Source organism: Ambystoma mexicanum, chromosome 10, assembly GCF_040938575.1.
Source record: "Ambystoma mexicanum isolate Mex_15411 chromosome 10, UKY_AmexF1_1, whole genome shotgun sequence".
NCBI classification, from domain to species: domain Eukaryota; kingdom Metazoa; phylum Chordata; class Amphibia; order Caudata; family Ambystomatidae; genus Ambystoma; species Ambystoma mexicanum.
The window spans coordinates 44,000,198-44,072,286 of record NC_090932.1 but is presented as its reverse complement, the minus strand read 5'-3'; positions in this window follow the sequence as shown (position 1 = coordinate 44,072,286).

Below are 72,089 nucleotides of genomic sequence, written 5' to 3'. Positions count from 1 at the left end.
AACTTCAATACCGAAACCAGCAGCCAGCATTCCAGTGCAGCCAACAAGGACTTCCCCTCGGTTGTCCAAAGTTACACCCGTAACTCCCCCTCCAGCTGAGGCTGAGAGGGTGGTACAACCCTGTGTGGTAGAATTAGACTCTGAGGAAGAGCTAATGGAAGGCCAGGAACTCATTGGAGATCTGGATCCTGTTGACCATCCTGAGCTGCAGTCTTTACTGGCAGAAGGTGGAGCCAACAGGGCAGACTTCAGTAAGGGACAGAGAGAATGTCCAACTCTGGAAGGTCTTCGCCACCAGGCAGAAGCTCAGGCTGAAGGGCAAGAGCCTGGGAAATACAGGTTGCACTGGGAAGATGGGCTCTTCTACAGTGAACCGACCGAGTCTGCACCTGGAGACTACAAACGACTTGTAGTGCCCCAAGAGAACAGACAACAGTTCTTGCAGTTAGCCCACGAGATCCCTTTGGCTGGTCACTTGAGTTTCAAGAAGACTAAGGAAAGGCTCTCTCTCTACTTTTATTGGCCAAAGATGGGGGCCGAAGTAGAAAAACACTGCAGGAGCTGCCACACCTGCCAGACCTCTGGTAAGGTTGGCTCCAAGAATGTGGCACCATTAGTGCCTCTCCCAGTTGTGGGAGTCCCATTTGAGAGAGTAGGGATTGACATTGTTGGTCCCCTTGATCCTCCAACCTCCTCAGGCAACAGGTTTATACTTGTTGTAGTAGACCATGCTACTAGGTATCCTGAGGCAATTCCTATGAGGACTGTTACAGCTCCGGCTGTGGCTAAGGCCCTCCTTGGTATTTTTACTAGGGTCGGGTTTCCTAAGGAAGTAATCTCTGACAGGGGGTTAAACTTTATGTCCCACTACATGAAAGCCATGTGGAAAACCTGTGGAGTTACTTACAAGTTCTCAACAGTTTACCACCCACAAACCAATGGATTGGTAGAGAGGTTCAACCGAACCATGAAGAGCATGATAGGTGCTTTAGAGGAACCCCTTAAACGAAAGTGGGACCTTCTACTGCCATGCCTTCTCTTTGCTTATAGAGAAGTCCCTCAAGAGGGAGTAGGTTATTCCCTTTGTGCTTCTCTATGGTCATCCCGTCAGAGGTCCATTGGCCCTGATTAAGGAGGGGTTGGAGAGTGCTCCTTCCCCCAAGCCAGTCAGGGAGAATTCTCTGTTTAGGCTGAATTTCCTAACCTAGTGAGTCCCCCAGCAGCTTTGCTGGATTTCTGGAGTTTTTTTTTCTTCATCCTGCCAAGAGTGAGACTCTTTTCCTCCCACTCTTGGACATGAATGTGGTTGATTCCTTTGAATGTCAATGTGTTCCATGGGCTATGGGGTCTTTTACTCCATAGGGCCTCATGTGTTTTGCTATGTGTGTTACACCGCAACCTCCGTGCCGTAATACTGGGGTGTCCTAGAGGATCCCCACCATAGACTCCATACCCTGGGACTGACTACTGTCTCCCAGGGCATGTAAAGTCACCATTGGCTTTACTAGACCTAAATTTAATAACAGAACTAGTACAAACCATCCTATTGTGGACATACTGGTAGGGGTAATTCGATTACCCCTGGGTCTGTTGTTCGAGGGGGCACTGTCCCATCCCCCCTCGTCGAGTTTTGGCTGGTGGCAGTAGATACTACTTTTATATTCGACCGCGAATATATTCCTATGGGATTCTTCCCATTGTTGGAGGCTAATACTTTTTCACGTTAGTCTCTAACATACTGCCGGTTTGTTTGTCTTAAATGAATCCACCGGTCGATATTTTCTGCCAGAACTCAGTTTTTAAAATGGCGTATGTGTTCGCCTCTGTAACTCCGAACCAAAGGTTGAGCCCTTTGTTCCACTTTTGGCGGGCTTCTACACAGAAGCCCTCCAGAGTGGTGCCATTCTGTCAGGGTACCACAGGGGGTGTGAGAGGGGGTTTAGGCACCCTGGACTTAGTTGCCTTGCCAACTCAAGTCGCACTCTGGTGTGATTTGCCCAAGTGGTGAGCCGCCCCGCTCACCACTTAGTGTGTTTGATTGATAGCTAGGCTGAATGAATGGGGGTTTTCTGCATAAAAGCAGGGCTTTTGGGACTAGGACTTCAGAAGTCGCCACAGGACTTAAGAATCCGACAAGGGTAAAGCTGAGCCGACCTACAACGACAACACCTCCGGTGGAGCCCTGCTGAACCGACTCACCACTTCCCAACGACAGAGGAGATCTCCCTGCTGGAGAGTCTTCTTCCCCTGACTGGTGGGAACAACCAGTCCCTTGCTTTTTCTTCGCTTCCAGGACGTAGTGGTCGAATTGCCAGTGCTCAGCACCCCGGCAACCGGATAGCCACTAACCACTGTACCGCAACCAAAAGGTGGTGCCTTGTGACGGAGCACTCCGCGGCTGGTCTCTTCCCTGGTGGTGCAACGATCTTCAACTTTTCCTCGACAACGAGATCCTCTCATCTTCTGGGAAAGCCCCGACTTGCATCCACCACCAGGAACAACTGCCCCCGCCAGAGCTGCCTCTTCACTTTCAAGGTACCTTGTCCGCCTGGCTTCCCTTGTGACGGTTAGCGTGAGGTGTCTTAAATCCTTACCTTTCCATCGGGTCGCCTCCAGACCTTCTTAACTTTTTGTTCTAAAACTGGTCCTACCTTTCTGTGACATTTTGCTACAAAGACTTGAAGTGCATTTCTACTGTGATACTTTTGGGACATATCGCCTTGCCTCTCTCCGAGTGGGCCTGGCCTCTGAACTTTGTGATCTACAGTAGACCCTGCCTTGCTTGCCTTGCATTTGCTTCGTAAAAGTGTTGGTACCGAGTTGGTTTCATACCCTGGCTTTTCTCTCCCGTTCTAACGAATATTAGAGTGCCATCTAGGTTAAAGCATTCCCCTCTCTCTGTCTGCAAATAAGTGGTGCCGTTGAACCTAGACTTGTCGAAATATTGTGAAGGGATTGATATACTTATAGTAATTGTGATTGAAGTTGTTTGCCGTATTAGTACCAGTGTGTTTTTTCATAGATGTGTTTTTAAATAAATAATTATATATCTTTACACCCAAGCTCTGTTCCGTGTCTGCTTGTTCTACTGTGTAAATTGCCCTATCTTGTATACTCCAAATACGGCCTAACTCATCTTGAGAGAAGTCTGACTGCTCAGCCACAGCTACCAGGTAAATCTGGGTGGTACAGACTGCTACCAATTGGGTTTACTGCTAACTCCTGTAGACTTAAACTTTTTGCAGTGGTCCCAGAGGGAACTGCACAGGTTTCTGCCTAACAATGAGTAAGTTCTGCATCCCCATCCATCTCTAAGTATTGCTACCTCGTCTTAAAGAACCCCAGGTTTCGGGGTTCACGTGGTAGGCTTTTAAGGGTCTTGGGATATCATATGTCCTCTGCCATTTAGCTCGAGGACCGTGAGGCTTTCTGTGGATAGCGGCCAAAATATTTTCTTGCAAGACACAAAGAGATAGGTGGGACTTCACAAAATCCCCTCCTAGTGTCTACAGGGAGCTGAGCAGACCGAAGGCGACGGTGGGCGGTTGAGGAGGAGATGATCCCGAGGGTCAGGAACTGAAAAGTGAATGGAGAGTAGATTGAGAAAGGTGGCAAAAAATAAATGAAGCATTGATTGGGGAAAGTGATAATGGGAAGAAAGTAACAGAGGGTTGGTGGGGTATTTAGGTAATGACAAAGAACGTCACATAGAGGTATGAATAACGAGGAGCATCATAGATTAAGCCCATAATCCTACGTTCAAAGAATGTTTAGAGGAAGTTATTCCAAAGTCCAAGTGGATAAATAGGCGACTAGCGAACAAGGTTTTGCTAAAGGGAATAACTTACACTCCCATCAGGGCAATTTTAGGGCCAAGAATAGCAGCCAGGAGCACTGAAAAGAGATATGTGTTGGGGCCGGCCAGTTTGTCCATTTGTGTATTGAATGTATTTTATGTATAGAAGAAATCATGCGATGTCGAGGAGCGACAAATGATAGATTGTGTTACAAGGTTGAGAATGAAATATGTATTTATTTAGTCCTTGATGGTATTGACTGAATAGGTAGATTGAAGTAAAGTGAGACATAGAGGGTTTAGAGCGGCGATGATTGTTGCACGATCATATTTCATTGTTTACCTGAGAAGTGTTTTTGTGTAAAATAACAGTAAGTATCGACAGTCGATTGAGACTTGTCACAATGGAGGATGTTACTCCGTTCATGCACCTATGCAACGAGATGCCGAAACACGCACCGAAGCTTAAGCAATATAGTGCAGAATGGGTTAAGGGCACAGCAGATAAAATGTTCATGCCATGGCCACAAGGGGGATCACTGTCAAAAGCGGTTTTGCAACATATGACCACACACTTGCAAGCTGCTTACACAGGAAAGAAATTGGAGGAAAGGTTAGCTAGCCTCGAGCGTTGGAAGATGTACCAGGATGAATGGGAAGACACGCCTCCTGAAGAGTGGATACTTAACCAGTGTAAAGAGGGGGGGTGTTGAGCCTTCTGCTCCCCCTACCACGCCTGAAGTGAATGGCGATAGTACAAAAGATGAAGGATTGTATCTATTGAGGGAACTTAAATCAACGACAAGATCAGAGGCATTGCTAGGGGGAGGCTAAGGGGGCTATGGCCACGGGTCTTTTGGTTGTAGCCATGGATATAAGCTAAGGGGTTACAACCAAAAAGGCTAGCTAGCCCCCAGTCCTGACAGTCCCAAAATTATCGTAGCCCCCGATCTTTTCCAGACCTAGCAACACCCCTGGACAGGATACAGTAATCCAATACATGAGCCACCTGCGTATAGCAGTGACGAGAGCCCAGAAAGAACTCCCGAAAAGGATGTGATCTTTAAAGTCCCACGGGACAAAGAGAAAGGTGAGCGGATGAGTTTGACCCTAGATATAGAATGGGAAATTAAGAGATGGAAAGGAGATAAAGAGAAATCTGAAGAGATAGCGCTCGTACAGAATGAATGGATGGGAGGTCAGATACTGCTCAAACTTGATGGGAAAAGCATTGAGGAAGTAAGGCAAGGAGAAGACCAAGATGAGGAAGACAAAAAAGACAGGGAACGAGAGAAGTGATATAAAGAAGATGAGTGTAAAAGAAAGAGTAGACAGACACAAGAGCAGATGTATCAGGAAGAGCAGTTAAGAAAGGAAAAAGAGCAGAAGAGCAAAGACGATATGACAATAGACAAAGAGCAATTGAAGAACTAGAGAATAAGAGAGAAGAGGAGGAAGAACAGAAATGAAGGGATAAAAGAATGCAAAGACGAAGAGATGAAGAGGTGCATAGGACAAATGAAAGGAGAGAAGTTAAAAGACAGGAAGAAGAAAGGATTAGAGAGGAATCAATGAAACGAAGGGAAGTTGATGAAGAAATAGACCAAAAGAGAAGACAGAGGGAACACAACATTGATTGCATCGAGAGAGAGCTAATGGAACCAAGTCCAGCAGTCTTATGGGATGACACAGAGACATTTCTCCCATCGCAAGAAGCGATACCAGGACCCTCTAGGGTAAACCTAGAGGAGAATCTTGAGATAGGAAGTATTGGAGACAGAATCAAGAAGGTTTATCAGGAGATGAGGACAAAAAGTGAATCAAGAAACAAAGGAAAAGACGATCGATCTGAAATTGCCCAATCATGAGGCAAGGAGGGGACCTTGTTTAGCCTCGAGCAGAGAGCCTTATCTTTGGACAGGCTGACTTTAAACAGAGACGAGAAAGATAACAGCCATACAAGTTGGGGACAAGATATGTCAGACAAAGACAGAGAAACCTTCCCTGGGGTGGAGGGTGTTGGTGCATTCGGTCCCAATGGATGTTTCCAGACTGATAAAGAAGTGAGGTGGTTGGATTTAGACCAGCCTAAAGAAAGGATGCCAGAGCCTATGGAGTACTCAGAGCGACCTAACAGGCAATCTTATAGTGAGAGGGGGGAATCGCCTCCATATGTGAGCAGACTGAGGTCATTACCAGGAATAAGGCAATCAGGAACCGTTGTCGTCTTGGGAGGATAGCTCAGCAGCAGTCTCGTGAGGATAGCTCAGTGGAAACGTGCTTGCCTTGCAAGCAAGACAACATGGAGCAACACAGGTTTGATCCCCGGGTCCACGCTTATAAACCTCTGGGTATTAAGTGCGTTATAAATAACCTATCATATGTCCCTACTATGGATAGGCAGACGATGGGAGCCAATTGCGATTTTGGAATTTCGCAATTCCCCTTGTTAGAAAAAGGGGGGGCAGACCTCAGTATATCCCATGGCCCCATGGATAAGGACAATTTAAGATGAAAATTGTCCAGTTTAACAGCGGGGCAGGAAAATTGATCCATGAATTGGAAAAAATGACAGGAGGAAATATGTTAGCCAAAGGGGACATTAAGGGTCTTCTAGCAGCTATCCTTGGGGAAAGGGCTGAAGACATTTGAACAAGAGCAGGATACTCAAGTGTCACAGCACAGAACACATCACATGATGGAGCGCTGTTTAATAATTGTAGAGCGGCAGTCTGGAAAGCACTTAGAGTACAATATCCTGATATGTCAGATATGGGTGCAATTATGGCACGCACGATGCAGGAAGGTGAAGATCCGATTGCTTGCATTCAGAATTTTCAGGAACAGTGGTCTTTGGAAACTCGAGAGCCTTGGGGGTAATCGATATCTGTATTCTATTATATTTTGTGTCAGGTATTGCCAGAACAGGTACAGAGATAGTTTAAGAAGCTGGTCGGTAAGGAAGCAAAGCAATTTCCAGAAAAACAGTTGACCATTGCGCACCATTGCCGATTGTTGCAGGAGTAAAATCAAAAAAGGTAAGATGCTAAGAAGCTTGAAGAAGCTAAGCTAATACAGAAAAAACTGTCGGAATATGCTATAGAACGGGTGTGTTGACCAGTGAAGAGGGGCTGGGGACACAGCAAGTAGCGGTAGTGCCACAGGTGAATAATCAGCGGCAGTCAGATCAAGGAGGTTACGGATTCATGCCGGGAGGCAGGGGAACAGGTTTTAGAGTAAGAGGAGGTTTTCAGAATAATCAGGGAAGCTTCTAGAATAACGAGGATATTTTTCAGAATGTGCAGAACGATAATCAAAGCATGCAGTGAGGGCATATTAGGAGACTCCCTCCTGTGTGTGGGACATGTGGGATGACAGGGCACATTGCGCGAACATGTGGGAACCAAGGGTATGTAAAGAACAGGCAATTCTGAAGAGGGGGGACAGCTTATCCTACAGCATATAGCCCACAAAGTAGGGATGGGTTCGCCCAAGATCAGACAGTATATCAAGCACAAGTGTCGCAAGCACAACAGGCTTTGCAACCACTGCAAGCACCATTGAATCTGCCACAAGGGCAGTCACAGCACCCACCCATGCAGATACAGCAGAGTGCAAACACAGGAGAGATATTGACTCCTAGGTTGGGGGGGTCACTATCGTGGTAGGGAATCCTTTCACGGGCACAGGAATAAGCATGTACCCACAATCGGAAAGCTCACAGGGTCACTTGATATGTTCAGTACTATCGGTGACGCCAAATCCTCCAGAGGAACCAAGGGTTGATGTTACCCTAGGAGGCAAATTATTTTCTTTTTTAGTAGACACTGTAGCAACTGGCTCATGTATACGAGAGGGAACATTTTCTTTATCAGGAAATGCCATGAATGCTCAAGGGCTCTCTGGAGCTACAAGTAGAGTTCCTTTTACTGAGAAATTACCAGTCTCTAAAGGAGAATGTGATATATCTATCCCTTTGTTGTATTCAAAGCAGACGCCAGTCAATATTCTGGGCCCAGATTTGATGACAAAGCTGAATATGATGATTTCCTTCACTGATGAAGGCATAGTGTGTTCCACGCCAGGAATACAGTTTTTAAATGTGGGTGAATGTATCATAGCATTTACCGGACAAATAGCTCTGCGAGGAACACTGTTAGAGCCAGAAGTCTTTCATTTTGGGGTTTGCATTTTGTTAACGTGGCTACCCAGTTTAGTGGGCAAGATTATGAGAATCCCTGATTAATTTTTGTTCAGGCCACAGATACCTATGGACGAAGAGGAAGGACAGGTTTTTCCCTTGGAAATACAGGCAGCCATATTTATTTATTTATTTTGCATTTTTAAAGCGCTCACTTAGCCCGCGGGCATCGAGGCGCTGTTACAGGAATTGTTTGTTTTTTAGTTGCGTAATTGTTTTGTCTTAGTTGAGTATTTATAACATGCTTAAATACCCAGAGGTTTCTAAGCACAGACCCGGGGATCGAACCTGTGTTGCTTCGTGTCGTCTTGCTTCAAAGGCAGGCACGTTGCCATTGTGCTATCCTCCATAGTGTGAGGGCAATTGGCGATGTTAGAAGGGTTTGATGATGAGGGCAGGCCATGGAGGACAGTGATTGCCATTGGGGAAGGGTATAGATTGACTGATGTCACTGACGAGGATATGTTTAAAGACGACCCATCAAATGACGAAGTGGTGTTCGAAATGAGCATTACTTATTGGATCAGGATAGAAAGAAGAGAGATCCCACAGCGGATGATGATAGTGCAGCAGCGACCTGCATTTTTTGACGAGGATATGGAAAAAGTGCCAACCTCTGTATGGACTATGGACCCCTACGATATAGGCCTGTTAAAGGGGGTGGGAGGAGTTAAGATTAAATTGAAACCAGGAGCAATTTTACCTCAAGAAAGACAGTATCCTATGTCTTGAGAGGCAGATGAGGGTATTTTTAAGACTATATTAGCCATGATGGAGCAAGGCATCTTAGTGACGTCAGAGTCACCATGTAATACCGCAGTGTATCCGATTAAAAAATCGAAGGGTGGGTCATGGCGTTTAATTCACGACATGAGACTGATTAACCAAATTGTAGAGGCAGAGTTTCCTCTAGCTTTGAATCCTGCAACAATTGTATGCAGTATTACCACAGAAGCACGTTATTTCACTGTGATTGACTTGAAAAATGCGTTTTTCTCAATCCTGTTGCACAAAGATTCCCAAGATCTTACGTCCTTTACCTTCCATCAGACTAAGGTGAAAGGAACACATTTGCCCAAGGGGTACTGTGAGTCTGCATTGATCTTTAATAGGGTCCTGCAGATGGACTTAAGCAATATTGATTTGCCAAGTGTTGTGCTGCAATACGTAGACAATATTTTATTCTGTAGCACAACAGAGGAAGAGTGCAGATGAGACTCGATTCAGCTAATGATACTTTTAGCAGAAAAAGAATATAAGCGGATAAGGAGAAACAGCAGAATTGCCAGGAAGAGGTGTTGTACATAGGTCAGTTAATTTCGCATGAAGGAAAGAAAGTTACACCCGACAGAGCTCAGGCAATCATGAAAATGTAAAAAAATGGAACACAATAAAGCAAATGCAGCAGTTTTTGGGACTGTGTAATTATGTCAGAGCATGGATATTTGATTATAGTTCATGCACAAAACCTCTATTGCAGGCCCTGAAAAAAGCACAGGTGAATAAGTAAAACATTGAATGGACTAAGGAGATGAAGGGAGGGTTCAACGAATTAAAAAAGGCAATTTGTACTGCTCCGATATTAGGAATTCCCAATTATTCTGAGGAGTTCTTTTTATTTTCACACACAAATTGAACAGTTATGACAGCAGTACTCACACAGAGAATCACTTTCGGGTGCAAACATCTAGCATATTATAGTGGGATTTTAGACCCAGTTATGAGGGGTCACTTCCCTTGCAAAGAAATCGCTGGCAACAGCTGCTACGCAATCGAGAAATCTGCAAGCATAGTGGTGGGGTGTTCCATGACTTTATTTGTTGAGAATGCTTTCTTTGCTGTTTTGGAGAAAACTAAGGGTACACTGATGTCTCAAAGAGCTACTACTTATGAGGTGGTTATATCGAATCCAGCGATCAAGATAGTCATGTGTAAAATGGTGAATCATGCCACGTTTGTAGCCGAACCACTGGCAGTCGATGAGCAAGTGCATGATTGCTCAAATTATGAGGAATTCTATGACGAGATCCCAAGGGTGAAAGAGAATGCTTTAGCAGCTGGGGAGGTTCTCTTTATTGATGGATCTTTGAAGATCGATCAAACTGATGGAGAAAGACATTCAGGTTCAGCTGTGGTAAGGAACAGAGCTGTACCAATGCAGTTCAAAAAACATGCCTCTTTTTGTTTAGCTGCATAATTTGCACCTCCCACCACTCTCAAAAATACTTAAAAAGTGTCAATCCACAGGTCCCATGGTTTTGGTCTAGATAGAGAGCATGGCATGTTAGCGTGCTGCTGCCGTGCTTTAGGAAACAATAGACGGTGGGGTTGTTCTCCATGTATGACCATTCAATGTTGTGCGCGGATGTGCTTTACTTTCACATGTACGCCACTGCACCCTCGGAATGGGGTGTGCACGGCTGCCCATTCCCCTAACTGTGTTGCATGCACCAATGAGCCCCCCCCGGCTGCATCTGCCAACGGGTTTCTGCAATCGCCCTCCTCACCCCTCAGTTGAGGCCTGCTCTGCTTACAACCAGTTTGGCAGCCTTCGTTGTTTGCTAGTGCTAATAGCAACCCCGTTTATACCGTGTTTGGCTGTGTTCCACTCACTGAGGGTGGCCAACTGTCCCGTATTTTGCGGGACTTTCCTGTTATGGAGAACTCTGTCCTTTGCTGGATCGGTAAAACCCCGCCCCCTTTTATTCAGCAGTCTCAACCTAGGCTCCTTGTTGAGGCTGCAAGTCGAGCTGCTGCTGCCGCTCTTTCATTGTTGCTCCTAAAGCTTTGACACCCGGCTTCATTACAATGCTAATGCTTTGTTCTTGGGGTTGTGCTGGGCTTTTTTTCCATTAAAACACATGACCATCACCACCCAAGGACAAACCATTAGCATTGCAATTAAGCTGGGTGTTAAGAGCATTAACAGAAATTAACTAATTGTTTAAATTATAAATGGGGGCGGGCCAAAGATGAATGCCGCTGTGACATCATCACCGCCTTTTGGGCAACTGTCCCGCAAAAGGATCTCAGAAAGTTGGCTCTCCTAGCTGACTAACGACCTCACTCACTGGCCCCCAGGGCCGGCCCTAGGATTCGTGGGACCAAGTTGCCAAATTAAGTGCAGGGCCCCTTAATTTTCAGTTGACGACATCACCGGAAATGACATCACAGGAAGTGACATCATAAAATAATGACCACTACGAATGTAGGCAGGAGCAAAAACATGGCAAAAAGAACAAATACACATATATATATATAGTGGCCATGTAGTTATGGTTAAGTTGGTGTTTCCATAGGAAGAGCACTTTTTGGGCGACTTATAACTTCGCTCCCCCTGGACGAATCCTCACCAAACCCAAACTTTGCAAAAAAAGTATATGGCCCACTCTGAATTTTTTTGCAAAGTTTGGTGAGGATTCGTCCAGGGGGGGGAAGGTTATAGGGGGGTACCAAAACTTTTTTTTTCCCCATAGACTGAATGGGAAAAAACTTTGCGCACGGCTACAGCCCGAACCGCTGGACGGATTTACACCAAATTTGCGGCAGGAGCGGCAGCCTGGTCCCGAAAGCATGCTTTTGCAAATTTGGTGTAAATCCGTCCAGTAGTTTTTTAAAAAATGACCAAAATGTAAGGCAACAAAAATTAGTGATATCTGTGTTCGCTTCGCGGACGGACTTCCCTGTTCACTCCGCGGACAGCACCCCGATTGGCCCATGGCCTTGCGTCATGTCCGCGGACATGTGACGTGTTCGCTGATTGGACGGCGAGGGGCGTGGAGCGCATCAGATTTTCTGTGGCGCCCGCCATCTTGTATTCGCCGTCGACCGCGTACAGCGCGGTGAAACGTGGAGAAAAAATTGTATTTAGTGCCCTGTGTTGGTGTGTAAGAGTGTTTGGGGAGGGTGGGGGAGTATGAGATAGGTTCAATGTTTTTTTTTTTATGTGCTAGACGTTTTTGTTGCGTTCGATTTGTCCGCGGAGAACACAGCTGTTCTGACATTTTGTAAATAAACTAAATGGTGGGGTGTTTAGAGGACGGAGTATGTGTCATTTTTGTTCGCAAGGAAGGTATAAATGAGCTATGAACACTCGCGGTATACTTAATTGTTCGTAAATACACAAACTGGGGGTGTCCTCAGGACGGTGTCCGTATTGTAATATGTCTAGTTGAATGTGTTCTAAGAACACTCGCGGTGTCCCGAAATGGTTGCAATTACACAAAATGAGGGTGTTCTGAGAACGTTGTTTGTATTGTTCGTTGTCAGGGTGAAAGTGTTTTAAGACCACTCCTTTTGTCCGCTAATAGTACAATTTCCTATGGGCGTCAACCGACTTTTTGTCCACTAAAGAAATGATAAATCCGGCTGGTGTGCGCCGACATTATGTGATAATCCTATGACTGGCGCTATTGACCTGGCTGACTTGCTTTTGCGACACTAAATCATATCTCCCGCCCCTAAGCCTGATATTATCAAAGCATTCATATTCCCCGCCTCTCTCCGTGACGTTACAGGGTGCGTCATCAAACGTGCCCAGTCCTCTCCAGTCCTAAGTGACTTTACACAGAACCCGGAAGACAACACATATTATGTCACAACACAGTGCGCCACAATTCGGAATATGAAACAGTGATTTAAAAGCAAACAGCAAGATTGTACATTTTGTAAAGTACATTTATTTGACATCAAATGTTTAGAGAATATTCAGCAATTTGCATTTGTCTTTGTTGTCGATCCGCAAAAGTTCATGTTGAGGCACGCGATGTTCCTTTGCGGTACAGAAGGTGTTAGATCAGCTTACAACTCAGTGCGCCACAATTCGGAATATGAAACTGTGGTTTAAAAGTAAACAGCAGGATTGTACATTTGGTAAAGTAAATTTATTTCACATGAAATGTTTAGTGAATATTCAGCGATTTGCTATTGTCTCTGCTGTCGATCAGCAAATGTTTATTGACATTTGTGATGTCATCTTTGATGTCCTGGGTGTTAGTGTTAGCAGTGCACGGTGGCGGCGCGAGTTATGGTTGCTTATCTTACCATAACTGCCGAATTTCAGGGTTTTTTCGGTTTTACTTTGAACCATAACTTCCCTTTAACAAAGTTTTTTCACTGATATATATATATATATATATATATATATATATATATATATATATCGAAAAAAGAAGAGGAAATGGCGAACCGCACTCCCGCGGGCCAAGGCATTAGTACAGCAATCCGGACAAAACACAGAAGACACCATGTGGAAAATACAGGTGCCTTTAATGTTTATAAAAATAAAAAATGCATCGCACATAATAATGTACAACACACAAGCAGCAACATAGAGACAAACAACAGCAGGACGCCGTGGTACACAGCCTGCAGACAACGTGTTTCGTGCTACACTGAGTGCTTGATTACGTGGGGGGAGGAGGGGTTAGCCAGTACAAATAGACATGAAGAAAGTAGTCCTCTGACTATGTCTGTGACATCAGCAGAGTAGGGCTTTGTGAAGGGGGCAAGAGTGGCCATGTTGGAAGGGAGTAAAATTGCATGAAAACACATAGTGCAAATAGTGAAAGCACTAAGACAAACCCTCATGAAAATAAATGAGAATAAGGATTAAGGGGCAAAGCTGAAGACTAAGTGCAAAGTGCACAGATGGTCTATATGCATGTTACAGTGTGGCATCAAATTATGAGCAACCAATACCATACAAAATAGAATATACAATCACAACATCATACCAAATGTACCCGTTGATCTAAGGTAAATATACACGGTTATTAAATCGGCCAGATCTATAGTCCGATATAACACATAATTCATAAATTGCAATAAACATGCATATAAAACAACCCAATACCCCATATTGACAATTAATGAATATAAGAATAACAATACTCCAGTATTAAAACCATATACACACATGAGGAATGTAACCGAAGCCACAACATATACAGTAAAACCACAAGTAATAATAAACCTCATCACATATACCAATTAATCATACTGCGCCCATTAACCGAACATAGACAAGCAGGATAGAATTTTAGTAAAAATAGTCAATGAAAACGGCTATTATAATATTATGTCTCCAATAAAGTGCAAGTGCAGGAAAGTTTCCTAATTAAAGTGCAAAAATAGCAGCAAGACAACAATGTGTCTATCCAGCCTCATAAAATGAGGCTGTACTAAAGTGCAAAGGCGTAAGCAGCAAAACATTCCCAGGGGTCAAATACCACAATAGGGGATGATGATAGACACATAATATTGAAAGCCCAAAATAACATAACATAACATAACATAACCTAGTTGAATCAAAGACTAAGCAAGCAAAACCAATAATCAGAGCACAGTAAACAGAACCAATAAGCGGAAGTCACAGACATACAGAAGACCATAAATAGACCTCAAAATGAGGTAAACATTATGTGTGTTTCACTCCTCATACATTGCGAAATATACAGCTAAATCATAAGTAAAAGGAAATAAGAAAAGGGATGAAAGATAAAATAATCAACCCAAAACTGAACAAAACTGAAAAAAACATACAGTAAAACAGAGTTGTAGTCCAAATGGACATTCAACTACAGAAACAAGAAACTGCAGAGAAAGGAAACAAAACCAGAAAATGGCAAAAAATTGCATATATACATGGAGAACAAACAATCAAGTGCCCAGGAAAGTGTACAACTCCTCATCTACATTGTGACCCTTCGGGCACTTAGTATCAAAATCCAGGATAAATCTGGTTTCAAGTTGTCTCAGCTTCAAGACACGATCACCTCCCCTAGGGTGAGGAGGTACACGTGCCACTGTAAAGAAAGTTAACATTTTCAAATCATTGTCATGTTCTGATTTAAAATGCTTGGCCATTGGGTACGCTGGGTCAGAGTTCTTAATGGCTCTTAGGTGTTGTAGAATTCTGAGTTTCAGTTTACATGTCGTACTCCCGACATACCATCTCGAACAAGGGCAGGAAAGCACATACACGACGAAAGTAGTCTCGCAATTGATAGAAAATGTTATCTTTTGCTGAGTTTTCGTGACTGGATGGACAAATGATTTCTGTGCAGTGGCATGGGCACACGCTTTACACTTCATGCATTTAGAGAATCCCAGAGAAGAAGCTGGAAGCCAGGTAGTAGAAGACTGATTCTTACCACCTGGAAGTAAGAAACTGGACACAAGTTTATCTCTCAAGGAGGGCACACGTTTGTACGTCATGGTAGGATGATTGGCCAAAATAGGTCTCAGATCATTGTCTAAGGTAAGAACACGCCAGTGTTTTTCAACAATTTTCTGAATGTCATTAGAGGCAGTGTCGAACGAGATAATGGGGGTAATTCATAGAATTTAGCAAACAAGTGGCGCACGCGGCTGGCGCACAGTGTGCGCGTGCGAATCCCTGCGCCAGCCGCGTGCGCTAAAATCCATTTCCGCGCACAGCGTATTCATGGATTCCAACCACCAAAACCATCCGTGGCGCACAGTGGCGCAGCGAGCCTGCAGCAGCGCCAGTTACGCCCCCAAGAACGCCTCTCGCGCAGGGAAAAGCCATCAATATACCCAATCCAGCGCAAAGGGCTGCGCTAACCCTGTACCAGCACGGCAAGCGGGCTACGTGTATCATTGGGTGCGCGGGAAGTTCCACACGCGATTGTGCCCGTGCGAGCAGGGTACGCGTATTCCAGGGGTGCGCGGGAAGTGCCACACGCGATTTCAGCAGGGTACGTGTATTTCGGGGTGCGGGGCAAGTTTCACACGCGATTTCAGCAGGGTACGTGTATTTCAGGGGTGCACGGGAAGTTCCACACACGAATGGGCCCGTGCGAGCAGGGTACGCGTATCTCAGGGGTGCGCAGGAAGTGCCACACGCGATATCAGCAGGGTACGTGTATTTCTGGGTGCGGGGCAAGTTTCACACGTGATTTCAGCAGGGTACGTGTATTTCAGGGGTGCGCGGGAAATTCCACACGCGATTGGGCCCGTGCGAGCAGGGCACCTGTATCTCAGGGGTGCGCGGGAAGTGCCACACGCAATTTCAGCAGGGTACGTGTATTTCAGGGGTGCGCGGGAAGTTCCACATGCGATTTCATCAGGGTACGTGTATTTCAGGGTGCGGGGGAAGTTTCACACGCGACATCAGCAGGGCACGTGTATTCCAGGGGTGCGCGGGACGTTCCACACGCGATTGCATCAGGGTATGTGTATTTCAGGGGTGCGCGGGAAGTTCCACACGCGATTGGCCCCGTGCGAGCAGGGTACGCGCATTTCAGGGGTGCGCGGGAAGTTCCACACGCGATTCCATCAGGGTACGTGTATTACAGGGGTGCGCGGGGAGCACCACACGTGAATTGCATGTGTGGGTCCTCCCAGGTGTTCCCTCTACACCCTCCACGGCCCCTGCAGGTGGCTCACACCACAGGGGCCTACCCTGCACATTTCCTGCAGGCACCCCATCCACCATGGCCATGCCCCCCAGCCAACCCACATGTCAACTTGCACTACTGCCCACCAACGCATGTCCCCCTGCACCGCCAGCCACCACGGGCACCCTCCATCAGGCCCCCACCCATGTCTCCCACCACCCCCACCCCCCAGCAGTGCAGGGTCACCCTCCACCAGGCCCCCACCCATGTCTCCCACCACCCCACCCCCCAGCAGTGCAGGGTCACCCTCCAGGAGGCCCCCACCCATGTCTCCCACCACCCCCACCCCCCAGCAGTGCAGGGTCACCCTCCACCAGGCCCCCACCCATGTCTCCCACCACCCCCACCCCCCAGCACTGTGGGGCACCTGCCAGCAGGCCCCCACCCATGTCCAACTCATGTCTCCCACCACCCCCACCCCCCAGCAGTGCAGGGTCACCCTCCACCAGGTCCCCACCCATGTCTCCCACCACCCCCACCCCCCAGCAGTGCAGGGTCACCCTCCACCAGGCCCCCACTTATGTCTCCCACCATCCCCACCCCCCAGCAGTGCAGGGTCACCCTCCACCAGGCCCCCACCCATGTCTCCCACCACCCCCACCCCCAGCACTGTGGGGCACCTGCCAGCAGGCCCCCACCCATGTCCAACTCATGTTCCCCACCACTCCCACCCCCCAGCACTGTGGGGCACCTGCCAGCAGGCCCCGACCCATGTCTCCCACCACCCCCACCCCCCAGCACTGTGGGGCACCTGCCAGCAGGCCCCCACCCATGTCCAACTCATGTCTCCCACCACCCCCACCCTCCAGCAGTGCGGGTCACCCTCCACCAGGCCCCCACCCATGTCTCCCACCACCCCCACCCCCCAGCAGTGCAGGGTCACCCTCCACCAGGCCCCCACCCATGTCTCCCACCACCCCCACCCCCCAGCACTGTGGGGCACCTGCCAGCAGGCCCCCACCCATGTCCAACTCATGTCTCCCACCACCCCCACCCCCCAGCAGTGCGGGTCACCCTCCACCAGGCCCCCACCCATGTCTCCCACCACCCCCACCCCCCAGCAGTGCAGGGTCACCCTCCACCAGGCCCCCACCCATGTCTCCCACCACCCCCACCCCCCAGCACTGTGGGGCACCTGCCAGCAGGCCCCCACCCATGTCCAACTCATGTCTCCCACCACCCCCACCCCCCAGCAGTGCGGGTCACCTTCCACCAGGCCCCCACCCATGTCTCCCACCACCCCCGCCCCCCAGCACTGTGGGGCACCTGCCAGCAGGCCCCCACCCATGTCCACCTCATGTCTCCCACCACCCCCACCCCCCAGCAGTGCAGGGTCACCCTCCACCAGGCCCCCACCCATGTCTCCCACCACCCCCACCCCCCAGCAGTGCAGGGTCACCCTCCACCAGGCCCCCACCCATGTCTCCCACCACCCCCACCCCCCAGCACTGTGGGGCACCTGCCAGCAGGACCCCACCCATGTCCAACTCATGTCTCCCACCACCCCCACCCCCCAGCAGTGCAGGGTCACCCTCCACCAGGCCCCCACCCATGTCTCCCACCAGCCCCACCTGCCAGCACTGTGGGGCACCTGCCAGCAGGCCCCCACCCATGTCCAACTCATGTCTCCCACCACCCCCACCCCCCAGCAGTGCAGGGTCACCCTCCACCAGGCCCCCACCCATGTCTCCCACCACCCCCACCCCCCAGCACTGTGGGGCACCTGCCAGTAGGCCCCCACCCATGTCCAACTCATGTTCCCCACCACCCCCACCCCCCAGCACTGTGGGGCACCTGCCAGCAGGCCCCCACCCATGTCCAACTCATGTTCCCCAGCCAACATGTCATCACAATCTAGATCCCTGGTCCCTATGGTCAGCCTCCAAATGCAAAACACCCACCCGAGTATTGCATCCACCCACTCATAATTTGCAATTACATCACAGAACACCAATTGCAAGTTCCGAAACAAACACATTTCCCTCACATACACCCAATAGGTGTCAGTGAATCTCAAAACCCATATCATGAAATGCATGAAACCAATGAGATGATACTACACATTGAAGTATGATAAAAAAATATGTATTAAAGCAAACATAAATAGAATAAAAAATAAAGAAACATAAATGTGAATGTACAAAAATTAAAAGAAGCATGTCCGTGAAAAAAAGCAAAACCAAAAATCATATTCCAAAGTAATGGTGTCCAAAGTCACTGTCCACAAAACAAAATCCAATGTTAAATAAAAAAGAAAGCCATTGCTCCATGGGTAAAATGTGAAAGAAAAATACAATCCAACAGTGAACTATGTACATGGGAACAAGCCAGGGTCCATCATCCCAACAAAAGAAAGGAAACCTATCTAACTACACTAACTAATAAAATAAACTATATACAAAAATGTGGCCAATGTCCGAAAGGTCCAAATTAAATCCCAAAAAAATGAAACCTAACACTACCTACATAACTATGTACAAGGGCAGCGGGCTAGTTTGACGGCTCACTTGTGGATGTCCCGGGCCAGGGCATCATCGAACTCCTGCTCAATGTCCCGGAGGCGGTCCTCCTCCATGGCCCCGAGGGTCCGCAGGGCTGTCGACGTGTCCACCTCCAAACCCCTGCGGATTGCCTCGAGGCACTCGGCCCGCCTCAGGGCCCTCCGCATGGAGTTCTCCGCCCTGACCATTGTGAGCCGTGCCTCTTCCGCCCGCTGCCGCTCCGCATCTATGGCGTGGCCCAACCGCTGCCACACGGAAGACACTCCCTGTCCTGGGTCCTCCTGCCCTCCGGCCGATGCCTGCCCCTCCGATGTTGAAGGCCCCGAGCCTTCATGGCTCCCACCACGTTGCTGCTGCTGCTGTGCCTCTGCCCGTGCACTGCCTCCTGCTGCCTGCACATCCTCCGCCGGCTGGGGTGCAGTCGTTGATGTGGCCACCCCTGCTGGACGTCCGACTCCCGACTGTGGCAGGGATTCCTCCTCCACCAGCCTGGCTGCACCGTCAGAGGCAGCTCCACAGGGCACCCAGGTGACTGATGGGTGGGAAGATGGCACGGAGGACGACTGGCGCGTAGGGGGTTCAGTTGAGGAGGGAGTCGTAGCAAGCCCCATCATACGGAGGAATCCGGCCTGGGTGACCTGTCCCAGCAGGCTGACGTGGTCAACGAGCCATTCGAGATGACGTGCAGTCTCCTCATGAAAAGACTGCAGGTCACCTCGCATGGCCCGTTGACGCAACGCCACACCAGTCAGAACAGGCTCAACCCGGACCCGGATAGCCACGTCCGCAGGCAGAGGAAGGCCAGTTGACTTGAGCTCATCCCCTGCCTGAAAACGGGTCTGGACGTAGGCATCCCTGCTGGTGCAAGATGATGCAGGGACAGGATCAGGGACAGGATTGCACACAGGCACCTCCGCGGCGGCCTGTGCTGCCTCCTGTCCCTGGTCCTGCACTGCACCACTAGCACCAGTGGGATCCCCACCTCCAGACCCCGTCTCTGTTGCTTGCAGGGCCTCCTCCTCCACCAAACCCCCCACCAACCTGGATGACTCCGTGCCATCTTCCCCCGTTGGGCCCTGTGGGGTCCCAGCTGCCCCTTCTGCTGCCGAGGAGTCCAACTCCAACCTCTGCCTCTTGGACCTCCCCCCGGCAGCTGCGGCCTGGGACGCGGCACCGGACTCCTCACTCCCCGACGAGATGACAACATGGGAGGGGAGCCGGGCCTTGCGTCTCCGGCTGGCGGTGGGATCCCCGCCGCTGTGCTCCACAGCACCTTCTCCGCCCTCTTCATCAGTTGACGCTGCAGACAGGGAGAAATAAAACACAGGCATCAGGGCACTGTCCAATGGACACATACACACATGACAGTTGTACATGAGTGGCATTGGCAAACCTCAGACATGACATCACAATCCCCAACACACATGTCATTTCAACTCGCACACATGAGCCATACCACAACTGCCAGCACCATCCATACACATACAACAGCATGAGCAGGCAAAGGTGAGCCAGACATCACATGCAACACAGGAAGTGCACCACACATGTACACACACCACCACACTTGCATGCATGTGTACACCTCTGCCAAGTGTCGCAGTGTTCAGACGGGCATCCATGTCACATCTGCCGATCAGGCTTCCACATGCCGCTGTCACATGCATCCATGTTGCATCACTGTTGCACCCTGTCAAATACACACACATGCACATGTACACAGTGCTGATACATGCAGAAACAACATACATGCGTGACATCACGGACATGTCTACTTACATACACATTCATCCAAACATGTGTGCCCACACGACTGCATTTGGCATGCAAGCCTACACACACAAGCACCATCCATGTCTCACACATTCCAGCCCTCGCATGTGTTAGCCCCACGGCCCTGTAGACCCCCACCCATACTCGACCCCATACAAACAGATGTGCAACCTGCACACTACTGAAAAATCACCACACGCACAGCTCACAATCAGGATGCATGTACACTTACCGCTGGACTCCAGACGGGTCTGCCTCTCAAGGACCTGGACGTGGAGCGCTGGGGATATGCGTTCCAGGACCCTCATCTGTACTTCCGACAAGTGGCCCCGGCGCCCCTTGGCATACGCTGCCTTCAAGAGGCGCCGGGCCTTGTTCAGGGTCCTGGACCTGAAGTCCTCCAAGCGCTTCTTGACATGTTGTAAGTCACGGACTGCCACCCCCTCCGCGTTGATGGCAGTCACGATGTCAGTCCAGATCCGAGTCCGTCCTTCCTTGTCGGCGCGGGAACTTCCGAAGAGGGCATCATACTGCCCCAGGACTTGCTCCACCAGGACACCAACTTCGGTGGCACTGAAGCTGGTGCCCCTCTGCCTCTCTGGCCGGGGGTTGTCAGTGGTCTCAGATGGTGTTTGCCCCGACATGACAACCCCAGAGGCAGGAGTGGGTGGGCAACTGGGTCCTGGGGCTGGGCTGTGGAGCGATGGAATCCCAGTCGGGAGTCTTCGGTTCCAGCAGGGGTGGTCACAGCAACAGCACCCCTGGCTGATGTGCAGGCAGCAAATGGCAGGGCACGTGGGCAGCAGGCAGTCAGGCAGCAGCAGATGGCAGGTGGGAGCGTGCTCGGGGCTCTGGGGGGCAGTAGTTCGGCCTTCTGGGCAGGAGCGTGGTCTTCCATGTGCTTACGCGTGGCCAGCTTGATACGGAGTGATTTGGCACGTGAAAAATCTGCACGTCAGCGTGTAATTCGAGGAAAGGCCCTTAGCGCGTAAGCGCGTCTGCACGCATACGCTTTTTCATTGGACAGAAGGCCCCTCAAGCGCAAGCGCCCCTGTGACGTGACGCGTACAGGCGTGCATGGGCATTTCAGCGCGCGTGAAAAACTGCACGTCCGCGTGTGATACGAGGAAAGGGCCCATGCGCGTAAGTGACGCGCGCGTGCGTTTCCCTCAGCACGGGTTAAAGGTGAGCGGGCCCAGCAGTTCGCTGTACGTGCCTTTCGCGGAGACCGACGTGTGTTGCTGCTTCCTGTTGTTTCGCGCGCCTTCACAACTTCACAGCTATCAAGGACGTATCTCTTCTTTTGGCGGGGGTATTGGCTACGTGTGTTTTTCTGCATCGCGCTAGTCAGACGGTGAGTCGCACACGCTCTTTTTCCCACTGCGGGTGCCCCTGTGTATCGCACCCATTTTCGATGTCATAGTAGCCTGCGTGTCCCACGCGTACGCGTTATTCGTGTTACTTGGTGCCACCGCGTACTGCGGGAGGTTGAATCCACGCACGTAGGCTGCAGGGTTGCGTGCACAGTTTTACTGCAGTTTTGGGGTGCCTGAGCGTTGAGTGACCCGTCACCACATCACCAGGGTCACATACAGCCGTGCAGGTGCAGGAGGGCTGTTAACATCTTGCTTCCCACCCCCTTCACCCCAATTGCCCAGGTCAATTGTGGTGTACACCTCCCATTGGCACCACTCCATCTGTGCCAGCACTACTACATCTGTGCCATGGTTGGGAGGGCACTAAAGGTGAGGGGCGCCTCAGCTGGGCGTCCTCCTCGTGGCGGGCGTGGTCGGGGACGTGGCCCTGGTGACCAGGGAGTAGGGGGACTCCAGGATGTCCAGGGCAGCCACAGAGGGGGAAGAGGCAGGAGTGCGCCACTTGAGCACAATGTTGTGCCATGTGTCGGTGCAGCCATGCCACCACTCCCTGTGGTTCCGGGGGATGCAGCTCCTGCATCTGGCACTGGCACCCGTACGACCCGGCAGTCCGTTCCATCGACTGCCATGGGCCCAAGGGTAGTGGTAGCTGCAGGTGCAGCTGTGGACACCGCCACCCAGGCTCAGGGTCTGCCAGCGCAGGCTGCGTTGGGACTTGAAGAGCCCTTGGTAGATCTCCAACAGGCCAGGGGGGAAACCATAGGGGCACGCCGGGCTGCTCAGACCAAGACACGTGTCCCTGGGGCAGTCATGTCATCTGCTGCCCCGAACAGCCGGGTGTTGGCAAGTGCAGGGGCAGATGCACCCAACAGCACTCCGGTTGTGAGTCTGCCAACCAGGACCGTTGCGGTCAATGACCCTGCCACAGCTGATGTTGCTGCGCAGGGTCCATTAGTGGGCACCCAGCTGCCACTGACACAAGTCAGGCCTTTGGTCATCCCTCCACCTGCCACTCCCTTGGCTCAATCCACCGAACCCACTGGCCATACTGGTCAGGGCGGCATTAGCCAGCCAGGGTCTGCGCCACAGCCAAAGAGGAGGAAGGTTGCACCTGCAGCACAGGCTGGGACCCCACACACAGCCTCGACCTCCTGCACGTCGAGGAAGAAGCCTTTCTGCAAGCAGGAACTGGACTTCCTCGTGGACTACGTGCGGGGCCACAGCCGTGACATGCTAGTGGGTGCCAATAGTCAGACTACGGCTGCCCAACGTGACACCCACTGGAAGCATGTTGCGGAACATGTCAGGTCATTCGGCCATGAGGTGCGCACGGCGCAGGAGTGCAAAAAGCGTTGGAATGACATCAAGCGCAGCACTAAGGCTAAGCGTGCCGCCTCTAATTACAACTTGACTCTGGTGACTGGCGGTGGGCCTGCACCAGAGGAGGAAGAGCTCACTCCGCATGAGGCTCTCGTTGCGGAGTTCGTACCACCTGAATTGGTCGAAGGAGTGGGAGAGATGCTGGACTTTGATGCCCAGTCCAGTGAGTGTTGATGCGTGTTTGTTGAGGACGTGTGTGTTTCACTTGTGGGATGTGTTGTGCATGATTGCTGCTACATGTGACGTGTACATGGTTCTGATGTGTAAGTAATGCAATGCTTCCGTCATGCATGTCTCCTCTGCCTGCATGCGGGACTCCATGTGGGCATGCTCCCTTGCCCCTCCTCCGCCACTCTGCATCCCAGTTCCACCTTTGCACTGGTCTGCTTCAATCTTGCCAATGTGTAGGTTCTTGTTCATGTGTCCTGTGTAGATGCTAACTTCCAGCGTAGAATCTGCCAGACATATGCCGTGTGGTACAGCCTTAGTACTCGATGCAGGGTATCTCACTTGTACTGTGCATGGGTCAGATGTCCCGCAGGGACATGAGTGCCCATTCATGCTCCATGTGCATTGCACGCATGCCCCTATGTGTCCCTGACTGGATGATCACTGTAATATGAGTCCTTGGTTACATACATTGCCTGCCATCTCATCAGACTTCCCATGTCAACTGTGGCTCAGTCCTGCGTTGCACACATGTTTAGGCTCTGACAATCTGTGTGGCTCACAGGCCTCAGCCAGTTCAATGGCCAATGACTCTGTCCAACTCTTGTTGTGTCTTCTTCACACGTGGGCGGCCTCCGGAGTTTTCATCATGTGTCCTGCCTACTGTCCCAGCATCATTTGCAGTGTTGTAAATTGAATCACATTAAGCTGGTGATGCCAGTCAACACTGCATGTCAATACACAGGTGTATGGTCAGCCTTTTGATACCATGCTAGGCATCCCTGCTTTCGTACTGGGGTGGAGGGGTGCTTGGCTTCTAGATATGGTACACATTGAATGCACAATGCACGTGATGTGTGAATTTGACATTGCACTGCCTTCACATTTCCTGGCACACACCATGGAGTGCTTGTACATGTAGGTAGTGAGTGGCGTACACATTTTCTGCACTGCATAGACCCACTTCCATGGAAACTGCCACCTTTCAACAGGTCTGATCACAGAAGCTATTCAAAGTAGACCCAGCATGCATGCCAGGTCATGTGTTGTGTGTCACATGTCTGCCGGATGCCTTTGCTGTCGGTGTGTGTGTGTGTCGTGTGCTTCTGACATGTGTAGTGACCTTTTTTCTCTCTATTTTTCAGGTGATGATGCAATGGAGGCGGAGGATGGTGTTGTCATGCCAGACACAGGGTTGGTAACACCACATCAACCCGGCACTAGTGGGGGTCGTGGGGTGTTAGGCCACGAAAACCCCCAAGTGCTGCAGTCCATCTTGTCGCTGGCTCCCTATGAGTCCAGCCTTGATGACGACTCTGACGTCCATGTTGAGTTGGATGAGCATCAAGTCCATGTGTCAGGGGTGAGTGATTCTGATGTGGACACTCCTCTGTCTGCGACACCTGCACTGAGGGATCAGACAGTCTTGGTTCCTCCGCCCGTGGTGGATCGGGACGCAGGGTCACCCTCCACACCAGTCACTGATGTGCCTGGGACATCACGTCGACGGGGGCATGTAGTCGTGCAGCCGCAGGCGGTGCCAACACAGCGAGGACCCCCGGTCCTTGGGCCCCACAGGGGTCAAGCCCGGCAACGCGGTCGCCGCGCGCAACCGCTGTATACTGAGTGGGAGCAAGACATGACTGCCAATTCCGAACGGCAGGGGGCAGCAATGGAGAACATCGCTGAGAGCATGGAGCGTGTGCCCCGATCTGTGCTCCCCCCTGCTAGGCAGGTGCTTCTCCAGCAGCAGGCGGCACGGTCCACGGCCCGCTCGCTCAGGCTGGGCATGGCGGCCTCAGACAGGGCACGCCAGGCTGAAATGTCGTCTCTGCGTCAAGCAATTGCTGCTCACGCAGAGGCGCACATGGATGCCCTGAGGGAAGAGTATGCTTCCCTCAGATCCACTCTGGGTGTCCTTATGATGTCCCAGAGGCAGCAGGCAGAGGAGAGGTTTGCCCAGCTTGAACGAACCATCTCGGCTGAGCTACAGGCTTGCCGGGAGGTGCAGCGGTTGTCCAGCCAGGCCTTGCAGGAGGAACTCCGTGTTACACGTGCTACCTTGCAAGAGGAAGCACGTGTATCACGTGAGGTTCTGCATGCAGACCTATGTCACATCGCCACACAGAACCAGGCTCACCCATCCGGCAGACTTGCTGCCGACGAGGGGTAAGCTGCGGCTAGGCGTGGCCAGGCTACTGTGCCACGTCCTCCTTTACAGGATGAGCCAGACTCGGACGACCATCTATCTCCCACATAGGTCGGGCTGTGCAGGCGTTGAGCCCATGGAGGTTTTTTTTTTGGCTCCGCATCATCGCATGTGGATGTTGAGCAGCACCCTGTACCTCCCCCCTCCTGGGTGCCTCCCCTCCCCCCCGGGTCGTATGTGGCCATTTTTGTTTTTTCGTTTAGTTTAGTTAGTTAAGTTTCTGTTTGATAGTTAGTTTAAATAGGTAATGTAGGTTTTCCATTGTTAGTGTAATTAGTTAATAGTTGATTTAGTTTAAAATTGCTAGTCTATTGTGCTTTCATGTGACGGTGCGGTGCTTTGTGGCTTTTGAAGGCATCACTGTCTGTTCCAGCTGGGCCCTTCATGGTTGTCTTGTGTATGTGTTTGCTGCTTGGGGTCCTTGACTCACATATGCCACTCCTGCCTCCCTTATCCATGGGCTCGCAAGGATGGTTCGGTGTTACAGAATATTACACAAGGGCTTTGGACTGTCATATCTGTGGCATGTCTGGTGCTGTGTGACTTGTGTTGACACCCCTAGTGGGGATGATTTTGGTGTTATTGTCCACTGTTCAGCTTTTGCTAGATGGGGTGTGTCATGATTAATGTGTACATTGATTGCCATGCATTGTGTAGTATGTTTCATATCTTTCCTGTACACGTGCTTGTTGCACTTCATGCTGTAGATAGTGTTCCACACTTTGGATGTGAAAGACGGACTGATGGTGTGATTTGTGATGTGACTCTCTGACATGGTCAAGTAATGAGATGCCTGATGAGACACACACAGATGACTTTGAAGCATTAATCATGTGTTTCATGCCCTTTCTGCAGGGGGATGAGCCTCCAGAGCACCTTTGCCAGCAGACATGGCCCATTGGTCGACGGAATTCTGGACCCGTTTGTTGGTGCCCACATGCACATGTGTGCACAGGCAGAGGCACAGTGATTGCAGACCCACATCCTAGAACTGCTGACATGTTCCAAGGAACTCCAGACAAGGTGAGCATCACAGGGGGGCCACGACACAGCAAAGCTTGCACCAGGCGAGTTGCACATGCAGGCTTAGTCACAGCATTGAGGGTGAGCTTAGACGAATATTGGTGTTGAAGCACACAATGCAGCTCAGATGTGTTTGTGGACTGATGGCTGTTGATAGTAGGGTTGTCTGGGACACATGCAGGGGCAGTGGCACATACCCTCCGGTACACCAAGCTCCATTGAGGCACTTGTATCAACCATGTAGCCTTCCGAGACATGGAAAGGGGCAGCTCACAGGCACATACAGCAAGGGACATACTCGGGTGCAGTGCATGTCTTTTCCATGTATTTAATGATAAATGCACTGCCAACTTTGTTTCGGTCATGGTGGTCCGCAACTTGCTCTGTAGTCATGGCTTGCTATATGGGTCTGTCTGCTTACCCAGGGAACATTGCATGTTGAGTGAATTGTGACACATTGGTGTTCCGTTTGCCACGCACCCACCAGCGGCTGACTTACTGCATTGACTGTGTATGACCCGTCAGAGGGGTGATGTTATATATGGGTACGAAGCATCGACCCCAGATTGTCTGTTTGTAGAGTAGTTTGTTGCTATGGGGCATGTTTGGTGTTGTGTTTTTGTGTAATTGGCACGTACAGGTTGTTGACTGTGGCTCTCTTTGCAGCATTCCAGTGCTCCTGTAACCGGACCTGAGAGTGCGCAGGCAGGAGGCCAGCACTCAAAACCAGAGCTAAGTGTCTTGTTTTTTTTCTTTCGAACTGCTCTGCATAGGCTTGCTGGGGAGTGTACTAATGCATGGATGTATGTGTGGTTCAATTTGGTATGTTCTTTCTCCCTAATCACCTGTGATCCTATGCAATTTTGAACCCTGTACCCTCTACCCGGTGTTCCTGCTTCCCGTACCTATCCAAGCAACGTTCCCTGACCCTCTTTCCCCGCTGGGGTTGCGGATGCCTGTGTAAGCACCGAACTTGCAGGCGCCAAAACCCTCGAGGGGGTGGATGGTTCGTACCACTCCTGAGCCTGGACTACAGAAGGCCATGACAATGATGTCCAAGTTTGTTTGGATTGTGTATGTGTTCATGCAGGTAGTACATTTTCGTGCATTCCCTAGTTTCATGTGTCATTCCTCCTCCCCTCTCCTGCCACTCATTCCAGTCATCCAGTGTGTCAACACCTGTCCCGACTGCATATCCCTGAACCTCCTTCCCCACCAGGGTCTCAGGGGCCTGTGGGAGTTTCACCTTGCAGGCACCCGGGACATGGTGGGGGTGGTTGTTTCGTGACACTCCCGCGCCTGTACAGGGGACCTGTGACAGTACACATCCGTTCATGGTGCATCATCCTATGTCATGTACCACACATGTCTCACATCCTGTCGTGGCATTGTTTTGCTGTGCTACCTTGGTTGTTGCATCATTGTGGTAGTACTTGGCCTTTGTGTGGTACTGCTACGTCAAGTCATCTACTGGAGGGTGTTCTGGTTCGTTTTTCTGGCTTGGATTTTGTGATTTTGGACATTGATTATGAGGGTGCAGGCCCCTTTTTACACACAACGTGGGAGATGGTGACGAAGGGTAAAGGTGATCCTGTGGCCAGGTAGAATTGAGGTCTGAAGGCTCCATGACCCAGGTGCAGTTTTTCAGTGGGTCATGGTCATTTGTGAGGGAGGGGGGGGTTGTTGTTGATAGTTGCCTTGCCCTGCAGTGTGATGGGAACTCTGACATTGTAATGGTGGTATCCTATGTACATGTTGTGTTCTGCTGATCAATGCCTGTTCATGTGTTGTGTTTTCCTTCCAGGTGCGAGGGGATAGTTGTGGTTTGACATGCTGGGGTGTACACATGGTGAATGTTCACATGTGATGTGTAGAGAACACTAATGGTCACTTGAGTGCACATGCATATGTGGAGTACATGTCCTTGCAGAACCACACACTTGCACTCTGATGCACTACATGTACTCCCACCCTTGCATATCCACGTGTACACTGTTCGCCTTCTGGTGCCAACTGTGTCCCTGCAGCACATGTTCTGTGACCGATTATGGATCCTGTACATGCCTAATTTGCTGTTTGATGTGGTCTGTCACTTAGATGTGATGCTCAGGGTGTGCATCACACACAATGGCTGTTCACTGTGCTGTGCACTGAGCAGTGTGTTGCAGGAGTAGGACACTGCACACATGAGCTGCAGTGTTGATTTTGCAATGCACAATGTGCATGTAGACAGGCATTCATTGTTATGTTACGTCTACGACTCTTGTAATGCATTTGGAAATGACTTATTTTGGGTGTGAGATTCTGTTGGTCTGTCATTTCATCTGATTCCGGGTCAGGCATCATTGTCTGATGCCACTGTACATTTAGGACATGGCAATGTGCACCTTATCGTTACTGTGTTGGTGTATGGGTATTGCTTGCCATGTCATGTTGTGGTTTGGGAGGGTTTGAGTGACATGACAGTGATGGCCATGGCCTGTTTTGCAGGTGTGTGTGATGCACACCATGCATGTCAGGGTCATCGGCTTCTCAGAGCAACTAGCTGGGGGTAGATTTCTCTCCGCGGCAGGGCCCTCCCCCTGCAACAGACTTCCTGCCTGACTTGAACTTGAGGGGAACCATCTCCAGTTCTGGAAGCACCTCAAGACCTTCCTCTTTGCTTCTGCTTTCTCTCTGCCTCTCCCTTGCAGAATTCTTCACTGGAACTGCACTGGAGCTGCAACTGGGCCACTCTCACCAACCTCGGTCCCTGGCCCAGCCACTCTCCACTTGCACTGCCTCCCTGGCAACCCCTGCACTGCGGTACTGTCTCTCTATCCCTACAGCCCACCCTTCCCAGCACTTGTCTGCACTTACCTTTGCAGTTGCCACCAGCCGACCTATGTATTATCTTTTTGGGCTACTTCCCCTGTACTGGACTCCCCCCCCCTTCCCCTTGCACTTTTCCCTTCCCCCTACCCCTGCACTTGCACAATCTCAATGACACCTGGCCTAGTAGTACTGTTGTCTGTCTTCCCTTGTTCCCCCCTCCCTGCCTCATCGCGCCTTGAAATACTTGTGTATGGGCCATATCATGTCATGTGTCATATGTGTGCCTTTAGGTCACACGGGATAGCTTGTGTTTAAGTAGCTAGGGATGCAGACGATGTGGCACTTCCATGGCAACTATCTCAGGGTGGTAGGGTTGTGACAGTTGACTGTCTCTTTGTCATCATCGATTGTCACCTGGTATGTGCCAGGCCTGTGTGCACTCCGCAGAGGTGGGAGTTTAGGTGAAAAATGTGGCCACAAGCTGGGTCCGGGCTTCCTCGCCACGTACCCTGTCCCCTCCCATGGGCAGCGCCTGTGCCTGTGGTTGGGGATGTGGGGGCACCACCATGTCCACCGGGACGCCCTGCCGTGTTGCAACATTGTGCAGGACACATGCTGCCACAATGATCCTGCACACTACTGGTGGTGCATAGAGTAGTTGCCCACCAGAGCGGTCAAGGGAGCGGAAACGTGACTTGAGCACTCCGAATGTGCGCTCCACTATGCCCCTGGTTGCAATATGGGCAGCGTTGTATCTTACCTGGGGTGGTGTGGTGGTGTTCCGGATTGGCGTCATCATGTGGTTGCTCAGAGGGTAGGCACTGTCCCCTGGGGAGGTGATAATAGTTGAGATTATTAGGGTTTGGATATTTGTCTGTGTGTGACTTGCATGCATGTGCAAGGGCATTTGTACTGACCTAGGAGCCATGTGTCGCCATGCTGCCCAGCTTCCAGGGCCCGGCTCAGGGCGGACATTCTGTATATGAAACTGTCATGGGTGGAGCCAGGGTAGTTTGCATAGACAGAGGTGATGATTCCCTTTGCATCGCATACCACCTGTACATTGATGGAATGCCAGTGCTTGCGGTTTTGGTAGATGTGCCCAGTGGCCCTAGGTGGACGTAGGGCCACATGGGTGCAATCTATGGCACCGAGCACTTTGGGGAAGTGTGCCACCCTGAAAAAATCCAGGACAACGGCCTGCCTTTCTGCGGGTGTTCTGGGCATGTATATGTGCCTGCGGACTGAGGGGCGCGCTGTCATGATTGCCAGTACCTGGTGTAGGCAGCGTGACTGCGTGGCCTGTGAGACCCCCCCCACTATGGCAGTGGTCCGCTGAAATGACCCAGTGGCCAAAAAATGCAGGACATTGAGCAGCTTCTCCAAGGGGCTCAATGCTTGGGAGCAAAGGGTGGGGGATGTAAGGTCATCTTCCCACTCCCTGACCAGGTCTAGGATGATATGGGGTGGAAACCTATACCTGCCGTAGACCTGGTCGTCAGGCATCCCAAAAAGGCTTGTCCGTGGTGCGAAAATGCGTGCCCTGGCTATTCTCCTCCTCCTGCGGTGTCCCACGATCAGTGCAGCGACAAATGGGGCATTCATCGTAGCTGTATATACGCGTTTGTTGTTTGCGTGCACTTTTGTGCTGTGCGCGGGGACGCTTCCGCCTGCCTTCGTGTGGGCGGACGCGTTGACGCCTGTGCACGTCTTTTGCCGTGCGCGGGTTTCCCGTATTCGGATACGTGGTAAAACTGTACGTCCGAGTGTCATCGCGTGTGATCGGAGGGGAGTGAGTGTACACGCGATTGGCCTGGGTACGTGTGTTTCGGGGTGCGCGGGAAGTTCCACACGCGATTAGCCTCGGTACGTGTGTTCCGCGGTGTGCGGGAACTTTCACACGCGATTGGTGGAAATCCACGTGTGTTCTGTCATCACGTGCAATGAGGGAAACACCCGCGCGCAACACGTCACAGACACGCTCACGCGCTAAGGGCCTTTGGTGCAATGAAATCGCATATGCGTGCTGCCGTGCATACGCGCTAAGGGCCTTTCCTCGAATTACACGCTGACGTGCAGATTTTTCACGTGCCAAATCACTCCGTATCAAGCTGGCCACGCGTAAGCACACGGAAGACCACGCTCCTGCCCAGAAGGCCGAACTACTGCCCCCCAGAGCCCCGAGCACGCTCCCACCTGCCATCTGCTGCTGCCTGACTGCCTGCTGCCCACGTGCCCTGCCATTTGCTGCCTGCACATCAGCCAGGGGTGCTGTTGCTGTGACCACCCCTGCTGGAACCGAAGACTCCCGACTGGGATTCCATCGCTCCACAGCCCAGCCCCAGGACCCAGTTGCCCACCCACTCCTGCCTCTGGGGTTGTCATGTCGGGGCAAACACCATCTGAGACCACTGACAACCCCCGGCCAGAGAGGCAGAGGGGCACCAGCTTCAGTGCCACCGAAGTTGGTGTCCTGGTGGAGCAAGTCCTGGGGCAGTATGATGCCCTCTTCGGAAGTTCCCGAGCCGACAAGGAAGGACGGACTCGGATCTGGACTGACATCGTGACTGCCATCAACGCGGAGGGGGTGGCAGTCCGCGACTTACAACATGTCAAGAAGCGCCGGGAGGACTTCAGGTCCAGGACCCTGAACAAGGCCCGGCGCCTCTTGAAGGCAGCGTATGCCAAGGGGCGCCGGGGCCACTTGTCGGAAGAACAGATGAGGGTCCCGGAACGCATATCCCCAGCGCTCCACGTCCAGGTCCTTGAGAGGCAGACCCGTCTGGAGTCGAGCGGTAAGTGTACATGCATCCTGATTGTGAGCTGTGCGTGTGGTGATTTTTCAGTAGTGTGCAGGTTGCACATCTGTTTGTATGGGTTTGGGTATGGGTGGGGGTGTACAGGGCCGTGGGGCTAACACATGCGAGGGCTGGAATGTGTGAGACATGGATGGTGCTTGTGTGTGTAGGCTTGCATGCCAAATGCAGTCGTGTGGGCACACATGTTTGGATGATTGTGTATGTAAGTAGACATGTCCGTGATGTCACGCATGTATGTTGTTTTCATCTGCATGTATCAGCACTGTGTACATGTGCATATGTGTGTATTTGACAAGGGTGCAACAGTGATGCAACATGGATGCATGTGACAGCGGCATGTGGAAGCCTGATCGGCAGATGTGACATGGATGCCCGTCTGGACACTGCGACACTTGGCAGAGGTGTACACATGCATGCAAGTGTGGTGGTGTGTGTACATGTGTGGTGCACTTCCTGTGTTGCATGTGATGTCTGGCTCACCTTTGCCTGCTCATGCTGTTGTATGTGTATGGATGGTGCTGGCAGTTGTGGTATGGCTCATGTGTGCGAGTTGAAATGACATGTGTGTTGGGGATTGTGATGTCATGTCTGAGGTTTGCCAATGCCACTCATGTACAACTGTCATGTGTGTATGTGTCCATTGTACAGTGCCCTGATGCCTGTGTTTTATTTCTCCCTGTCTGCAGCGTCAACTGATGAAGAGGGCGGAGAAGGTGCTGTGGAGCACAGCGGCGGGGATCCCACCGCCAGCCGGAGACGCAAGGCCCGGCTCCCCTCCCATGTTGTCATCTCGTCGGGGAGTGAGGAGTCCGGTGCCGCGTCCCAGGCCGCAGCTGCCGTGGGGTGGTCCAAGAGGCGGAGGTTGGAGTTGGACTCCTTGGCAGCAGAAGGGGCAGCTGGGACCCCACCGGGCCCAATGGGGGAAGATGGCACAGAGTCATCCAGGTTGGTGGGGGGTTTGGTGGAGGAGGAGGCCGTGCAAGCAACAGAGACGGGGTCTGGAGGTGGGGATCCCACTGGTGCTAGTGGTGCAGTGCAGGACCAGGGACAGGAGGCAGCACAGGCCGCCGCGGATGTGCCTGTGTGCAATCCTGTCCCTGATCCTGTCCCTGCAACCCGTTTTCAGGCAGGGGATGAGCTCACGTCAACTGGTCTTCCTCTGCCTGCGGACGTGCCTATCCGGGTCCGGGTTGAGCCTGTTCTGACTGGTGTGGCGTTGCGTCAACGGGCCATGCGAGGTGACCTGCAGTCTTTTCATGAGGAGACTGCACGTCATCTCGAATGGCTCGTTGACCACGTCAGCCTGCTGGGACAGGTCACCCAGGCCGGATTCCTCCGTATGATGGGGCTTGCTACGACCCCCTCCTCAACTGAACCCCCTACGCGCCAGTCGTCCTCCGTGCCATCTTCCCACCCATCAGTCACCTGGGTGCCCTGTGGAGCTGCCTCTGACGGTGCGGCCAGGCTGGTGGAGGAGGAATCCCTGCCACAGTCGGGAGTCGGACGTCCAGCAGGGGTGGCCACATCAACGACTGCACCCCAGCCGGCGGAGGATGTGCAGGCAGCAGGAGGCAGTGCACGGGCAGAGGCACAGCAGCAGCAGCAACGTGGTGGGAGCCATGAAGGCTCGGGGCCTTCAACATCGGAGGGGCAGGCATCGGCCGGAGGGCAGGAGGACCCAGGACAGGAAGTGTCTTCCGTGTGGCAGCGGTTGGGCCACGCCATAGATGCGGAGCGGCAGCGGGCGGAAGAGCACGGCTCACAATGGACAGGGCGGAGAACTCCATGCGGAGGGCCCTGAGGCGGCCCGAGTGCCTCGAGGCAATCCGCAGGGGTTTGGAGGTGGACACGTCGACGGCCCTGCGGACCCTCGGGCCATGGAGGAGGACCGTCCCCGGGACATTGAGCAGGAGTTCGATGATGCCCTGGCCCGGGACATCCACAAGTGAGCCGTCAAACTAGCCCGCTGCCCTTGTACATAGTTATGTAGGTAGTGTTAGGTTTCTTTTGTTTTTTTATTTAATTTGGACCTTTCGGACATTGGCCACATTTTTGTATATAGTTTATTTTATTAGTTAGTGTAGTTAGATGAGTTTCCTTTCTTTTGTTGGGATGATGGACCCTGGCTTGTTCCCATGTACATAGTTCACTGTTGGATTGTATTTTTCTTTCACATTTTACCCATGGAGCAATGGCTTTCTTTTTTATTTAACATTGGATTTTGTTTTGTGGACAGTGACTTTGGACACCATTACTTTGGAATATGATTTTTGGTTTTGCTTTTTTTCACGGACATGCTTCTTTTAATTTTTGTACATTCACATTTATGTTTCTTTATTTTTTATTCTATTTATGTTTGCTTTAATACATATTTTTTTATCATACTTCAATGTGTAGTATCATCTCATTGGTTTCATGCATCTCATGATATGGGTTTTGAGATTCACTGACACCTATTGGGTGTATGTGAGGGAAATGTGTTTGTTTCGGAACTTGCAATTGGTGTTCTGTGATGTAATTGCAAATTATGAGTGGGTGGATGCAATACTCGGGTGGGTGTTTCGCATTTGGAGGCTGACCATAGGGACCAGGGATCTAGATTGTGATGACATGTTGGCTGGGGAACATGAGTTGGACATGGGTGGGGGCCTGCTGGCAGGTGCCCCACAGTGCTGGGGGGTGGGGGTGGTGGGAGACATGGGTGGGGGCCTGGTGAAGGGTGACCCTGCACTGCTGGGGGGTGGGGGTGGTGGGAGACATGGGTGGGGGCCTGGTGGAGGGTGACCCTGCACTGCTGGGGGGTGGGGGTGGTGGGAGACATGGGTGGGGGCCTGGTGGAGGGTGACCCTGCACTGCTGGGGGGTGGGGGTGGTGGGAGACATGGGTGGGGGCCTGGTGGAGGGTGACCCGCACTGCTGGGGGGTGGGGGTGGTGGGAGACATGCGTTGGACATGGGCGGGGGCCTGCTGGCAGGTGCCCCACAGTGCTGGGGGCTGGGGGTGGTGGGAGACATGGGTGGGGGCCTGCTGGAGGGTGACCCTGCACTGCTGGGGGGTGGGGGTGGTGGGAGACATGGGTGGGGGCCTGGTGGAGGGTGACCCGCACTGCTGGGGGGTGGGGGTGGTGGGAGACATGAGTTGGACATGGGTGGGGGCCTGCTGGCAGGTGCCCCACAGTGCTGGGGGGTGGGGGTGGTGGGGAAAATGAGTTGGACATGGGTGGGGGCCTGCTGGCAGGTGCCCCACAGTGCTGGGGGGTGGAGGTGGTGGGAGACATGGGTGGGGGCCTGGTGGAGGGTGACCCGCACTGCTGGGAGGTGGGGGTGGTGGGAGACCTGGGTGGGGGCCTGGTGGAGGGTGACCCTGCACTGCTGGGGGGTGGGGGGGGGTGGGCGACATGGGTGGGGGCTTGGTGGACGGTGACCCTGCACTGCTGGGGGGTGGGGGTGGTGGGAGACATGGGTGGGGGCCTGGTGGAGGGTGACCCTGCACTGCTGGGGGGTGGGGGTGGTGGGAGACCTGGGTGGGGGCCTGGTGGAGGGTGACCCTGCACTGCTGGGGGGTGGGGGTGGTGGGCGACATGGGTGGGGGCTTGGTGGACGGTGACCCTGCACTGCTGGGGGGTGGGGGTGGTGGGAGACATGGGTGGGGGCCTGGTGGAGGGTGCCCGTGGTGGCTGGGGGTGCAGGGGGACATGCGTTGGTGGGCAGTAGTGCAAGTTGACATGTGGGTTGGCTGGGGGCATGGCCATGGTGGATGGGGTGCCTGCAGGACATGTGCAGGGTAGGCCCCTGTGGTGTGAGCCACCTGCAGGGGCCGTGGAGGGTGTAGAGGGAACACCTGGGAGGACCCACACGTGCAATTCACGTGTGGTGCTCCCCGCGCACCCCTGTAATACACGTACCCTGATGGAATCGCGTGTGGAACTTCCCGCGCACCCCTGAAATACGCGTACCCTGCTCGCACGGGGCCAATCGCGTGTGGAACTTCCCGCGCATCCCCGAAATACACGTACCCTGCTCAATCGCGTGTGTAACTTCCCACGCACCCCCCGAAATACACGTACCCTGCTCAATCACGTGTGTAACTTCCCGTGCACCCCCGAAATACACGTACCCCGCTCAATCGCGTGTGTAACTTCCCGCGCACCCCCGAAATACACGTACCCTGCTCAATCGCGTGTGTAACTTCCCACGCACCCCCGAAATACACGTACCCCGCTCAATTGCGTGTGTAACTTCCCGCGCACCCCTGGAATACACGTACCCTGCTGATGTCGCGTGTGAAACTTCCCCAGCACCCCCGAAATACACGTACTCCGCTCAATCGCGTGTGTAACTTCCCGCGCACCCACGAAATACACGTACCCCGCTCAATCGCGTGTGTAACTTCCCGCGCACCCCCGAAATACACGTACCCTGCTCAATCGCGTGTGTAACTTCCCGCGCACCCCCGAAATACACGTACCCTGCTCAATCGCGTGTGTAACTTCCCACGCACCCCCGAAATACACGTACCCCGCTCAATCTCGTGTGTAACTTCCCGCGCATCCCTGAAATACACGTGCCCCGCTCAATCGCGTGTGTAACTTCCCGCGCACCCCCGAAATACACGTGCCCCGCTCGCACAGGCCCAATTGCTGTATGTTGCCACTTTTGTGATACGCAGGGACTCTACCGCCTGCCTTCGTGTGGCGGACGTGTTTCGGCTTGTGCGTGTCTTTGGCTGTGCGTGGCTTTGCCCTATTCGATTCCATGAATACGTGTGGTTCGAGTGCGTGTGGGCGTTCCGTCTGCTTCCCTGCAGTACATCCCCAGTTACGCCCTTATTTTCGCGCATTGTTCCCCATTCCGCGCGTTACGCCCCGTGTCCCGCCCACTTTCTGGTGTATGCGCCGAGGTTGTGCGCTTTCACTGTGCGCGTCGCGCACGCCTTTCAGGATGTTGCAGTGACTTGTGCGCCATGCACGGGTTTGGCGCACATCCCGAGGTAAACACGCGCAGGGACTTCCATGAATCGCACGCGTGCGCATGCGCCTGTTTTTTTGCGCTTGCGCCTGCTTGCGCCTGCTTGCTCCAAGATTTTCGGCGCACGTTTGTTCCATGAATCGGCCCCAATGAGTCTAGGGTCATCATTAGTAACGGTTTTGGAATTAGTGTCATACAATAATGTGTCTCTAGACATTCCACGTGCTCGGAGATAGGCCATTTCAATAGTTTTCTTATCATACCCTTGTTGCAAAAAATCCCTAGCTGTCAATGCACAATGATGGTCAAAACAGGCAATATTTGTGCAGTTACGGCGATACCTGATAAATTCACCATAAGGAATGCATTTTTTGCATGGTAGAGGGTGACAACTGTTAGCATGGAGGCGTAAACCAGTATTCGTGGGTTTCTTATGAGGTGTCGTGTAGATACCTGAATTATCCATCATTACAATGACATCCAGATAGACAATCTCAGACCGACTATGGCATTCAGTAAAGCTAAGATTAGTATGATTGCTGTTAATGCTTTTAACAAACGACAACCAGTCGCTTTCCGTACCCTTCCAAATAATAAACACATAATAAACACATAATAAACACGTCATCGATATACCACCACCAAGAAATAATCTGTGTTGGAAAACAAGATAATAGTAAATCAGACAGGAAAGTAGCCTCCCACCACCCCATCGTGAGATTAGCATAAAATGGTGCAAAGGTACTTCCCATCGCAGTCCCCCTCACTTGCCGAAAGAAGGACCCCTCAAAAAGAAAAACATTATTGTGTAGGCAGAACGAAAGCATATCCAAAATCATAGAACTATGTCCAAGATAGTTAAGAGAGCGAGTGTCCAAATAATATTTGCATGCATTAATACCTACAGTATGACTAATAGACGTGTATAAAGAAACTACATCTAATGTGGCCAAAAGCAAACCTTCCTCCCAAGGTGTATTAGTAACGTGTTGTAAAAAATCCTTAGTGTCCCTCAGGTAGGATGGTAACACTGATACGAATGGAAAAAGTGTTTCATCAATAAATTGGGCCAGATGTTCCAATAGTGAGCCACATAAAGTACCTGGGGGATGGTTAAGGCATTTGTGTGTTTTAGGGAGAAAGTAAATGGTGGGTATAGTGTAGCATGCAGGAGTGAGGAATTTGATCAAATCATCCTCCAATAGTTCTTCACTCGCCCACTTGGTACATAAAGCAATCAGATCTGTCCTAATTTCTTCAGAGGGGTCTTTCAGCAGCTTGATGTAGCACAGACGGTCATGTAATTGCAGATTAGCCTCTGCTACATATTTTGTTCTATCCTGAAGGACAATATTAGAGCCTTTATCGGCTGGTTTGATGACGATATTGGATAACTGCTGAAGTTCACTGATGGCCAAACATTGAGCAATAGTGAGATTCTGCTTGATGGTACTGGTTTTTTGACGAAGTCTTCTCAGATCATTAACACACAGGTCATGAAATGCCTCGATACATCCTCCTACTGGGAATTGGGGGTTGAATCTTGATGTGTTCTTAAGCTTAGTACGTATATCCCAATTGGGATTAATGTCAAAATCAAAGAAATCAACATTTGTAGAATCATATTTGTCATCATCGAGGCATGCCAGGTCCATGAGTGATGGAATATCAGAGATTAGAAGGTCAGTGCCACCAGTGCGTGGTTTGGAGTGCTTGGCAGTGATGACAGTGTTGGCAAAGAATTTCTTAAGTTTAATTTTATGCAAAAACGTATCAAAATCTATACGTGCTTGTACATAGTCATAATTCATAGTGGGACAGAAGTTAAGACCCAAGGACAGGAGCGAGGTCTGAGATTTAGAAAGAACATGGGACGAAAGCTTGATAATTTGGCAGGTTTTTATATTATCTGTTATGGATTTTTGACACCAGAGAGCATCGATCTGCCCTGTTGCTGCCCCTTTAAGCCGGTTCCCACGTCGGCCTCGGCGGATGACTTTCCTGCCTGTGATTTCTGTCCTCTTCCTCTTCCTTTGAGTTTGCCGCGACCCTGCCTCTTTTCTGATTTTCGCATTTCGTCTAAAAAATTCATTTTAGGTATATATTATATATATGTATGTATATATATATATATATATATATATATATATATATATAAAATCTGAGAGGAGAATTTCCAATAACTACACTAGGAAAGTATATAAGGTGCCCACCTTTTAAGCCCAACAATGTATAATGAAATATTCCAAAGAAAACAAAATCCAAACATGAGACGTACGCTTTAATGGCACTTTTACGTGTTCTTGTGGGTAATCATCTGCACTGGAAACAGGAAAACCTGGTGTGAAATCCTAGTAGCGGAACACTTGTGCAAGCACACTTCTTTTTAATGCTGGCCTCAAAAACAAACAACAGGGTTCTGTCCACCCGTTGAAAAAAGTGGGCAGACGCTGTCCTCCCACATGTATCGTTGTCCACCCACATGTATCGACTTTGTGCCCTGAAAATCAGTACAGGGCCAGAACCAGAGAAAATATCCCCTCCAGTCTCCAGGATGACAAGCTCTCATGTGAGATCCTTGGTAAATATTCATGGCTCACTTGCAGGCTTCATGTATAATGTCAGGAACATGTTACATTCTACTTACACGCTTTCTGGCTTGCTAAATATAAACATGTGGAAATAAGGCAAATAGCTAAACTAGTTTTGTGCAATATGTTTAATTGTGCTGGAGGAAGGCACAGAGTTTAGGCAGCTAACTGCTGCTTTGCATGTGCTTTCAAAATAAAAATGCCCCTTTGCAGTTCTTAACACGTTAAGAATGCCTTGTCCACAACGATGGCCATCACTAGTAAATCACACCCACTTCAAGCGCTCTGCTTTAAGAATGAAAGAGATCCGCAGTACCCACTGGGCCGCTGGGAGGGGGGCGTATGTCTCTCTATTGTCACAGCGGGAGATTGACAGGCAACAAGTTGCCTCACCAGAAGAAACAAAAGCGAGCCAAACCTTGAGGGAGAACAGCCGCTTTTGAAAAAGATATTCCGGCAAGCTTCCCCGTCATCATGCATGCAGGCTGCAGCGTGTGCTGCCCGTGTGCTCAGAGTGCACTGGAGCAAGTTTAGGTACTCTGAGCACACGGACCACGCTGCAGCCTGCACGAGGAGGGAGTCATAGGCACCCTCTGCACGGGGCCCAAGCAAGGGGCAAAGTGCCACTCCACATGCTGCCCCTGCCTAGCACCGGCCTTGCCGGCGTCCGTGACTACTGATGCCCAACAGCGGAACCCCAGTGTGGGCCCGGAATCCTTCCTGCATGGGCCGTGTAAAATGACGTGATACTTATATTGACATCTTACTACTCAGGACATGTTTTGTCACAGGTTCTAAGATTTAAAAGGTGCGTGGATTTTATACTTAAGCAGCATGGTACTTTGAACATCTGTTCTTTTAGCAAATGCTTTTTTGTCGTGTGCTTTTTTTCAATCGGAAAAGACAAGCCTGAATGAAATGAGCATATTTCACTTTGACGTACCGTGATGTCAAAGTCTCCCACTTTTATTTTTAGGATTTTAGCTCAACTTTGGACCTGATTCCTGGAAAAGTGCACATTAATCCTGCAAAGGTCACGCGCCGAGAATGACACTGCGCGAGCCTGCACGCAGACGTTTTTCTGCGCGCTCTGCGTATTCATGGAATTGTTCATACAAAGTAATCGTATATGTAAGTCGCGGCCTGAACGCCCCGACATGCCCCCACGCAAAGCAAAAACAGCCAGAAACAGCCACATTTGCATGCTCCCCAGGCGCAGATACATGCACCCTCAAAACAGTGCCTGGGGTTTCCCGCAAGCAGGCCTGAATCTCGGGGAACCTGCGCGGGGTCCCCCGTAACTGTTACCGGCACCCCGACAATAAGCGTACGATTTATCGTAACTTGAGTAAAACTCATAAAATCTGCATGCTAACCCCATCAACCATTGCTGCACCCCGCTACTCTGCGTATACGCACCCCTAAGTTAGATCGGAAACCCGGCTGCTTACACGCACCCCTAAATCCGACACCTGATTTTACCTCTGCGCTGTGAATCCTATGAGAAGTGTCTGTGTGTCTTCTAAGAGCACAGCTCTCTCAGGCTAACCAATAATACCCACTTTTGAGTATTTATAGCGCAGCTCTTTCAAAATAGCACAGAGAAAGGAACACTTGACTTCAGGCTTCTGATAAATTAAGATGTTATAATTCCTACCCTCTCAGTACAAACTGATCGCCTTTCCTGCCACCCAACACACTTTCACCGTTTTTTGTCGAATACCCAGAAATTTCCAGTGCAAAGGCTTGGTTTTCTACTGCCACCCAGTGGTCATTCGCAGTTTTTCGTGTATGCAAATGACCTTTCAGTGCAAACGGGTGTTCGTTTTTAGGTTGGTGTGTGCAGTATTTTCTTTGCATAGTCACAAATGAGCTTCTAGCAGCCGTGTGCAATGGCGCCAACTTCTTTTAGCGGCCGGTCATTGGCCAGACGGAGGAAGTCTTCTCAATCCTTCCTTTAAGCCAGGATCCCCAACTCTGGAAAATACAGCAGTTGGTCAAGATCTATTTGTACAGTTTGCAGCCAATTTGCTACACTTGATTTGTTGTTCTGAGTAGCAATATTTCTAGGCGCTATAATACTGCTGATTAAGACACTGTAATCGCATTCCATGTCCACACAAAAATCAACATCTTTTTGCCTAATCTCTTTGATACCTGTTTCCCCCTTTCCCCGCACCATTGTTGGGGCTCCTAAGTCAAGGACTAGGCATTATGAAGCCACACAAGGCATGATGGCTACAGATAAAAGGGGTGGTTAAGGGCCACTTCCTCGGTTATCCTGACTGTGGAGACCCCTCACACTCTGGTCCAGCCGCATGGACCCCTGCGACAGGGGTGGGTGGGACCTTCTGAAACCCCCTCCATCTATAGCGGCAGTTAAGCCTCTCTGGGGTTTTCAGCACTCCAGTGTAAGTGCTATGTATAATCATTATATATTTTATATAGCTCATAATAAATACTGGTTAGTCCCAAGGCTCTTGAAGAACGCATTTCATTATTCGCTAAGAGCATGGATAAATGTTTTATAGAGCACGTGGTTTCCAAATGGAAAGAGCTGGAAAGAAATTAGTGAAGAAAGACAAAATTCTTGGGAGTATGGCGAAAAGACTATGGGCCCGATTCATGGAAATGTGTGCAGAAATCCTGCAAGGGCCGCACGCAAAGATGGACACCGAGCGAGCCTGCGTGCAGAATAAAAATGTGCGGCACACGCATTCATGGAATTGTTTGCGTAAAGTAACCATATTCACAAATAGCGGCCGGAACGCCCCCACACTGCCAGACACAAAGCATAAACTGCCAGATCAGCTACCGTTGCACGCTCCCCCGGGCGTCAATACATGCACCCTTCAAACAGTATGTGGGGTCCCCCGCAAGCAGACCTGCATCTCGGGGACCCTGTGCAGGGTCCCCGTAACTGTTCACGGAACCCTGACAACCTGCGTATGAAAAATTGTAACTCAGAAAGTCTGCATGCGAACCACCGTATACTGTTCCTGCACCCCTCTACACTGCTTACGCGCACCCCTAAGTTACATCGGAACTCCGGTTGAGTACACGCACCCCGATTTCCGACATGCAGCCCTACCTCTGCGCTGTCAATCCTACGCGCAAGTGTACTTAAGCCTGCCTTCTGGTGGCGGATCGTATGAAGGACTTGAGTGGCCATTTCCGGGCCGAGAGTTCTCATGCCTCGAAATTGTGGGCGTGCGGGGGACTGCCTGCAGGCCGTCCCTCAGAGCACATACTTTTTCACATGTTCTTCCCCATTTTTGGTGTTCCGCCCCCTTCCCAGCGCTCTACGCAAGCCACGCTTGCGCTCTGTGTGGAGTCTCGTGCAAGACCCTTGACGACTCGCACAGACGTGTCGAGCCAGCGCGAACTCCACGGAAGTCCCGGAAAAGTACAGTGCATTCGATTCCATGAATTGTCAAAAGCGGATTTGCGCGTAGTTGCGTGCACAAGTACCCTATTTTACACTCAAATAATTCCATGAATTGGGCCCAAAGGGCGTAATTATGAGCTTTGCGGTATACACCAAATGATAATGCTTAAGCAATTCCCGTTAGGACTCCATGGGGACTCGCAATTACTGCTTACGGCAATTAACACAGGCGGCAACTAATGCATGCAGTAATACTTTCGTGTGGTGGTAATTACTGCCACAGAAAAGCAGCCAGAGTGGGAGAGTTTCAAGCCTGAAATTTAGAATTTGGTTGAGTGGCTAACATCCAGAATTGTAAAATACTGGAGGCCTCATTTCGAGTTTGATGGCAATTCGGCAGTAAATCTGTCGAATGACACCAAGTTCGATTACCATTCCTGCCACTTGGTCCTGTGTGGTAACCACAGGATTACAAGTGGTGGTAATTCCACAGTTTGGAGTTACTGGGGATTTTTGATACATTTACTGCTGGTGGAATTACTGCATGGCAAATCTGCCGATTTTTGGCAGTAAAGTGGCAAATTCAACTGCAATTTTCTGCTCAAATGTATAATTTGACCGTGCGGGAAAAATGACAGTAGTTCCAGTGCCTCCAAAAAAAAGTGGCTGTAACGGAATTACCATGCCAGAAGACTGCAGGAGGACACCTACAGTGCTGTGGCCACTGCCTCTGACTTATTCCAATTAAGTGAAAAAGGGTGTGTTTAATCTTGTGTTTTCAATATCCTGTATTGGTCTTGAACAAAACGTGTCTCAGAAGCAGGCGGCTGAGAATCTTGATCAGCCCACAGTTACAACTTGAGGGATGTGGTGGGAGGCCACGGCACTGGGTATGATTGGGGGCTAACCAGAGGCCTAGCCAGGATTGTCTAACAAGTGGGGCCTGTAGCTTACGTAGTTGGGCACACCACAGATTAACATCTGTAAATGCCCACACTGTGCTGCCTAGTGGGCATTTATAGATCATGGGTGGGCCTTACCCGCTCAGGCCCTACCCTGTCTACGCCTCAGCGGTACAGCCGGATGGCTAGACTCTTAAGTCTTGCTCACCTCTTGACTGTAAATGCCAACAGAATAGTAGCACCATGTATGCAATGTGCTGAATGTAGTGCTTTCGTCTTAAGCGCTGTAGTGTTGTAGCGATCGTCATTATACATCCGCCTATCAGTCCCTTCCCACGAGCGTGGACTGTCTTTACGTCAGCGCTAAGGCAGCAGAAGTTCTTAGCTTCGATGTAGATATGATATGATATGATCATTTATTTATATCGCGCTCGTACACAAGTGTTTCAGAGTGCGACAAGGGAGGGTAATAGGTGAGAACAAAACGGTCTTACTAGGCCGAGTGACATTGAGAACGCGCAAGTGCATGGGAGAGGGGAAAAGTGCATGGAAGGGGGAGAGTGGAAAGTGCGGAGCAGAGGAGAGCAGATAAATAATAATAAATGTTTTAAAACATTGTTTTTGATTTTTTTCAAAAGACAAATACAAAAGTCTAAACAAGTGGGATATGGGGTCTTAGCACTTTTAATTAACCAAAATAACCCTGGTACTTTCAAACCAATGCCTTTAAAACAATTATAGGACAAGTCCATACTTAATTTAGTTTATTTTCCTGTGAGACAAAAATCCATACACGTTTACACACCTTACATGAACATGTTTGGTAACCAGAGAAATCGATTCTCTTAGCACCGATGTAAAGACAAAATCCTGCCCCGAAAAGTCTGGCAATTCCTCTCTGAGCAGGAGTACCAAGAGCAACCCTAGACACGTGTTTCGGCCTTGTTGGGCATCAGCAGGCATGTTGCTTCAGATAATCTTGTTTAGAGGAGAAGTATCTGTCATTTCGGTGCGGGGCCGTTCTCTGTCCTGGGTGGGACCAGACTGGTATACAAATAAATATTTCTCTAAACAATGGGCTTAAAATGTGATAGTAGGCTCTCCGCAGCGGGTACCGTTTTAGAGAACAAAGACATTTAAGCTGTGTTCCTCCTCAGTCAAGGGCGTCTCACGCCTTTGGCTAAGTTTGAAAGACTTGGGGTTTCACCCAAAGTTATGAAAGCTAACCCAGACACGGACCCCTTGCTCGCTGTGCTTAGAGAGGCACAGCTTCATGTCACTGATGAGGTCCAACCAGACCGAAACACGTGTCTGGGGATGCTGTTGGTACTCTTGTTCAGAGGAGGATTGCCTAGTATTTTGGTCCTTGACTGCCCAGGTAGGTGGGACCAAACTGATATGAAAATGGGTATATACCCTGGGACGTACCACAGAGACCTAAAATGTGGCTGTGGAACCTCCGAACGGTCTCTCGTTGTTTATACAAAGTAAATTACTGTGCATGAATTGACTTTGTGGAAATTACACCAACAGATTTCTTCAAATATTTTTTTTTGTGGGCTTAGGGGTTTGCGTTAAGGGTTCTAGTTAAGGAGGATGGAAGGTTTGGGGGACCCACACATAATAAAAAGGGGGTGCATAAAAAAGTGATGGGGGCCCCATAAAAAAATTAATTTCGAAGTAAACTGTTGAAGTAATTTCCACAAAGTCATTTTCTTTGTTTGTTTGTTTGTTTATTTGTTTGTTTGTTTATTTATTTAGTATAGCGCGCAAAACCCAGAGGTAACAGGGCTCAACAGAGGTCAGGAAGATAGGATTACTTAAAAACTTGGTTACAGAATAAGATAGGCATGAGAAAAAGTGCATTGCATTTACAGTTACATTGTGTGGGATGTGCATATATACATATGATTGAGCGAAGGCTTACAAATTTACATATTAATACTGTGCGTAGGGGCAGTTCGGTTGCATTTACATATTTACAAATTTAAGGCTGTGCATGGTAGTCAGGTTATAGCATTGGCATGATCAGATTAGATGGCAGGGTTAGTCGTGAGGATCATTGGCCCGCAGCCAAGTGAGGGTGTTTCGCCTGAAGCTATAGTAGGATTGGTCAGTCCTAATGTGGAGTGGGAGGGCGTTCCAGTGTTGGGCTGCCAGGACAGGGAAGCTGCTGCCGCCGGTTTTCTTTTGTCTGAAATTGGGTACCTGCAGGCAGTAGGAATTGATCGATCTGGTGGGGCGGGTGGACGTTTTTTTCTTTATTCTGGATGCGAGATAGGGGGGGGCTGCGTTGTTTAAGCATTTGTGGGTGAGTGATGCCGTTTTGAGGGAGATGCGGTCATGGATTTCAAGCCATTTGTGTTCTCTTCTTTTGTTGGAGATGTGTTCCTTAGAGGGTAGGTTGAGGGCTGTTCTGAGAGCGTTGTTTTGTAGTGTCTGTAGTTTGTTGGTTATGCATTTGTTGGCTCCTAGGTACATGGCGTTGCAATAGTCCAGTCTGGATAGTATTAGGGCGTTGGCTATGATGATGCAGCTAGCTTGGGTGAGGAAGGCTCTACTTGCCCTAATTAGCTTGCATGTGTAGGCGGTGGAGGATGCTAGTGAGTTGACTTGTTTTTTTAGTGACATGGTTGCATCAAGGTGAAAGCCTAGTGTTTTCACTGTTTTGGCCACTGTGATGGTATTGCCATCAATGTTGAAGGCCTTATAGTTGGAACTGAGTTTTTTGAGATTGGTATTGGATCCGAGGAGCAGGATTTCGGTTTTCTCATCTCATTTGTGGAACTGACATGGATCCCTCCAGAGAGTGCAACATGCCATATGATAGGCTGGTTGGGCTTATTTGTTCTCAGCAGGGGGAAGGGGGGATGGGGCTCTCACACTTTTGCCAAAGGTATTATATAATCCTCTGGTTGTAGCATTAGTCAACATTTACTGATAGGAGGGGACACTTATGGGAAAGGGGTGTCTCCACTTTAAGGAAAGGTGCCAGGGTGCATTAACACACAAGTAGCTGCAAGCTCTAGAAACAAAATGGAGCCTTTGAAACATAAGAACCTTTATACATTGTAAGGTAGTCATTGTCAGTTTAGTGTTATATGAACCATTGCACCTCGGTGAAGTGCATTTTAAGGCTATTGCAAGTCTATTTGCCGTTCTGTGCCTGCGTAAATAGCTCGGCCTCAATTTCGCTTTAATACACAGCTGGAAGCACTTAATCTTTATATCTCATTATCTCCTCATGGATCTGAAAGCCTTCTCCTGACGTTATTGACGCTAGCCCAGGGGCGTCGTCGGGGCTTTTCAACCTTTTCATTTGCAATGGGCACAAGCCTCGGGAGGGGGGGGGGCAGCAGCCGGCCCCATGTTGGCAGTCTAACTGCACAGCAACATGTCTTTTATGCATAACATTAAATGTGCGCTTCACCACAAGATAGGGTGGCCAACTGTCCCGTATTTTGTGGGATCGTCCCGTATTTGGGGACTATGTCCCGCAGTTTGAAGAGTGGCTGTGCGGGACGCAGGTTGCATACATGCCAACCCTCCTGATTTAGGCGGGAGACTTGCGATTTTGAGGTGAAAAATATTGCACATTTTCACAGTCTCCCACCTAAAATAACTGTAGCCCCAATGCATTCCTAGGGGGAAATATGCGTCTCCCGATTCCCTGTGGAAATCTCCCTCCCACGTGCATCTGCATGTAGCCATGTATGAGGTTGTCCCGACTTGCTTTGTTCCCTGGAGTGTGACTCTCTGGAGATAGCAAGTCGGGACAACCTGCCTCCAGCACAGCCCCTCTGCAAACTGAAGTGGCCGTCTACACAGCATGGCGCTGCCTCCTGCTGCTTTCTTTCTCTGCATGGCTCCATGCATGGCCTGGCTCCTTTTGAGCCTGCAGGTCGAGCTGCTAACGCTCTGACCAGAGCCTGGCTTCATTCCAATGGTAATGCTTTGTTCCTGGGGTCCTGATGGTTTGCAGTAAAAAAAACTGTGACCATCTCCCCCCAAGGCCAAACCATTTGCATTGAATAAAGCCAGGTGTTAAGAGCCATTAACACATTTAAATTACAAATGGGGTGAGCCAAACGTGAATGAAGCTGTGACTAGTTCACCACAGCCTTGTGGGCAAGTGTCCCACAAAAGGATATAAAAAAGTTGGCCACCCTACTATGCCTGTGATAATCTGCTGTGGTTAACATCCTCGTTGCATTCCGTTGCATGCATTGTTATTTGAGCACCCCCACGTGAGCCTCGATTAGACCGTTTTCCCAAACTGTACGCAAAGAAACGGGCTCCCAAACATTAGAGTGAAATGGGTCCCCACGAACCCTGACATATCTTAATTGGCCGTTCTGTGCCTTACGCTGGACTGGCCATTTTGAGGCACCGGCCTGTGTGTAAATCTAGTGTCCACAAATGTCAGCCCCCCCAACGGTGTTATTCAAACTGGCGGCTCATCAAATCGCGCGACTTCTCATGCTGGTGGTGTTTTCCTGCTCCCCTGGTTAAAGGCGTGACTGTGGAATTGTGTAAACACTTTCTGCAACAACAAAAAAGAATCATGCAACGTTTGTTGGTCTGTGGGTGAGTCATGACACTGGGCGGACAAAGCTTTACTCATCACTTTATCCCCGGGAGGAGGGGGGTGAGGGGTGCCCGGGCTGGGGGCCCCACGTGACTCTGGCAACATGTACACCATGTCCCAGGCATGCTGAGCTTGTTTTCACACGGACCCAGTCTGCTAGTTATTAAAGAATTTTCCATGAAAACAGCCCCAGGTTCAGAGGGAGCGAGTTGCGTGCGCGCCAAGGCATTTAGTTAAAATAAAACGAGCGGGAAAAACATCCTGCTGGAAGCTTGATAAAAAGGAAACATTGATCAGGCACCTGCCCCGCCACCCCAGAGGCATTTACACTAAAACTGGTGACTGTTAACAACACTCACAGCATGTCAAAAACATCACACTGGCAAGCTCCGGACAGGGTGAACTGTGTCGGTTATTGCCGAACTGCTTTTATTTATTTATTTATTACTACATTTGTATTGCACACCTAACCCTTAGGCAACTGGGCGCATTCCGTACTAAACATCTTACGAATGAGATAATTTGGTTACACTTGCTTTGAGCGAGTGATGCCTTTGAAAGAGAGCCACTTTTAAAGTTGTGCTACCTTTTATTCTTAGAAGACACTTTCCTCGGGCAGCTTCCTCAAGTTATGTTGAGAGGTTTTCGTAGCGAAGATGAAACCTGGTGGTGCCCAGCTTTGGGGCCAATGGTGGAGAATACGCGTGAACCTTGAAGGTCGGCGAGGATGTCTCGGGTAGGTGTCGGTTGCCTTTCCCTCATGATAGTTGGATTGAGGGACAGCTGTAGAGGTGGTGGGTATTCCTGTGCTGTAGGACATCTTCGCAACGCAATCAGTGAGGTCTGACAATGGGGATATGGCATATATAAAAGGAAAAACACACCTTACTGCCCCAGTGCTAACGGGGACGTCGAGAGGTTCATGCAAACTTTAAACAAAACTTTCCGGATTGCCTAGGAAAGAAAAGATCCCCTCCAGCAAGCATTGACGTCTTTCCTAATGGCATATCCCGCTACACCGCACACAGCCACGGGACTATCACCGGCAGGAGGATTGGGGAACAGGAACGTTTCATCAAAGATCCCAGAACATTCGGCGCAACCACATGAAGGCCAGGGAAATGTGAAGAAAACGTGTTGTGTGCAATCACAAGGAAAGTGTCCGTAGGAGGTTGCGTGACACGCATCGGTCAGTGGCAGATCCGATCCTAATCAAAACAAGAAATCCAAGACACAAGCTGAGTCTCCCGTTTCAAGTAACCCCCTGGAGTGTTTAAAAAAAGGGTAGATGATCACGGGCAGTTCCTGAATCACCCGCAACGGCAGCTGGTTTGGGAAAGTCGACTGGCCTCCAAAAGTTGACAATGAGGAGGGAGTAATCAAGGCTCCAGAGTGATCGTCCAAAGATGTTGTCCCTGAGGACATAATGCAGGATGATCCCCCCCACCCCAGTGTGCAGAGTGAAGATCCTGAAGAGGGGTGAAGGGACTAAGCTCAGTGACAGCGAGAGGCCCATTATCCAACCGAGACACAAGCAATTGCAAGGTGACCCCAAAGAGAATTGAGGGAGCTCCCAACGAGGTTCAGAGACTATGTTGTTGAGTAATACAAGGCTGACATAGATTATGTAAAGTTTTAGGGTTTACGTGTTATTCACACCTGAAAAGGGATGTTAGGACGCGGGCGGCCTGTGATACGTGACATTCCTCATCACCTAATTAATAAACGGATCTGCCCCTTCCGGGTAGGCAGTTAACCCCTCACCCCGGTGTCTGCTGTTACTGGTGTTTCCAGTGAGCACGGGTTCTTCCAGAGTGTAGGTCCCGCCGACCGGAGTCTACAACCCTGATTTCAGAGGAGCTCTCAACCAAAATTCTGCAGGTCCTTTCAGTACCGCAGAAAGGTCATTGCTGATTACTGGGAGCGATTTTAAGCATCCCGGCTTAAAATACTGTAGATGCCATCAACACGAGGAGCCTTCACTACCTGGTGATGTGCTTATTTGCCTAACATGACCCCTCTATCTGCTGCCAAACCTTTCCACACCCAAAGCAAGCTCTCCCTGAATTCTAATTCTATTCCTGCAATTCTGCAAAATCTTTCCGGTCTAGCGCTGTCCTTACATGCCAGGTTCCCTAAAGCATCAAGCTGGCCTTTTTAGCAATGTTGTTTCCGGCAATTCTTTGCCCTTAGTGAATTTTAGAAATGTGTGATCCAGAGATTTGTAACATTGGGCTTTCCGGATGGTTCAGACAACAACTTCCCACAGCCCCAGGCAGCCCAGTGAAGGCAGAGGCATCATGGGAGTTGTAGTCCAAGACATGTGGGGAGCCAAAGGTCACAGTGAGAGTCGTTAATTGCCTTTTTTCTTCTTTATCCTGACCTCGAGATCAAAGTGCGTTTCCATCTTTTTCTGCCTATATGTGCTTCTGGCCGTCTCATTTAAGGAACCACAATGGTATTGTACTGTGCCTTGATAACTCCAACACGTGGCTCCCTTTCAATGGGAGCAAATCAGTCCTCCAGAGTAGGCCACAATACTTACAAAAACAAGTATTGGCAAAGCCAACAGTTTTGGACTTGGTTAGGCATGGGTTAGGCATTTGCCAGTCACTGCCATAGTGTTACTGCCATGCCATAAAATGGCAAAAGCTGGAGCCAGGTTATGATTATCTGGGCGAATGATGGCAGGCCACAGTCAACACGCGTGAGTGTTTTATAAGTCAAAGGTGGCCACCAAAAAAAACGCTTGTATCACAGAAGCAATGGCAGCGTATATTGTGGGTGCACGCATGATGAAATGCTGTACCATGCTCCTGTGTACTGTTTGCAACCTGGAATTCATTTATTTGATTTTTTTACAGAACCAGTTGTAGATTGTATGGCTTTTTATCCAGTTTTTAATAAAAAGTGTTGCTAAAAAATTTATAATTTCAACTGATTGTTTAAAAATATTATTGGCGGGCGAGCCCTCCCTATAGCCCTGTGACATTACATAGTGGGGCTACATGCAAGATAAGGCTAATCTTGGTGGACTAAGTGCACGTAGGTATCAGATATTAGGTAATACGAGTGGTGGGCTTTACTGGAGTGCAGTAATGGCAGCAGCCCCTGCTCAGACCACACTTACCTTATCAGCCACTGCTGGTTGATGTCTGTAGGCTTCCAGGTGAACACGGGCAAACACGCAGTGGAGCTGCTTCTTCAGGAACTGCCCTTTTCCTTGTGGCCCCTAGCTGAGGGCTACCCGGGCATAGGCTGCCCAGAATGGGAGTCTGACAAGGGCTTCTCTGGCCAAATGGATTGACAGTGGGCAGGGTGGGGATTGAGGGAAGGGGAAAGAAGGCAGTGGTCGGAGGCGGGAGAGGGGAGGGGGTCTCGAGCACCAGAGAGCGTGCCACATTAAAAACATTAAATGGAAAAGTGCTGCTGGGGCTCACGCTAGGCCCAGCACCAATTACCTGGATCTCATCAGGCAAAAGTGCCCCTGGCCCACTTCGAGGGGACTAGTTTCCCATGGGAAGAGCTAAGGCCGTCTCAGGCCAATTGGAATGAGGGTGGGCAGGGTGGGGGTGGAGGGAAGGGGAAATAAGTGACCCACACAAGGCGGGAGGCGGGAGTGGGTCTCCAGCACCGGAGAGCATGCCAAATTCAAAGAATTTAATGGAAATGGGCTGCTCACGCACAGCCAAAAAGCACCAGTGAAAATATTCTGTTTCACTCTGCAATTTGGGCACTTACCAGACACCTGGTCTGAAGGGCTCATCTCCCCGTCTATAAAGATAGTGACTCCGGGGGTCCAAACACCTTGGAATCTGTGTAAACAGTCACCTCAGCAAACTTTTCTGCAGCCTCATGAACCAAAAAACACTGAACTTCCCAAGAAATAGAAACTTCTTACATAAGAGTCAAATGGGATTCCTACCCACACATTGGAGCACAGACCAAGTCTTCACCGTGCAGGCTCTGATTGGCAAATATGTTAAGTTCCAAAACTGGGGGAACACATTTGTTTGCTTCATAAGTTTCCGAGCAACATTTGATTCAATCTGGCACCCAGCACAAAATGTAACATTTTTGCTGGCTTGATGACATAATAAAATCCATGTATAATAAAATGCATGTAACATTAAATCAGTTGTGAGTTGAAGATTAACAATATGCAAACAGGGTCCTATTAGATTGGAATGAGGAGTGAGACAAGGGCACCTCAGCTTACACCTTTTAAATCCCTACATCCATGACCTCACTACATTGCTAGGGGAATCCCAGGTCCTGGGCCTTAGACTGAATGGCTTCTATATGTAGATGCTCTGGCCACACCTACAAGGGAAGGACTCCAACTCAATATTAACCTCCTCAGAGAATACTGCAAAACCAGGGTTCTAGAGGACAACCTAAGGAGGACCACAATCATGGTATGCCAGAATGAAGCCAAGGGCAGCAGCAGCACTTCCTTAAGGGCACAGACGGTGGGTGCATTACAGACCACACCTACCCGGGTCTTACAATAAGTGCACCTGGAAGTTTTAAACTGGCAATACATGTTCCTCAAGATAAAACCCTCTGTGTATTGTATGCCACCAAGAAGGATTCAGCAGACTTCAACCCTCTGGTGACATGTATGCTGAAATCTTTTGACAGCTCTCTCCCCATCTTAGCTTTATAGGAGTGAGTTGCAAGGTCCATCACAAGAAAAGAAAAGAGTATGCAGAATGGGGCAGAATCCTGCCTTCCCAATCCCCGAGCTCTGGAAGCAGGTACCTTGCGTGCATAGAAACTGCCCAAACCATGGGTGCAGAGCAGGACAAGGGAGAATCCCCCTTCTGCTCACCATTCAAAAGAACGCTTTACAATTCTGCTGCCATGTCAAGAGGAGTGACAGCATACTCCTTGCACTACCAGGCCCTGCAACACCAAACATCAAAACCCTCAAAACAATCCCTGGAACATATAAAATGCACTGCAATGCCCCATAGATTCGCAGCCCGAAAATGAAAGACAGGAGGAGAAATTCACTAGGCACTTAGGACATGGAACTGTGCGGTCAGATATAGATTGGATCAGTAGAATGGTATGGCTTATTAGGGTTATAAGATCACCCAGTATTTAATCTTGGGAATGATGTCACGTAGAAGGGGCTCTGTGTTACCAACAGCCCCCATGAGATTAGGTTAGAACCATATATCATAACAGGCTGTTTGAGCATTTTCCTTTGGAGGGAGCTTTGCATATCTGTGCAAAGGCCCATTGGTCACCGTCATGAATTATTAGCTATGAGCCATTGGCGCCAAAATCCATTTGGAAATAGAACTGCAGCAACAAACAACATTAACGTCAAAGGCACCAACTCGTGGTCTAATGTTGAATTTATATTAAGGAACCAGGGGTAGATGTAATTTTCTGTTGTAGGTGCACACAATATTATGTATCAAGCAAGATCCAATGCTTTGAATACGGCGAAGTACATCTTTGTTTACTTATATGCGACACTCGTGACCCGTGGCACGCTCTGATTCTAGCATCATGCATGTTATGACGTGAGGGCGCCTCTGCATCAAAGGCGGCGCTAGCAATACCGCGGAACACCGCGAGGGACTCCACGAGAAGAATTGAAGGCTTGCAGCCCCATCGTATATGAAGTATGAGGTTGAAATATGTTCTTTGTCCATATTGAATAGCTCCTTGTATATTCATTTAGGGGTCTGAGGACCATCAGGTAATTACTTGTTTTGATTTGCTGCAGGCATTCAGCCCCTTTCTTGTGGAAACACTTACATTTTGGATATTGAAGTAGCATTTGGTATGAGGAGGTAAGGACCTTATCAATGACTCTGGTGGTGGTCTGTTGGTGGTCTAGTGGTGGACTGATGGTGGTTTAGTGGCGGTCTGGTGGTACATCGATACATGATGTCTAAAATGACCATGATAACAGTGATGCTCCGAGAAGTCCTTTGTTGGACTTCTTTCAGGCAATAGGAGCCCATACATTTGGAAAAACTATTGCTCCATAACTGATGAGCACTCGATATAGCCGGTAAGGACCCCGTTTAAAAAAATCATTTAAGGTGATATTTGTTTTAATGAACACTCAGAGTGTTGCTATTTGAGCTGCCCGATGCTGACCTAAGATAGGAATCATGAGTCTTCGGAGGTCATTTACTTGTTACCGCAATGAGGAATCAGTACTCATCCAGTTCCTAAAGAGCAGGCATTACAGGAGGTAAGGATCAGCCACAATGTATTGAGGTGCATTGGTGGAGGTGCACCCGGGCAATCTGTATCGCGTGGCATTAGAGTTGACCACCATTAATTATTTCAGGTAGGTGACACCGTCAAGGAGACACAAGGAGGTACAATCCTGAGTTATTAAACTCAATATAGCGACTATGGTGAATTATATGAGCAGACCGACACATTTATAAGGTAATTGCTTTCGTGAATTTGTCCATAATCTTTTTTTTCCGCCAGGGTTCGATCATTGACCCTATCATTGCTTGTGTCTATAGGACATGATGTCCATTAGGAATTCAAGCACTGGATGAGAATTCTGAAGCGAGACTAGAATTGAGTCTTCAGTTTGACCGTATGAAACAGTAATTGTGCAAGAACCTGTTTTCCATTTGATATAACTCTAAGAATATGAGTCTAGCCTTTCAACTGATCTACGATAGAGCCCCAGATTTGTACCCACCAATAGGGAGCCCATGGTATTATAGACTTGAATGGGCATAGGCCTATTTATGTGTTCTTGTATGGGGTGGTGCCCCGATGGTTGACACATTGCAATGGTGGCAGAGATAGACACTAGCACATCAGGGTGCTATGTGGTGTAAGGCATGGATGAACATTTCATCCATTGTCCATTTCAACCATAATATTGATGCTGTGAAGTAATTAGAGTTTTTTTCTTTTTTTAAATTGTGTATGGTTTAAACAAAAAAACCTTTACACATATTTCATAACAACTTCACAATATTCTTATGCAGATTCATTAATACAAATACAAAAAAGACATTGGGCCTCGTTACGGCTTTGGCGGTAGCCATGCCGCTATTGGCGGCATGGCTGCCACCAAAACCGGATCCGGGTTCCCAGAATGGGGAATTACCAGGCCATTCCGAGTTTGGAGGGCCCGGTAATTCCTCCCTTTGGGAACCCGGGCCCGGACCTTCCCCATTCCCATTTGAGGCCCCATAGGGCTCAATGGGAATGGGAGAGGGAGCTAACAATGGGCTGATTACGACCGGCCCGTTGTTAGCTCCCTGATCCCCTCATGGGACCCGGTAACAACGCCTGGTTTACCAGGCGTCGTTACCGGGTCCCGCGAGGGGACCTCGTAATTTTGCGTAATGGGTTTAAAGGGTCCGCCTCCATTAGCAGAGCCCGTTAACCCATTACGCAAAAGTCATAATGAGGCCCATTGTTTTAAAACTATCACATAAAATGGTCCCTAAAACGAGATAATTACACTAAGTATTTCATATCAAATCATCTCGAAGATCATAATCTAAATCAATAAGAATCAAAATCAAAACTCTTCCTAATAACAGATGTCAATTTCTCACTAATAATTACGAATGCATATTGTGCAAACCTTACAAGCAGAAGAAAAATCAAATCATAACTACAACAAATGTCGATCTCGGTGTTTGATACACATCTTCTGCCACCAACGGTAGGAGTACAAAGGTACCTCTTCTGGACACCACATTTGTTGTTGCTTTGCATTCTATTGAAATCCCCATTCACTAGGAATCATCTCCCAACTTTGTGCAAAAACCAAGAATTAATGGTTCATTCCATCCCCAGATTTCCTTACATGCTATTGTGGTATAACAAATTAATAACAAAGGAACCACAACATGTGTATACAACTCCCTCTACTATTACTTTTAAGGATAACTGCTCGATAATTATTGCGAGTAAGCACGTAAGTGCTAAAATTAAGGATATATTTTCCCCCCACATGCATCGCGTCCATAAAAACTCTCTAGAGAAACTTGATTTGCTCACCATGAATTTGCCAAATGTAACCATGATTATGTTTTCAAAATACAAATAAAACAAATGTTTCAAAGGTTCACGTTTATTAGCTTTTAGACAAAAGCGATACATACCCATGTTATTGTTGATGTTTTATATTGCCACTGACAAATTTGTTCATTAGTGGAGATGTGGTTCAGTTTAAATCTAATATACAACATCCTAGTTTTTTTTAGCAAATCTACCTTGTTCCTTATAGAAACTATACCCATTGTTAGTCTCAATGGTCTTACACCGATTGTAATCATGATGTTTTTTTTCACAGAGGGCAAGGATGCACACAACTCTTGCACAATTACATTTATCCTGAGCAATAGATTCTTTATGTTTGCCTCAGACTTTGCTATCAACACTGGATTTGAATTGATAAGCATCTGTGAAAGATCTTCGTACATAGAATTACGAGGTGAGTCGAACATTTTTGCATAATTGCGCAGCATTCTCCAGTGGTACTTGGCAGAGAGAGAACTCAACCCAAGTTCCTGACGTAAAATGGAATTAGGTAAAGAATTAGCCAGTCCCAAGATGTTTTTCCCTATCTAGCCCTGTATATATCCAATATGTTATCTATGTCTAATAAACATATGTCTAGCCCATATAAAAGGACTGACTCAGCCTTCAAATTATAAAAGACAATCAGGGGTGAGATGTGAAAACGTACAGTACTTTCTATATGTAAACCTCACCTGATTCACCAAAGGTCTAATTTTTTGATTCAGCACGGTCTTCCACATCACTAGGGATACAGTGTCAGATAGCCTAGATAGCGCAGTTTGAGTTCACGTTCAAGTTGTACACTCCCAATGACCATTTAAATCTGACTATCCTTTTCCTATTAGAGAAAATCACAATATGGGATTTAGATGTATCGCAAATAGCTTTAGCTTATGTTGTAGGCCAAAGGGCGTCCTATCAAAAATAAATCAAACTGTCAGCGAAAGCCAGACGATTCAAGTGCAGTCTGCCTAACCCTACTGAAAAGATGTTATCCTGGTTCCATATTTCGTTCAGATCGCATAGATAAAGATTGAATAAGACAGCTGCCAAATTGCACCCCTGTTTTACCCTTGTAAAAGTCAGAATAGGATCCTTACTACTGCCTCTCGATTGATCCTGACCCTGTAATTGGTTTGGCTATGCAAAGGGTTTTTTCACATACTCTCTCCCGTTTCCTGTAACCCATACTGGGAATTACAATTAATTTACCCTTTTTGTACCTGTACATATGGATTGCAATGTCTAAAATCCTGCAGTAATATATGACTTCTTTTCTTTGTTGTTATATGGTTTGTCTCTTCATGTTTCGTTTGATCTATGGTTAATGGTACAAACGCCCTGAAGAAGACCTTAATGTGTAGCTCGTAACATGTGTTGGCGGTAAACCAGTAAAAAGAACCTGTACCAAAAAGCGGCTGAGCACAGTTTTATTGTATAAACGTTTATCGAATTACTACTGCAGAATAAGAGATTTGCTCGGCTGCTTTCTTTAATAACAAGGGTGCAGCGGATTAGGTCTTTAATAACTTTAAAAATACTATTAATGAACATAGAACCACATACAGTGCAGACCTCTAGGTGAACTGCTCGAAATGTGTTCTGTGAATCGCAAACTATTCGCAAGCATTCGTTCGACATCTTCGCAAGCATTCGTTCGACATCATTGATATATTGCTTTCAATGTAACTGATAGATGATGTGAAAAGAAAATATCTGTATAGTTACTGTCTACAAGCATTCAAGTTCAGTTTTAAATCAAACCAAAAATGGCTACACTATTTAACATTAAATATTAGAAAACATTACATTTGGAAAACTGTCACATGCCCTTTAAAAAGTTTTGTTTGCCTCAAGCTGCTTGAACAATTGTCTAGCAAATACATGCCTAAGGCGTTGAGAACATGCATTTTTGATGATTTTAAAGTAGATCCACTGCTTCCAACCTTTTCTGCTAATTAAGTGCTTGTTAGAATTAATTATGAAGTGCAAAGAAAGGTTTGATGCCGCGTAGTCCAGTTTGCACCATCTGATGAAGGAGCCTGTGGGACCTCGAAAGCTAATGCTTTATTCATTCTCTACACAGTATTTTCAGTCAGTTCAATAAAGAGTATCAGAACTGGCAATCATTTACAGATTCAGAAATCATTAATGCACCTCTTTTTTCAAACAAACATTTCTCAACCAGTCTTGTAATTCAACTAAATTATTTTTCACCCAGGACATTTTGGTCTGTTTATTTTTTTATAACTGTATTTATAATGTTCAAATACATAGTAAAGTTGAACAAACAGCCCGTTGAGTACAATGTAGGTCTCCTCAAAACAATGCAGTTCATAGTATACACTACATACAGGTCAACAGGTCAATTAAGTCGATCAAATATCAGGGAATGATGAAAAAAACAATAACCTACAAAATATCCAACTTCCACTATACAACAAACTTCAAGAGTATTCTTCATTTCAAACCTAAAGCATACAGAGAAAACTCAACTAAAGTAACTGGCAAAACATTAACTAGCAAACAAACACACAAAACAAAAAAACTAAAACAAAACTAAAAACCAGTATCCTTAACATTTTGCGCACAACCAGATAAGTAAAACCAAAACCACAATTATCCCCACCAAGTCAGACTCACCCATATAAGCCATTAAAGGACATGCAAACATCAGCATACGTATCGGAGGAACATGTTTTCTTATACATCTCTTTCTCATAAGTGGGCAGTATAATCAAATCATTTAGCCAAGTATCTCTTTGAGGCTTTTTCCAGGTTTCCCATGTTTTTAGAATTTGTTTCTGAGCAATTACCAGCGCTCTGACAGTCCACATTTGCAAGCAAAGGTTTGCTCCCCTGATAAACTCATCCACCGATAGAAACGACAGTATTCACAACTAACTCAATACGGTCAAGGATTTCTCTCCAAAACACTTCAACTCTTGAACAACTGTTGGGATGCATGTGCAGATTGTCGCCCCTCCCAGACGATTTAAATTGCGGAAAGTATACTAAAACATGGAGAATGGGTGCAGGACAATGTAGGGGGAGGGGGTTCTTCACCGGTGGGGCTAACTGGTGGGTGCAGGAAATCACATAGGGTGGAAACAACCAGTAGCTGTGCATGAAAATGTGCGCCAGGAGCAGTGGTTTCGTCCCGAAAGCATGTTTTTGTAAATTTGGTGTAAATCCGTCCAGTATTAATGGGGAAAAAGTAGGTAAAAATAAATTGAGATATCTGGGTTCAGCCTGTCGACTTACTTCCCTCTTCGTTCCTGTTACCATAGATTTAATCGAATACCATTTCACCTAATGAGATTTCACCAAATTTATTTCACCGAAAATGGTAGATGAAATGGTATATGTGTATTGCATAATAGGTGGGGTGTGGAGTAAGGGTATAAGTTAGGGTAGGGAGGGGAGAGGTGGGTGGGATGCAGGGGGTCTCTCCCTGCATTATAAAAAAAATAGTAGAAAAAGTAAAAAGTTCATTTATTTTTTCAGTGAAATGGATTTGGTGAAATCGCCATTAGGTGAAATATTTTTGCAGAAATCACATACATCCGTTCGGTCCGTGGACGAACCTCCGATTGGTCCAGAGGTCGGCGTGATGTCCATGGACATCGCATGCACCCACTGATTGGGTGGTGAAAAGTGTGAGAAGCATCTTATTTTCTGAAATGCCTGCATTTTGGATTCGCGGACAGCGGGCGTTGTCCACGAACAGAGCGGTAAAAACATATTAAAAAAACACAACATTGCACTTGACAAACTAATGCAACAATCTCTGGGTAGGTGATGGGTGATGAGGATGGGATGGGATATGTGCACAAAAAGCCAAACAGTTCGAGGACAGCCTGTGATGTTCGCGGGCATCTCATATGTTCGGAGACATCCATATATATTTTTGCATTACAGGGTTGGTGGAAAGCAGTTTTTGGATGGCATATACTTTTGGCATCACTCAATGAAATTGTATGAAATTCTGTGATATCATTGTAGACATGACCTTGAATAATTCCACAAGGTCTGGTGCTGTTTTGCAGAGAGGGAACAAAATTAGAGGGGGTCCCAAAATATTGGAAAGGCTTAAAAATGTGGTGCCATTTCGCAAATCTGCACAAAAGTTTGCAAAAAGATTTAAGAACCAGATTTGAATGTTTTTGTAAAGTTTGGTGGGCTTTTGAGAAGAGGGGGCAAAATCAGAGGGGGTTTCAACATTTTTTGATGGGTTATAACTTTGTTGCCATTTCACGAAGGTGCACAAAAGATTTTAGAAAGATTATAGACCGAACCTTGAATTTTTCTGCAAAGTCTGAATGGATCTTGTCAACTCAGAGCTGAGTTATATGACTAGTTTATGTGTGTATATTTTGACACTTTTCAAAAAATAAATGGATGGATTTGCAGGAAGGTTGCTCAAGGAGCATTGGCGAGGACTTTAAAGCATGGGTTTTGCAAATGTGTCAGTGTTTTATTTTTTGAAGTGTCATAATGTAGGTACAAAAAATAGTGATATACCTTTGGTGACTGAGGTATAGCCGGTGGCCATGGGCAGTGGCCAGATTGTCCCCGTTATAGCAGTGGCCCATGGCCTGACATGGCCTTGGGCCATGGATTGTCTGAGTCATGGCCTGTGGCCATGGGCAGTGGCCACATTAACCAAGTCATGGCCAAAGACCATGACTCAGATAATCTGGCTAGTGGCCATGACCATGAGGGACTGCCAATGGGGATCAAGTGGCCATGGACACCAGGGACTGGCTATGTAGTCAAGCTTTTCAAAATAGGGATACGCTTGAATGGGAGAACATAATCTTTCCGTGGATACAGCCCGAAGTGCTGCACAGGATTGCATCAACAGATCGCAGTGGCTATTGCTGCACACACTTCGAGACAATGCTAATCAGCAGGTAATTACCAAGCATACTGAACCAGGTGCCCACGTGGTTACCAGGCCACTCCTTGCAATCATTAACCACCCTTATTTGAGACCATAGTGGGGCAATATATTGGGATTGGATGCCAGTCATTTGCACAACCGTGCAGGATTGACTGGCCCAAAATCCACATGCCTTGACAAAGATTTTACAGTCGAATCACGTGTCAGCTGACTTGTAACAATAAATATAGCATCAAGAATGGTTTTGAAGACTGCTTTATTACGACAACAGTTACTTATTGAATAACCCAGCGCTGAGGTGAACAGGGCTCACTCTCCTATTCGAAACCTAATACTAAGGGCACCTAAACAAATGAAACCCATCACCAGCAGCAGGGTGATCTGTTTAAAGTTGTAGATGAAGCGCAGTGATCTACCCATTCTACCACCCTGCAATTACTTGATAATCGTGTACTCTGATTTGATTATTGTGGCATGCAGCATGGCCGAACCCTAGGGTTGAATGCAAAGTAATATTCTGCTTGCGGCTGCAGCCTGAAGTACTGTACTGAATGACAACAAACCTGCGCAAGGAGCATCAGCAAGGACCTGAAAGCATGGTATTGCAAATATGTTTTGTGTTTTATTTTTCTAAAGTGTTCAAATGTAAGCACAAAAAATAGTGATATAAGTTTGGTGCATGGACAATGGGGCTGGCCCTCGGCAAGGATGAATGCCTACTCTGAGTTACTTAATGGGGCATGCGGCATAGTCCAAGCTTTATGCTGAAATGGGAAAACAATTCTACTTGTGATTGCAGGCAGGAGTGCTGGACGGGATTGCAGCAAACTTGCACAAGGAGAATCAGCAAGGACCTGAAAGGATGCGTTTGCAAATCTGTTTTGTGTTTTATTTTTTTGAAAGTGTCGAAACGTAAGTATAAAAAATAGTGATATAACCTTTCTGCCGTGGGCAGAGGGCCTGGCCTTCAGCAAGGACAAATGTCTACTCTGATTTGCCTATTGGGGTATGCGCTGCTGATAACTACTCACATAAGTATGTGTTGCAGAAAATAGGTTTGTTAAAGGAAGTTTATAGTTCTTTCATATATGTTAAAAGAGGAATTATTAATAACTTATATACAGTGAGGTAACATTATGAAACATTTTCACTTATGAAAACGTATTCAATTGACAGAAAAAACCTTGTTAAAGGGACATTACGGTTAAGATGTACCCCGCCCTTGGGACTCCTCTGCCCCAGCAGTTAGCTAGTAGCCCGCCACCTTGACATCCCTTGGCACTTCCCTCCTGGGTTCCCATGAACACTTGTCCAGCCATACTGCCCCTTGTAATTATGCACTTCTGTCACTGGACAATGCATATGTACAATGCACTACAAGAGCACTATGTACAATGTTTTAGTATAAGTAAGGGAAGTGCAGATGCAAAGGTTTTGTAGAGCATTGTTAAGTGGCAGGTGGACGTTTAATATGGTGATAGGCTATATGTAGAGTTGTTGTAAGTGATTGGTGGATATATGTGTGAATGGTTTAAAGCAGGCAATGAGGGTGTGTTAACATAACATTAAAAACAGTAGAAGGGCTGTTTTGTGTGATGGTGTATATGTGCAATCTGGGTTTTCTAATAAGGCATGGGCTAGACAGGGGAATGCAGTGACTGTGGATAGTTATAAACGGCAATGGATTATGGTGTTTATTGTATACGAGAGAGAAGAATTTCAGACAGAAATTTGTTTCTGTGCTTTTTTCTTTTTCTCTAGTATACAATTGTCCTTTATTTCCATTAGCATAGTAGAACATGCTAATGGGAATGTTGGAGAATATCATTGAATCTAACTACTTTACTGAAAAATGTAAAGTAGATGGAATATATAAGCTTATTTTTGTAGTTCTAATTTTTAACTGTGAAAGGTGGTTCTATGTTTTTATTTTTGCATGAGAGGCCAGAAAGTAAGGTGGGGAGGGAAATGAGGGAAGGAGCACCAACCACAGGTATGGAGGAGCAGGTAGACAGGGGAAGATGTTGTGTCTGTGTTAAGGTAGGGGTGCAATGCTTCTCATGCTCCTTGATTACAGCTTAAAAGGCACTTTGAAATTGCTCTCCCCTGCAGAGTGGTGTGTTTCAGTATATACAGAGTACTGTTGTCTTCGAAAGATATGGATCAACAGCCTCTTTTATTGTTTGCAAGGTAGCTGGTGGGATTATGTATCCCACAGAAGTAGGATGTGTGGTTACAACATTAGTTGAGGAAGATGAGGCAGAGGAAGACAGCCTACTACGTCCTAAGAAAGGAACAGCCTTTCTGAGAGCATTGCAGTGGTTGGATTGGGTGTGGCGGCGCATGGAGGTGGTCCCGTAGGAGGACTGCCCGGTTGTCCGCGACTGAGTACAATGTGCATTTCACTTTGGTAGCTTTAGCCTTTGGTACATTTCCAACCGTGGTAAAGAACTGCCACCCTCATGATTCTCTCTGGGTGCTAGAGGTAGGCACTTCCTCTACCTCATCTTCTTTGTCCTCTTCATTGTCTTTAGAAGTATTGCGCTTCTTTTTTCGTTGTGTAGGTCCTTCAGCTGGTGGTGGTGGCTCTTAGGGAGAAGGGATAGCAATAGCTGATTCCATTTTTAAGATAAATAGCAGTTTTCCTAATATTCTTCCAAGTATCTGCTGTGTGCTAGATTGTTAATGGATAATGGGTAAGAACAGGTGTAGGAGCTGTGCAAAGGTACATTTTGAGCTTCAAAATTCCTAGATGAGCTGAAAAATGCAGTTTTGAACTGTTCATGAAGAATAGACCAATTTGCGAAGTGCAGACACATTCTTGGACACAGCATCATACCACATACAAGCACGTGGTCACATGACACTGTCTGAAAAGTGTGCAATGACGTCTGAAGAGAGGGTCCCAGGAATGGCCCCTCTGGTCTCCATGAACATGATGGCCTGAAGAGTCAAGAACGCACAAAGTCACTCATTATTCGGACAGCCCCCAGGAGCACCAGTGACTGACACGTATGCAGAGAAGTACACTCTCAGACAACCATTCAAACCTTATCCAGTGAATGCCTTTATGGATGCAGGTGCTTCCACAGTGGTCATGAATCCAAATGCCATGATGGATGACGTTGACTAATGCTAAGAAACCACTGTACTGATGTCAGTAGTGACACCACTACATAGTCACGCTAGTCATGAAGTACACTCGCAACCATGCACAGCTTTACACAAACACACATTCGTATACAGGAAGGACATGCTCATACAGTTCTATAGATAGAGAATGGAAACATATACATACTGTCAAAGTTTTAATTATTTTTCTCATTAGCCAAGTGCAGAAATGCTGAACGCAAGGCAACGAAGAGATGCAGAGCAAGCTTGCAGATGCTTATGGCAACTAACCCTATGGAACTACAAGATTACACAAGGAGCCTGGAAGGACTTAATATGGCTAACCTATAGGGAATATAGCACGATATAAGTATATAGAAATCATAGTATAAGTCTAATGAAAATAACATAAGGCCTCAAGCCGCAGGACAAGAGATGAGGAAGCAGAGCCAGGTTGCACAGAGCAGGAAGGCAAGGGCTCGTAGCAAAGGTCATAAACAAGCAGCACATTCCAAACCTAAAATGATAAGGGGCCATCTGCAGAAAAACAGAATAAATCCTCAGAATTGCAGACCAGACGGGCCCTATTTTGTGGTCCTCAACCACATGAAGTGGCCGAGCTAGACAACAGCGGTAGGAAGACGAACAGTTCCCAGAGGCTCAGACATGAATTTAAAAATGAACAAGTTAACAGTTTTACAACGTGGAGAGCACTCTCGCAGGCAAAATGTGTGTTGCTACCAGATACATTGGGTACACATAGTTATTCACATCACCATGAAGAGGTGCACAGAAGGCTGAGAACAGAGCGGGGTCCCAGACCTGAAGAGACCAGTTCCAGCCAATCAGAGGACAGAAAAGCCAGGGGTGGATGGCAGGGAGCGAGGGCCAATGGCAATCCTGCGACACTGCCACTGTGTTATAGATAGTTTCTTGGGGAAGGGGTTGGCCAGCCACCTGACATGGAATGACCAATTGGGTAAGATCTATACGGGCGATCTATAGTGTCTACCACTCCAGCCACCCAATGAGTATGTGTGATAGGTTTTTAGGGAGGGCTCAGGTGCTGACACCAATCTGTATCAAAAAAGCTTGACACGGGTTTGAGAGCGGTGACTCTGGAGACTTTTGAATGTCCTGTATGATCCCTGTCGGTTTTTGTAATAAACAACAATTCTAACTTGCCCTTGGCTGAGTCCTCCATTTATTCTGGTGGAAGGATTGCTGGGCCCTTGGGAGCTGAACGGGTGAGCTCGTAGCAACCCCCAGTCCTCTTGCTTACCAGACCTCACAGCACGTCAGACATTCGCGAACATAGGCAAACACAAAAACAGTGGAAAAAGTTGAAAAAAGAGTATAGAAGTGTTAAAAATGATGCTAGAAGGTGGGGGATGGCAGAGTTTTAAGGTAAAGCTTTCTAAATTGGAGACAAATGTTGCTATATTGGGGTAAGTATGATATTAGTACGTTGTAGCAAGTTAGGCTGCACTGGTAAAAACCCATGAAATTCACTGGAAAAACTTTGTTAAAGGGACGTTGTGGTTACAAGTAAAACCGAAAAACCCAAGAAATTCACCAGTTATGGTAAACTAAGCAACCGCAACTCGCACCACCACTGTATACTGCTAAGACAAACACCCAATACATGAAAGATGACATCACAAATGTTATTGATCACATCACTGATAACATCACATATCTGGGCCACTTGTTCACTGACATATTTAGGCTAGTTTTGATTTTTTACTGACAATGAGAATTTTAAAAATCGAAAAGGTGTTTAATACATATATATATATATATATATATATATATATATATATATATATATATATATATATATATATATATTCAGTAAAAAAACATTGTTAAAGGGACGTTATGGTTAAGTTGCGCTAGTAAAAACCTATGAAAACAGTGGAAACACTTTGTTAAAGGGACGTTATGGTTCCAAGTAAAACCGTAAACCCCCCTGAAATTTGCCAGTTATGGTAAACTAAGCAACCATAACCCGCACCACCACCGTGCACTGCTAAGACTAACACCCAGGACATCAAAGATGACATCACAAATGTCATTGATGACATCACTGATGACATCAAATGTGCATTTACTTTTCATGAAAAGTCTGTAGAAGGGATTCTTATTGTAATGTTAATAACAAAAATGTCAAAAGAATCATTGGAATAAATATCATGAGGTACGTAGTGCATTACGCAATGCAGAAACGCAGAGCAGAAGAGGAGGCAAGTTGCGAAAAAGGGGACCCCCATGTTTAATGACAAAGGTACGATCTCCCCGGCCCAAGCAGGAGGAGTATATTTGAAATAAAAGACCGGGATCGGAGGACAAGGAAAGGACGAGTGATCGGGACGACCCTCGTGGGAGTGCGAACACATAGTCACAGAGGGACAAAACGGATGGACTCTGGTGCACCTTCCCCGCCGAGAACTACACCCCAGGCGGTCATGCTGTCATCGCAAGAAGAGCGAAACGTGGCAACGAGGAGGAGATCCCTTGCAGCACCGGAGAGCGGTGGAGCCGTTCCACAAGCAAAGAGGACCCCCCCTTGCGAAACGGCCCGCAGGGGAATGGCGACGGGACATAGCTTCTTGAGCGGCGCAGCGTGGTGGAGGACAGAAGCTGCCCCTGCAGAGTGCGGCTGTTAGCCCTCTCCGCTGACGCACGCGCCGGGCCGAGTTAAAGGAGAACTCTCACGGTTGCTCCACAGTGCGACCGCCGCCAGCAACAGGTGAGGAGGTGGGGGGCAGCCGATAGCATGAACGTGCATAAAAGGCCTGCAGACTCCCCCCCCCACCGCCGCCACAAGGAAAAGCAGCCCATTCCCCCATCCCTCCCACCATTACAACTTCAGCAGCTCAGAGCAAGGGACCCACTGTAGTCCGCAGCAGCTCATAAAACAGGGCACAACACAAGGAACCGCAGATCTTTCAAAACTGTAAAGTAAAAGCGCAGCCCTACACGTTGGAAAGCAGCTGGGGGAAGGGAGAAGAGGTGAAAAGCCCTCAGTCAGATTCAACCCGCCAAGGCTTGCTGAGCTACCCTTCCTCCTCCTCCAAACGTACTCCCACAAGCGCTAGCAAAAGACATTAGCTCTACCTGGCCTGGTACACAGAGAAGGATAGGGGTGCTGGGGCCACTTGAAGCAATACCTGAATTACCAGCTCCATTATACGAGCAGCTGTAACAGGAGCCTTGGATTTAAGACATTTAGGGTAATGGGATAGAAAGTACTTACCTGCGGGGTCCCAGATACGGCAGGAACGCCCAGCTACTCTTTACCCCTGAGATCGTGTGTAACTTTTGGTAACTGCAGCCACTTCGCGGTGCACAAAGACCTTCACCTTTTGACAGGGAACACACCATAGACTCCTGCATTAGCCACTGCTATTGGCTAGCAGGAATACAGGGACTACAATCCCCAGAAGTATCACCACCCCTCTTAGGGGAACGTCGTCTGGCGCAGAAAACACTGCCGGGAAACACTGAGACATACATTTCCTCACTTTGAAACCAGGCCAAAATGGGCCTCCTTCCTTTGAACACCCTGCTCCTTGAGCAACAAAAACTTTTCCGCTTAAACAAAGCCACGATAGCCACCCGGCTTATCCAGGACAAAAAACAAAACAGTAACAAAGAGGAACTTGCAATCAAAAGACAACATAAAAAAAACAAACCTCTAGCCACTCAGTTGTCAGCTACACCTACCACTACAAAAAGTATCACCGATTTAAAAATCTTTCTACTCAATACACGATCACTCAATAAACACGCCCAATGTATCCATGATAGGATCATTGAGGAGAACATTGACATCTTGTGTATAACTGAAACCTGGCTCACTGATCCCATAGGCCCTACTTGCGACATTGCTGTCCCTGATGGGTATGTAATCTACTGTACCAACAGGGAAACCGGTAAAGGAGGAGGAATCGCAGTTATCGCTAAAAGCTCTATTGCTCTCCTCATGCGGTGGATGCGAAATGATTCACCTCGAGCACATGCCCACTGAAAATAATTGCCTCAACCTACTGGTAGTCTATCGACCACCATCTCCCACCCCGGAATTCAATGATAACTTTACCCAATCCTAAACCTCTTCAAAGGACCAAACTGCGCCACACTGGCGGTTAGAGATCTTAATAGATGGTACGGCAACCAGGCTGACAAAAATGCCATCAATCTAGAATTGAACATAGACCACACCATCACAAATAAAGAACCAACCATGAAAAATGGTCATCAATTGGATTTGGATAATCACCAATAACCTCGAAACACACGACTACCTAACCAAACCTTGTATTTGGTCAGACCATTACAGTGTCTCATTTCAAGTCTCTCTCCCCATGCCCAAAGAAAAAAATCCCAATGCCCCTAAAAAAGGTATGCAAAGGAACTTTAAAAACATCAAGAAAGAACAACTCGAATCCTGCATAAAAGACTTCACCATTAGTACCAAAGAAGAGGACTCATGCGATATTATGATGTCTACCCTCTTAGACTATCTCAAAATGTTAGTAGAGCAAAATGCACCCTTGCAGACTAAAACATTTAGAACCAAAAGCAAATTGCAAGAATGGTTCTCCAAAGAACTATCCGTGCTTAAGGGAACCAAAAGAAAACTGGAAAACCCCTGGAAAAAAAATCCTACACCAGAAAATAGGGAAAAATGGAAAACTATTGAATCAAAATACAAGAAAGAAATAATAGAGGCTAAGAAACAGTATTTTAACAAACAAATTATGGCAGCAGAAAATGCCTCAAGTAAACCTTTTAATATCTTGAAGTCCTTTGACAAACCACCTGCCATTTCGCCACCTTTCTCACTTCACAACAGGAATGCGACAACACCCAAAAGGCATTTTTTGAGAAACCAGAAAAGGCTAGAGACAAAATCACAAAAGCACAACTAAACAAACCTAATATCATCAAAATGCCAGCAGAAAAACCTCTCGAGAACATAGAACCCTTTCACTTCTCGTACATCACTAAAGAAGAGATGAAAAAAACACTTGTCTCTATGAAACCTACTTCATGCGCGGAAAACATCCTACCCGCCAAAATAATTATAGAAAACCCAGACATCTTCGCCCCTACACTTGCTAAAATCGTCAACCCTTCCTTCAAGGACCAACTAGTCCCCCAGGCCATACAAAAAGTCACAGTTACGCCATTAATAAAAAAACCTGGCTTGGATCCAAGAGGCCCAAGCAACCTTAGGCCAATAACCAACTGTAACTTCCTGCTTAAGATCATGGACAAAGTAGCCACCGCACAATTACAGGCACACATAGAGGCCTCAGATGCACTTCACCCACAACAATCTGGGTTCAGACCATCTCATAGCACAGAATCAGCTATGCTGGACTTACAGACAAAGATGCTCAGCATCTTAGAAAAGGGAAAAACGTGACTTCTCATCTTGTTAGACCTCAGTGCCGCCTTCGACTTACTAGATCATAATCTGCTCGAAGTAGCTCTAGGCAAAACGGCAAACTGCTCACAAGCGGCAAAAACATGGATAATGTCTTTTCTAAAAAACAGGACATCTCGAGTCCATTGGGGAGACAAATTCTCCATGGAAAGGGAGATCCTCTGTGGGGTTCCCCAGGGAGCCAGCATGTCCCCACTGCTGTTCAACCTCTATATTAGATACCTATGCTATATCCTAGATCATGCAGATATATTCTTCACCAACTATGCAGATGATACGCAGCTGGTACTAGAACTTAGCGGGGACCATAAAACTGACAACGACAATCTAATCAGAATATATAACATCATAGAACAATGGATGGACTCCGACTGGATGTGTTTGAATGGAAGCAAAACAGAGCTGATGGTCTTTGGATCCATCCAAGCCAGAAACACACTTCCCCATGACTACGCAAACTTTAAGATCAAAGACGTCAACATCAAAGTACTTGAAAAGGTAAAAACCCTGGGCATGATGATGGAAGCATCCCTAGGAGCAGAAGCCCAAACTCAGTACATAAAAAAAACATGCAACTATTACTTGAGACTTCTCAGAGCCATTAGACCGGACCTTTCAGAGAACAACTGTGCCACAGTGGCCAGAGCAACTGTCATCTCCAGATTAGATTATGGGAACGCACTTATGCTAGGAGCCAACAAAAAAAGCATACAGGCGTTCCAGATTATCCAAAATAACGCAGTTAGAATAATCAAAGGCAAATCTAAATAAGACCACATCAGTAACTCCAGGAAGGAATTACACTGGCTCAAAGTGGAGAGTAGAACCCACTTCAAGGCGCTTACAATAGCCCACAGATGCATACACGGGAAGGCACCAGGCTACCTAAAATCAAAAGTACGTCCTTATGTTCCAAGCCGCGCCCCAAGATCCACGGATCAAAACAGGATCGCAGTGATGCCACACAAACGTAGGTCTGGACTAGGAAAATCTTTCCCAGTCATTACAGCAGGCATCTGGAACAACCTACCAGTCCACATAAGGAAAGAACCTAACTACTTACGCTTCCGTAAGTTAGTGAAAACACATCTCTTTAATTGACCCCGCCATCCCTGACCCACTAATCCTGATTTCATTAGGAACTGTCTCGTCACATTTCTGTTTGTCTTCGTGTCCATGTCGCTGCGCCCCAAAACCCGCGAGTTACCGGCGCATTACAAATAAATAAATAAAATAAAATATAAAATTCATCCAAATAGCATTCTATTCTAATAGCATTCTATTCTAATAGCATTCTATTATGAAGTTTTTTCCAGTTTACTAAGGTTACACATGTAGAAACATAAGCATAGTGTGCAGCACACATGATGGAGGTGCAAAATTAATAATCTTGCCATGTTAAATACTAAAATTATAAATTATTTCTTATTAGAGTTCTGCATACTGCAAACATTTAATAAGTACCTAATAAAACCCACTTACTACATGATTGCATTATTGCAAACAAAACACAAACAGACAACAACACAAACAAATATGAGCATATACAGGGAAAATGAAGTAAACAAAAACACAGCAATATTACCAGACAATCTTCATAACCTAACTGATTATCTCCATACACAGAAATGATTGCTCTGCTTCAAAGCTACTACT